This window comes from Pempheris klunzingeri, chromosome 11 (genome assembly GCF_042242105.1).
Source record: "Pempheris klunzingeri isolate RE-2024b chromosome 11, fPemKlu1.hap1, whole genome shotgun sequence".
In the NCBI taxonomy this organism is placed as follows: domain Eukaryota; kingdom Metazoa; phylum Chordata; class Actinopteri; order Acropomatiformes; family Pempheridae; genus Pempheris; species Pempheris klunzingeri.
Genome location: NC_092022.1, coordinates 19971212 through 20025154, shown reverse-complemented (window position 1 = coordinate 20025154; position 53943 = coordinate 19971212). Strand labels below are relative to the sequence as shown.

Below are 53943 nucleotides of genomic sequence, written 5' to 3'. Positions count from 1 at the left end.
CGTCCTGTGAACCGTGCCGGCTGTATCCTTCAGGCCTCCTGTTCAGGAGCAGCAGTGACGATTAGATCAGATCTGAGGAGCTGCACAATAAAGTGACGATCAACACCCTCAGGATCGTATTGCTCAGATGGACGGCTCAGATGCTGTATACGTTTTTCTCACACAGCTCCAGACGTGTGTACAGATTTCATAACACCAGAACAAACGCTGAGCGACTCCAGCAGACGAAGGTTTCTATCATCTTTCATCAAACCATGAACGATGACATGTTTGGGGTGTTCAAAGTGCAGCAGCAGAAATGTAAATCCAGTGCTGCAAATAGACCAAAGTACGTTTACTATATAGTGCGCACATTTCCTTTATGTTTGTCAAAATTAGACAAATTAAATTCCTTTACAGGGAGCAGCAGCCAAACCACAGAGCCTTTTAAGGACTCGACACAGAGGCTGCTCCACCGTCTCTCATATGTCCTCCCCCAGTACACTGTGTCATTACACACAATATATCCACTGACCACTTAACTTTCCACATAAACATACTTTTCATTTGCATTCCAGCACCGTTGTCCACCTGCAGCACATCTCCGGTGCAGCCTGAGTGAACATTAATTTAGCTTCTGACAGTGTGAGAGCCTTTAATCTACTTCTCACTGAGGGGGGAGCCAAAAACCAGCAGAGTGAGAAGAAGGAGCCAGATAGCAGTGAACATGGAGGGATGCTTCGCCTGCTGAGACACCTTAATTATACTGCCACACACTAAATGCTGACTCCACTGATCTGATTGTATGGTAAACGGTTTAAACATGACCAAAATAAGAATTACAGAGGAGGACAATGCTGGTGGAGAAGCAGTGAGTCCCTGTCGGAGGAGTCTGAGGACTGCTGTGATGTGGTTGCTCCTCTTAGCACGTGTTAAAATCCTGACAGCAGCATTTTGTACAGCAGTGTTTGGATGTTTCATCTGCTGGTGGTAGAAGGATGAAGGTGAAGCACTGCAGGGTAAAAACATTGTATTTTCATGGTCGATTTTGAGATTTTGGGCAATTTTTATTTATTCATAGCATGTCTTCTTTCAGATGAGCTGAAAGAAAATGTCCAAAGTACATATTACGTGTTTGTTTCACTTTACTTTTTAGATTTTTTTTTCCCCTCATTCATACTTTTGAAGGCCGTTTCCTCAAACTGAGAGAAATCTCCACTTCACTACACACACCAAACTTTCCAGTTTTATTCCCAACAAACAAACAGCAGCACAAACTGAATGTGACACCCAGTGAACCAGCAGCGACTGGTGGAAAAGAGCTACGTGTATTTTCTCAGGTACCGTACCTACGGGCCATTCTGAAGTACTTGTGCTTCACTTGAATATTTCTGTTATGCTTTATACTTCAGCCCCACGACCTCTCAGAGGGAAATACTACAGTTTATTTTGCAGCTATAGATAGTGGGGTTAAAAAACACACAATAAGCTAATAAAATTATATTGTTACAGATTAGACGAGTGACTCTCAGCCTTTTTCCTATTTGTGTTCTCTTACAAAAAAGCAGCGTGTGGTTGGGTCCACTTGTGATGCTTCAGATATACTTCATAAATGGGTGGATGGATATATTTGAATATATTTCACTAAATATTTTCATATTCCATCAAATATTTCACACAGAGGCAAACATCAGTGAAAAGTCAGACGGGAAATCAAATCCAGATACTAATTTGTGCAGCAGAACTAGTATTTTCTAGCTCATTAATCATCTCAGGGCCTCTAAGATGCTGCTTTAAGTACATTTTCCCAATAATGTTTCTTGATAATGTCATTGATCTCTTACATGTAATGGAGTATTTCTATGTAATTGTATTGGTACATTTACATCATTGTAGGACCTCTTGGAGAAAGTGTCTGCAGCTGTGAGGTTATTAAACCATGTGGTGGATTCTCCTCATATCATATACAGTATGTTACATCTGTTCATGTCTTTTTATCCTTTAGTCACCAGAGCTGCACTGATCTGACAAATGAGAACAAATAGATATAGTGTGTGTGTGTGTGTGTGTGTGTGTGTGTGTGTCTGTTTACATAACTCTCAATATCATTTCATTTGTAACTTCCATATCTGTACTTTATGATGATGACTGTGGTAATGACTCTTTCATGTGTTTGTTTTGAACACGGGCAGACACATTTTCTTAGACTAACAGCAGTGTCAGTGTACACTACATCAAATGATATTAACAGTCGTAAGTCATCTGATGCTGGTGCACAGCCTCTCTGTCATGAGCTCCATATTTAGCCAGCGTGATGGGGAAGATATGCACCGAGAGTAACTCATCTGATCCACTCAGTCGCTTGGCCGTCACCAGCTGGGTGTCTCCTCTGTGTGGGCCTTTGTCAGCAGCAGAGACTCGGCAGACACACAATGACGGAGTAAATATGTAAATAGGAAGTGGATGATCAGCTCACATCAGACAGATCCAGCTAATAATGTGGCACACATACTGAAATTAGATGTGTCTCAGGAACAGTGAGAATCCAGTGTGTGTTGAGACACTGTACATGTTTCACTGGACACTTTGGCCTGCTGGTGGCGCTACAGGAAAAGTCAGGATAACAGGAGTCAGCAGGATTCCTCCTCTGGTCTGCACTCGTACACTAACCACCTGGAGAGGCAGCAGTTGGACGTTTCACCCACTGAGACATTACTTTTGCTATTTCAGCCACTGACCTCACTTGTTGGGTAGTTCTCACACTCTCTCAGTCACAACATAGTTCAGGTGTCACACAGGCAATAGAGTTTTCCCATGCACCCAGGGCAGCTAAGTGTGCGTAAGGTTTCTGAATGCTCAGTATTGACTAGGAGACTCTGTACATTCACACATAAACTCCTGCAGCACCCTGAAATGACTGACTTATAGAGTCAGTTAAGCTTCTTCTTCAGTGAGTCTGCGCTGTGCACACATGAACCTCTCAGGTGGGTAAACTGGGAGAGAAAGGCAATATCTCAAGTGAGTCAACTCTCCCTTTGCACTTTGTCGCTTATCGAACGCTGTGATCACCAGAACAATAGCTAGACAGATGTGCGGTGACTCAGGTGACCACAGCTGGAGAGCAGCCACATTATCACATCACCTCTGTGTCCACTGACGGCTGGCAGCCACTCAGTCTGCTCAGCGGCACCATGTGATCGCAAAGTTAAACATGGGCTGCCTTATCACAGGGATACAGCTCGTATGGTCGGTACATTTAGTTTAGGAGTGAGTTTACACCAAAAGGCAGCAACGCAGACAAGTGCTTTACATGATTCCTCCAGCAACAAGCGTCTAACGCCATGTGATTTTCATCTAAAAATACAAATAAACAGGAGCAGAGCCAAGTCAGACTGATGCAGCATCTGCATGTCCAACAAAACAAGAAGGAAAAAAAGAACTTGAGATCAGATGTAGGACGGTGTAGTCTGGTTGTGCTATAGACTGAAAACAAGTCTTGCTGCAAATCTAAAATGCCAAAGTGAGCAAACACAAGAGCTTCTCAGAGTCACTCAGGGTGCATCAAAGCACTTGTTATTGGATTCAACTTCAAACTTCACCTCAAAAATCACCTGCCAAACACGAGCTCTCAGTGCAGCTGTGCTACTTTTCATAATCAAGGCGCTTCCTCTCTGCTGTGTGTTTACGGCTTCTTGGAGTGTTTGAGCTTCAGATGTAAATATTCAGACGTTGTGACATGCTCCAACTTCCTGAGCAAGAATGTAAACAAAGAGTGAATCCTAAATCCCCACTTTCTGCCATGTTCACTGAGAAAATTAGACATTTTTAGATCCTTAAATAGAAAATTCACCAGCCTTTATGTAAGAAAAAGTAGGTTTCTCCTCCGCTGATTCTTTTTTTCACTGCTGTGGCACTTGTCCTACATAGAGACACACATGAGGATTAAACCCTCTTAAGGCATTTCCGGTATATAATGAGACTTTTAGAAAATAATGAAACCCATAATTTTCATATATGCATGTAAATAAGATAAAGTACTTTCCTGGTAGTAACAGAAGTATTCAGAGCTTTTGGGTGAGTAAATGTAGTAATAAAACACTGTAACAATACTCTAAAGAAAGGTTCTGCACTGAACGGAATAACGTAAGTAGCTATCATTGGCAAAAATATTTAAATTAGATCAAGTAAAAGTAATCAGTGGCCCCTGTGAGTGAAATCGTGTTACATTATGTCACTGAATAATCTTTACTGATACACTAGTCAAACCCTCTGAGATCAGCTGGAAAATGCATTGTCGTGAAGCTGAAAACGGCCTGTTTTTCTGAATGAAAAATCGAGATTAGAGATTATTTTATAGACCATGATGCACTGCTGTAGATTAAACTACCCAACAAGATATAAAGTAGTTAAAATGAGCTCAGCCTTAAACATCTACAGCAGTAAAATGCAACATGAAGATATTAATGCAGCAGTAATATTAACCCAAACACATCATATACAGTAAAACACTGGCAGGGAACGTTTTACTGTACAATGGATACTTTTACCTCTGATACTTTAACTACATTTTGCCGATAATACTTATTTCCTTCGACTTCAGTAAGGTTTATTTTCGCAGTATTTTCACAGAGTGGTATTATACTAAAACATCTGAGTACTTCTCCCATCACCATGTCAATTACTATTAAAATATGATGGATTTTTAAAATATCTGTCATCAATGCACATCTTGAACAGAACCTTACTTTGTAAAGTAACAAATAACTAATAGCTGACAAACAAAGGAAGTGAAGTAAAAAAAAAGAAAAAGGCAATCGCCTCTCCTGAATTGTTTAGAAAAGTATGAAATTATGGCATCAGATGAAAAAGTAAATCAAGTAAAGTACTTAAGAACATTACTTGAGTAAATGCACTTATAATCAGTGACATTTTAATGCTAACACTGTTTTTTTCTGCCATGTCTTACCTGGTTTATATTACTATTGTCTTTACCTTATCATCATCATCATCATCATCATAACTTTATTTCAGACACATGAGTCCAAATCAATATAAATATAAAATAATATAAAACACAATATTACTGCTATTTTACTTCACTTTATTATTTTATTATTTTAATTGTCTGATTCTGTTTGCCCCATTGCAGTCCTGACATGTTTTAATCAAGTACATTTACTCAAATAGTACTTAAGTAGAACTTTGATTTACTTTTACTTGGGTCTTTTCTATTCTTGCTACTTTATTTTTGTACTCCACTACATTTCAGAGGCAAATGTTGTACTTTTTACTTCACTACATTTAGATGCTAAATGGCAGTTTCAAATATGTATGTACAAACGCTTCACAAACGTTTCTGCTTTTCCTTTAAGTTATTTTAGATGTTTTAATTTATTTTTGATACTTTTGAGGTTTGACTGATGGTTGGGAAAAAAACAAGCATTATGAAGGTTTTACTTTGTTTAACCCTGACACCATTTCTCATTATTTCACAAACCAAACAATCGGTCAATTAATGGAGGAAATAACCAGAAGATTTATAATAATTAATAATTATAAATCATTGATTGCAGTTCCATACAAAATAGTTAAAAACGAGATCCACCTCAGCAGACTCCTGGAAATCCTGCTTTTATATTAATGCATAAGTAATAGTAATCAAATATTTAATAATAGATCATACACAGGGGACATTTTTCCTACACTGAGTTTCTTTACTTTTAAAACTTTGTGTAAATTTTCCTAATTATACTTACAAACTTTACACTAAGTAACATTTTCAGTGCAGGGATTTTACCTACCAATACCTAGTATTTTTACAGTGTGGTATTAGAAGTATTACTGCAGTAGTGGATCTGAATACTTCTTCCACTACCCCTTTTAACCCATGTAAAGAACTTTGTAACTTTATTTAGAAAAGTGCTGCATAAATAAAGTTTATCTCTTTCTATTATTATTGAACAGTATCATCTGTAACAGAAACACGGTTTTCACTTCCAGCCAGGAATTATTGATTATCATTATTAATAGAACAACACTGGCTGTGCTGAGTCTCACTTCATGGACACATTTTTTTTTATATATATATATATATATATATATATATATATATATATATATATATGGACACATGTGAACAGGTCCAGGTCCCCTCTGAGCGGCACCTGGTCAGAGCAGGGCCTGATCCCTGAGGTTTGAAGTGAGCAGCTTCACCTGGACAGCTGTGATAGGCTCGTCCTGGTCCAATCACTCGCTGCTGTCCGGACCCTTCCGCACATTCACTCAGTGTGGTTTAGCGCACACAGAGCGGAGCACGGTAAGTGTCTTCTGAAGCTTTAGCACTGAGTAAAAGCAGACAATTAGTGGCTAATTATCCAGTGTGTGAATCGTCAGTGTAACGACTAGTCCTTAAACATTTGGCTGTTTGTGGTGAGACACTAACACGAGCTCTGGCTCCCCTGTAGCGACATAATTATTGTGAGCTAAATAGCTTAGCCACAAGCTAACCTAGAAGACTGGGTTTAGGAGCTAACGTCAGCTAATGACTAACTAACGAGTTACAAACATGGACTGTGGTTCAGGCGATTTAATGTCTAACTGTATTTTATTTTGCGTTCAGATATGGAAAAGTTTATGAACACGTTGACGGAAACCAAACTAGTGTCTCAAAACGGAAACGTTGGATGAAACATAAAACGAGATTCGAGAGTTCAGCCTGGTGCTAGCTGGCTAACTAACTTATTAGCTCTCGGTGTTAGCTAAACACTTAACTATGTTAACCGTTAGCCAACTTAAAATGGAGTTTAACATTTGTCTGACAAGAAGCAGCGTTAAACTGTAGGCTCAACTTTATTATTTATTTTATTTAATTCTCTGTTCAGCCGGCGTTAGTTAACTTGTGCCGCACAGCTCCCCGCATCTTTTCCAGGCTAACACCCAGTAACGTTAGCTAGCTCTTACCAAACGATGCTAGCTGAATGCTAACGTATCAGTTGGCAAGCTAAGTGTTGAAATCAAACTAGTTTTTATTATCGGTTGCGATCTGCTATACTTTACATTAAATGCACGTTAAAGAAATGCAGCCCCATGATTTCTGCCAAAGACATTTTAATCGGTGTTACAGCCACAGTCTGGTGCGTTGGGAAACTAATAACCACACCCTTCCTTTCGACACCAACTACGCTTTAAGTTGTCACGAAAATAAGTTCGGTTTTGTTTTTATTTAAGTATTAAAAGCCAACGTGGCCCTGCTCGGTAAACTTATTAAGCCATCGGTTTTACAAGGCAGGCAGTTTCATGAAAGGACGACAAATCCAAGTGTGTTTGTGCTTTTCTGCCAAGTTAAAATCCATTTGCCCCCTTCTGGCTCTGACATGAGATATGATCCTCAGCATGTTGAAATGAACTGGAGAATAGTTTTAGTCCGTTTAAAAAGGATCTATTCGCTTTGCTTTGCGATGCGTTTTACACAGACATGTTTTTACATGATTGGTTTGTTGATCAGCAACAGGTGCTAAAAGGAGCAGTTTTGTTACGTAACATGTGACAGCTCACCTCCTGACCCACACAGCACTTAAATTGGCAACAGAGAGTCATCCCTCAAAGCATCATCAGCGTGATGATCATCATCACTGTGTGACTGCACAGCAGATGATTTCCATAATTCTTAAAAGTCCCTGTTTATAAAGGTCTCTGGTGTAAAAAAAAAATGTGCCTCTTGGTGTTTTTATTTGTTTGCCTCGCTTAAGAAATTGGCATGTAAATGAATCCATTTTCTTATGGACTGGTAATGTAGTGCTGATCTGACTGTAAACACTTCAATGTGTGTTTGAAATCAGGGCCAGCTCCCTGTCTGAACAGTTTGCCGTAGCCTAGCTGTCTGGCTCCCAGCCGACCCTCAGCACCTGCCCGCTGACATCAGTGTACCTGAGGATCTGCTGGCCGCGCCTGCTCCCCAGATGTAGAGGGAGTTGTCATCTGCAGCAGCCGTGTACACAGTAGGTGAATCTTAGCACGATTGTGTCGTCTTATTATTCTTTATTTCATTGTACAGTTTTTGTTCAGTGTACACACAGTACATTTGTAAATTGGGGTAGAGGTTTACATTTTGTTCTTGATCATAACTTTTTTAGCTGTTATCACAGTGGCCTCCCAACAAGGAGTCCACTCATCAGCAAAGCCAGCACAAATTCCCGAGTAGGATTGGTGAAGGTTGTCAGCTCAAGCGCCTGATACTTGAAATGTTTGAGCTCATATCTAATCAGGGGAAGGCCTAGCGTTCTTATCTGATGTCAAGGCTTGGAAGCAAGTTCAGTGACACCCACAGAAATTAATATTTTAAACACAGGCTGGTTTGCCTCTACGGACATTTTTAGGCCAAAACTGTATCAGACAGCACCCCCCTTGGCCCTGGTAATTATTTCAGTGCAGTGGCCATGCACACACCCTCTGATCTCCATTTTCTGTTTGTATGGTGTACTTGAGTAGAGGAGGGTCAGTACAATGTCTCTTTGTGGAGCGCCTCGTGTGCCTGTCTCGCATTGTGGGTTTCTGGTGGTGCTTCATACGTCGTAGTTAGAATTGCAAATGCGGTCGAGTGTGACAGAGTGGTTTTTGTATTGTTTGTTGCAACATTTGACAAATGTCCCACAGAGATGGTATGATTATTAGATTCAAAGAGGTTCTTAAATGAGATTGTATTGTGCATCACCCCCTCTTTGACATTTGTACATCAAATGAAGATGACATTTGCATTTCAGAATAGCATTTAAAACATAGATCCTCAAAAGCACTTGTCAGCACATGTGCCTCAGAACGTTTGTGAACAGTGTTATGTGACTATTTGCTCCTCCAGGTGTTTTTTTTTTGTGCATCTCAAAATGAAATTCTATTGTTTCACATCCCCATTCAGTCAAATTAAGCAGATGTACTCCAGCACAAAAACATACAAAACATGAAAATTAAAAAAAACAGTGGTGGGAAATAACGCCACAGAAGAAAAGCCCTCTGTATTACTCAGGGGCTTGATGATGACACATTTATCATTGTAAAAATAATAATGATGATGATAATTTTCTCTGTTATTTTTCACTGAATGGTTCCTATTTGATGACAGATTGTTTTGAGAGAAAACGTGTGTCTTAATCCTAAACGTTTTCATGCCTGTGACTCTTCTGACTGATATATTTTCTAGGCCACCTAAACTGTGTCAGGCTGATAGAGTTGGTGATAGGTCATTCTCTGTGGCCTTTCTCCTCCGTATTGTAATGAGATAAAGTTATTTGCGGCACTGGAACTCTTACCACTGTTTTTTCCACGGCTCCGCGTTGCATCCTATGGGTCACATTTAGCTATAAAGGAAATTAATTATTATCCAGTGCTACTTCTATGTGAAACTCTGGTCTGAATCTCTGGAGTTATAGAGACCGTCTATAGCTTCCTTCAGCTCCTTTTTTTTTTTTGTCTTTAAAGGCGACGCCCCTATTGTCATGACAGCTGATTCCCATGGTAGTGGGTGGGAAGAAGAGCTCATTTTTGGCAGAGGAATAACGTTTTAATCTGCTGATGTCAGCAGTGATTTTCTCATTGTTGTGGATACTGTATCGACATGGTGTTTGCACTGACATTCAGTCAAAAACTTCACTAAAAGTACTGTACTCTAACTGAGGCTTCACTGCTCCAGTCACTGTACACTGTCAGTGACAAATGCTTTGTGTAGTGTGTTGTTTGTATTAGGGAGCCTTTACACTAAATATAATTATATAAACTCCTTGATTTAAATGAAGCATGATTCTAATAACTGTATTATAGATGTGGCATGAATTAAGTCCCATCATGTTATCATAATTCTATTTAATGTAATTTTCTTTGGCACAAGGTAGTTTGGAGAAAGTTGAAGCTTGTTTAGTTTTAGATAGCACAGTAGTTTTCTTTTTTTTTCCGTGGCTGAAACTAACACAAAGATCCTCTGTGTGACTTTCTCCTCCTTTCTCTGTCCTTTCACAGACCCTTGTGCTGTCCAGTGAAGTTGCCCACCATGCGCGAGTACAAGCTAGTGGTGCTGGGATCAGGAGGCGTGGGAAAATCAGCACTGGTGAGTGATGGCTGCTGCCACAGGAGGGACTCAGCACCACCCAACACTGAATCCATATACAGTTCTGCTGTAAAATAGAGCTATTGACATGATTATGATGCAATTTATGAATAAATTATATTAAATTGGAATTGTAAATTAGAATGCTTTGAATGAGAAAAGCATATACAGTGAAATTGTAGATACATTTTTAGCACTTCAAAAACTCAAGAGGCCAGAATGAATAAAAGAGAGGCAAGAATAAGTCCGCTCCGTAATGAGCTGTGTAGTTTCAAGAGAATAAATGATCCTCGTTAAGAGATGAAACTGGCATCTAGTTATGTAGATGATGAACCATAATATTTTAATGTGCAGTAAGTGTGCTTTTATCTGGGGAAATACATTTGGATGAAGACGTATAAAAACTGAAAAGTACAGTGACAAATGTGCCAGTTTTGATTGGTAATGATATACTGTATTGATGAGTTCCTTTGCTTCATGTGTCCATTGCAGACAGTCCAATTTGTGCAAGGCATTTTTGTGGAGAAGTATGACCCGACAATAGAAGACTCCTACAGAAAGGTAACCTCAGAAACAGACTTTACACGCTTCATTTGGCCTCGTGAACTTTGTCAAAATAACTCCATTTAAATGCCTCCACTTATAAAAATGTGGCTGTCTGTTTTTTGTCCAACAGCAAGTTGAGGTCGATGGGCAGCAATGTATGCTTGAAATCCTCGACACGGCTGGAACAGTAAGTCAAGTCTGACACGGTTACCATATGGACAAGATGAAAGCAAACAGGCCGCTGATGGCTTCTCCCCTCTGTTATTGGCTCTGTAGGAACAGTTCACGGCCATGAGGGACCTGTACATGAAGAACGGCCAAGGTTTTGCGTTGGTGTACTCCATCACAGCACAGTCAACGTTTAACGACCTACAGGACCTCCGGGAACAGATCCTGCGAGTAAAGGACACTGAGGATGTGAGTGTAAAGCCCTTTTGTCATGTGTCTGTTCTCATTCACACCTAATGTTGTTATAATCAATGAAGGGCATGAGCATTTTACTTTAACGCTTCTTGTAGGGGAGGAAATGTGAAACATTGCAACAAGGTGAACATTAGAGTACTGCTCTTTTCATCGTCAAGCATTTTGTTTGAAATGTATTAGTTCAATGTAAAGAATAAGAGTCGACAATTAATGCAAAGTCTCTGGTTTGATTCCAGCCTGCAAAGACAAAACTGCCAATAGAAAAGTACCTCCAAAAGATAAATGAAGATTAATCTGCCATTTATTTTTTTGAGTAGTTGTTTGGCCGATAAAACATCACAAAATGGCAGAAAAACAAACACCCATCAATGTGCTACAATGCAGGATACGGAAAAGCAACAAATGCTCAAATGCGCTTGAGAAGATTTGTTGTTTTTTCAGATTGGAACTCAACATTTTGAACACTATTCAAAATGTTGAGTTCCCCGTAAAGGAACCCATGATGGACCCATACGCCACAAAGGAACATAAAAAAAAACAGCTCTGCTATCATTTGTTCATGAATAAACATGTGGGAGAACAAATAATGGGCCCACTGTTGGGCATAAAATATGGATATTGGGACATAAATACAGAATTTAAACAAGATGAAATGGAAGAGGAAAAAATACGGAGATGCATGGTTGTCGTCATTCAGCTATGATATGTTGGTAGATTATTCTGTATGCATCAGAGCTCAAATGTTTTTTCGACATCACTCGGTCTTGTAAGTGTATAAACTCCTCGGCCTGTGGAGTTTCTCTTCGGTGATAACCTTTCGGTGTTTGTATAAGCGGCCTGTGTCGCCTCTCGGGCTCATCACTCCCTCATTAAAGTCAACTCTGTGGGAGAGAGGGCAGAGCGAACGGGGGGCAGGAGCTTTGTGACAGGGTGGAAATGTCAGAGCCGTTGTTGGGTACTATCTGCCACGTTCAGTCTTGGTCTCTTCGTCTCTTAATTTAGAGAGAGGATAGACGGCATGCTGAGCATGTGCTTTATTCATAGCAGGTTGTTTGCTTGGTTGCCTTTCTTGGTTAAGGTCTCACTTTGTTAAAACATTTTGCTGTTAAATATGTGTGTCTGCTGTATATAGGATCATAAAGCAGTGCTGGGCGATAACAACATTGTATTGTAAAAGCTAAACGCTGTACTTTGACATTTCTGTTAATCAATCAGGTTCCCATGATCCTGGTAGGGAACAAATGTGACCTGGAGGACGAGCGTGTGGTCGGCAAGGAGCAGGGTCAGAACCTGGCCCGTCAGTGGAACAACTGTGCCTTTTTAGAGACTTCTGCTAAATCAAAGATCAATGTTAATGAGGTAAGTCCCTCTAATACCACATACACAATGTATGTCATAGGATGACGTGTTGGGCCATGAAGATTGTTTTGAAAGGACAGCAGATAACATGTCCATTTTTAGGGCTGCTACAAACAATTATTTTCATCATCAATAATTATTTTCTTGATTTTTGAAGTAGGGAAATGGTAAGAAAATATCATAGAAAATATTTTTACTTCACGGTCATGTACGAAAAGGGAAACAAGAAAATATCCACACTTGAGAAGTATATTTTTTTCTTAATAAATGACTTAATGCCTTAAATGCCTTCTCAACATACATCATTGCAGAATATTTAGTGTATTGATAAGTGACTTTGTTGTACACTGAGAGGGCCAAACCTTCCATATTCCCCATGATATACTCTTCTTCCATGCAATGAGAAAATGTCTAAAATGACACCAGAGACTTTCCACTGCAAGAAACCAGTCGTGTGCTCTTTGCCGAAGCAAAACGCTGAGACCATCGACCTTCCTCTGTTGTAGATTTTCTATGATCTGGTGCGACAGATCAACAGAAAAACGCCGATGGAAAAGAAGAAGACAAAAAAGAAGTCAAGTTGCACACTGCTCTAAATGCCCTCCCACAGTAGCTCCAGGCCAGGTGAGTGGGTGTTTCAACTAAATTTATTCCAGACATGTGCAGGGCTCCTGCTGCTCACTGAGCTCCAGATCGTCACACAGCGTTTAGAGGTTCATTACAGTAATTATTTAAGTAATTTGATTAACTTTTCTTGTCCCTGAAACAATAATGACTTGTGAAGCAGTAGGTTTGTAGGTTTTGTAGGTTTAAGAGTAAAAGTTTTTGGAGACAGAAATTGAACAAATCCTCTTTTTGTGCATCACGTGACCTATAAATTACATATATACGCCCTCTGTTTGCATGTGTACATGTGAAAATATACTTTAGGGCTTCACCATTTAATTCGATCAAAGACTGTTTATAATGCCTTATGTAAATTTAAAGTGTAAGCCTTTCCATGACTATTGTGGCTCCACCTGCTGTTGGAGCCTCGTAGCTGTGATTGTACTGAAGTACAGCAGCGTTACTGTATGTTCTGTTGTTTCCACAAATAATTCACGGAACTGCATGCATGTGCGTTACCAGCCACTGTCCCCCGAAGCATGCCATAGTGTTTTCTATGGGACTCAGTGATTGTTAATGTGGATAATTGGTTTACAGTCTTCTCACTTTGATATTAAAATCAACCTCTTGAGCCTGGCTGACGTCTGTAATCCATCACCGTGAATATCCTGTGGTGCTGACTGTTCAAGCAAAACTGCACTGCTGTGGAACACCACCATAATGTAACTTAGACAGCAATAAAAGCAGACGTGATGTTCCCAGTGATGGATCACCAAGTTTCAATAAACTCATTTTAAAAATCTGAAAACACGACAGCATGCTGTGTTAAAGGAAAGCTTCACTGTTTTTTTTTTTTAAGTCTGCTTTGAAACAATTGTCAGCCGCCTGCATGAATGTTGAGGCTGGAGTTACAGCCAGTAATCATCTTCATACTGGCCACTAACAAACCTTCCTGATAGAAAAATTGTAAATCTGTCTTTTAAGTCTATGATTTGTGTCAAAGGGGAAAATGTGCAACAGTTGTGGTCTGCACTATCGGTGGTGGTGGGGGGTCCTTTCTTGGACCTTAATGGCCTCATACCAAAGATGTGATGTGTTCTCCAAACTCCTGTAGCCGCTGATGATTTATTCTAGTGAAGTGAAGTCTTCTCAGTAGGGCCTTTTCACAGCCGACATTTTGACTTGTCAAAACAGGAGAGCACAGATCAGTAACATTTATGATGGCTAAGTTCCATTTAGGTGAGCCAGCTCCAGGACTCTGGTACCGACACCTCTCACTGGGACTCTTGATGGAGTGGAGCCATCGTAAATGTTGTTATAGACACCCCTTCCTGCTTTGACAAGTCAAAACGTCAGGACTCTCAAACTACCAGCCCAAGAGACCTTTTCCTTAGGGTTCACCACACTTAGTGTTTATTGTTACATCCAGCCTTTTGTTTCAGAGTAGTCATTTAATTTTCTAGTAAGGCTGCAAACCAAGAGCTTAAAATGCCTTTTTTTTATCTTACATTAAACATTTAGGAAGCTGCAGCAAAAACAACATACATCAGGCCAACAGCTCTGATTTACTGTAGCAGACCTGGCAGCAAAATGTCTCCTAAAGCTGAAAAAACGGTTTACCTGCAGCACAGACGGGTTCAGGAGAGGACGGCTGAGAGTATTTTCACTGAGATTTAGTGCGACTACCTCCTGTCTCATCTGCAAGGAGACGGTGGTTGTTGTTCTCTAAGGAAACAGGCATTACTTCACTAAACAAGCAGAGCAGTGCGACACGTACAAGGCAGAGGAGGATGGAAACACAGATTATTGATGGGAAAACAAACGCAGGAGTTTCTTCTCACAATGTTAAATATGTCCTGACATTATTTGATTACCTGATTATTCTCTTGCAGAAACTTGTAATGATTAACTGTTTCCCAGTGGATCGTGCCAGCATTCCAAGTCCTCTCCAGAGCATTTTGAAAAAGGCTGACCGAGATACTTCACCACTCGCAAAATGGCAGGAGACGGCACATACTCTCAAGATACACCTCTCTGCTTTTTAACGGCAAAGAAATCCGCCTCTGTTTTTTGGTGTATCGTCAGCCTGATGACAACTGTTTTTATTATGTGTTTTTTTTTTTTTTTTTTGTCTTCTCCACGGTGTCTTGCTTTTGGAAATATCTGTAAAAGAAGAGGCCATTGGTTTAAATCCATATATGGGAATTAAAACGTTTTATTAAAAGTAACATCCATCTTTGGCATATTGTGGCAATACGTTCATGTGAAATGTTGGCCTTCTCATACATTTCTGCACTAACATTGTCAACAGAGATGCATCATTGTCCTTAAGTTACTCGCTCCTACTTACAAAGATGTGTATTGATGAGATAACATCTTTCCTAAGTGACTTTGTTTTATATTGAAAGCTGCAAGCCTCCCACATTTCTCATAATATATTCTACTTCCATTTTTGCATAATAAAGCTAAGGAAATTAGTATTTTATAGACTGATGGGGGAAAACGGTGTATTCTGATTTGTGTCTTGAGGCTGAAATATATTGTACTAAACCAACTCTAATATTGCTGTCACAGATGATTTTCCAGCTTTTATGAATGATTAAATTTTAGTACATTTTCATTACTTTTGGTCTTGGTTTTTCATTATTGAAAGTGCGTGAAATATCTTTTTTGTGGTTTTAATAATTGAGAAATATAGTTGTAGATATTTGCAACACAAAGCGTATGGGCTAAAGCTGCAGGATATGAACAAAACCACTTCTAATGGTTTCATCAGCTGTGTTTTCTCCTCAGCAGACGATAGCTGAAGTTGGTAATGTATTGATCGGGACACACTGTTGTGAGAGGATCAATTCCTGCAAGAGAGCCTCCGCAAGCTAGAAGTGAGACTACAGTGTTTCCTGTTGGCAGAAATGTTGAATCCCCAAGTCACCAGAGTTTTAGCAGAGGAGGCGGCTCAGGTGACCTGCAGAGGAAGAGGAACTCCGACTTCAGGCCCTGAAGAGGAGAAGGCAGCAAAAGCAGAATAGAAAGTGATCAGATGGTGGACTCCACCCTGCTGCTCCACCTCAGACTGATGATGAGACACAGAGGCCTTGTTCGGGTGCTATAACCCTGAACTGCAAATACATCATGGTGATCACATGCCTGTAAGAGTAACATCTACTGACATCTTCTATTTCCATTATGTGCCTTTGAACTTGAGTGAAGCAGCGATAGAAACTGCCTTTACTCAGATACACTTTACACTTCTGCTGCAACACATTACAGAGACAACTACTGTGCTTTTTACTCCACTGTTCTATAGATGTAGTTACTTTTACGTACTTATGATGATCATTAAAAAGTAACTGTTAGATGAAAAGTTCTTTAAAAATGCGCATCAAACCTTTGTTTTTTTCTTCTTTCCTGACCTGGTAACCATCTTATGACCTCCAAGATTTACTGTATGATGTGACTCAACTATCTTTAGTGTTTCAAACTAGCTCCAGCTGCAACAGCAAAATGCCATAATACATCCATGTATATATATATATATCCTGTAACTTTAGATACTTGTAGTGTGCTCTGCTGGTATTTCTGTGCTAAAGGGCTGCTTCTGAATGTAGGGCGTTCACTGGTGGTTAGTTTGACGCACTGGTTGTGTTTTACTTCAGTAAAGGATCTGAGCTCTTCCTCCACCACTGGCTACAAGCAGTCTGAGGCACTAAAGGGACCCCTGTCACAGTCCTGTTGGTGCAGCTACCTGTGCAGGAGCCTGAACGATGACAGTCTGAGCCACCAGCTGTAATCAAGCCCCCTTAGCTGGAGGGAAGTCTGTCTAAAGGCACCACAGCGGACCTGCAGCCTTTATTTATACAGTCGCAATTAAAATCCCGTTTCTCCCCATTATCACCGCTGCCTGCCGAGCGGCGGTGACTCCCCACCTCTCTCGCCGACCCTGGCCCTCCTCCCTGCCTCCTTTCCCCTCCCTCTCTCCCGCACGCATGCATACAGACCGACAGGCTACGCGACCCCCCTCCCCCCCCTTCCATCATTTTCCCATCTCTTACTCACTCTCTTCCCTACAACAAACATGGCCGCGAAATCTGACGGTGCACCCGTCTCTCTACGAAACGAAATCCCACCCGAGTGTCCTTCCAGGTCGGACCCGCGGCCTCCCCAGCGACGTGTGGCCGAGCAGCGCTACTCCCTCCCGGACTGCTGCTGGACGCTGTGCGCCCTTTTGGTCTTCTTCTCGGACGGGGCCTCAGACCTGTGGCTGGCCGCGGACTACTACCTGAGGAGGGACTACTGGTGCTTTGCTCTGACTCTGGTCTTTGTGATAGTCCCGTCCGCCGTCGTGCAAGTGTTGAGCTTCCGATGGTTCGCCTACGATTTCTCGGAAACCGTCGAGAGCGGCACGGCTGCGGCCGCCGTGGTGGCGGCGTCGGGAGCGGAGGAGAGCGACTTCAGCACCAAGGACAGCGGCGAGCGGGGCGCTGGCCGCTCTGCCGCGGCCGGGGTGCTGCCGGGGCCGGGCACCGGGGGAGGAGCCCGGGGCTGCTGCAGAGTTTTCATGTGGCTCTTCCAGGCCATCATTCACATCTTTCAGCTGGCACAGGTCTGGAGGTAAGTCTGAACTCTCATAACGTGATCTGAGAGGAGAGGGGAACTACACATTCTCAGCCTTTGTGTGTGTGTGTGTGTGTGTGTGTGTGTGTGTGTGTGTGTGTGTGTGTGCACATGCAGCCTCCACAGCCCAGCATCACTCCCTGTAGCCAAACGCTTATGAAATCATTCACGGAGGACTGTGCCCAAAATGCCAGAATGTCTTTTTGTATTGTTTGACGTTTCTCCCCCAGCTTGGAAAGGGACAATCAGACTCCACCCACTCCTCCCCCCTCAGCCCCCTGACAAGCTTTTAGGTCAATCATCTCCTGGGAAATTCATCAACTCGTCCACACCAATCGCCTTATATAGAAAAATAAAAACCTCTTTGTCTTGTGGGGTTTGGCCAAGACAGAAGAAAATGAATAGTCATAAATGCCATGAGCGTTGCCTCCTATTTGCAGTGATGTGTGAACCCGCCTCTGCTCACTGTTTAGTGTATTTCCAGATCTTAGCTTGGGGCTCCTTCTCTTATGTTTGTAAAATCCATATGCTCAAGTCTCCCAGCGCTTTTTAGATCGCACGCCTGTCTCTCTCCACTGACTCCCAACATGTTTAATTAGCAGGCAACGCCGTGAGACTGAAAACAAGCCAGTGTACACTTTGTTTGACATTACTCTCACTTGGATGGTAGTAGGTCTGTAGGTCAGCTACTCAGTCAGTGATGGTGAGGCAGCGCTCAAGCCTGGAGTGCTCTGATAGGTTTTGACAGGCTTGAACTGCTGCCAGTCAGGGGGAGGCATTCAGCTGAACGGTGGTGGGAGGAGGGAGGACAAAACGTGATGATACTCAAAGGCAAGTTGTGTTTTATAGTCAAACGGGGATGTCACAGAAACACAAATTATGTGTAATGATGAGATCGGATGCAAATCAATTGTTTGATTTATTGGTAGGCCTCAGTCTGTGTCTGCCTTTGTGGTTTCTCTCTTCCTGCCTCTTTAGACTGCCCTATGGGTAATATATATTGATTCTTTATTTCCTCCTGTAGACTTCTATGTGTATGTGTGTGTGTGTGTCTCTCTGTGTGTGTGTGTGTGTGAGTGTGTCCAGGAGCACATTAAAACATTGTGGCAGCACAGAATTACCGGTAATGCCATTAAAGCTGTTGTGTGTGTGTGCTCCGTTCATCGCTACTGCTCTCAGACCAGCGTGTCTGCACATTAAGAGGATTACCGCCGTGTGTTTTACCCTCAGCTGTTAACTCAGGAATGATCCGTCACTGATACACAGTTAGTCAGGTGAACCGGGATCAATTTGGGCCGGCTACCAGAATTAAATGTCAGGGCACACGAGATGGGATATGGGGTTGTGTTACAGATACAGTGCACGCCATGAAACTGTATGTGTGTGTGTGTGTGTGTGTGTGTATGTGTGGCTCAGTCTTTGACCCTCATTACTGCTACGTATCATCTATTTTCTCAGTGTGTTACATCCCAAGGCACACTTTGTGTAGCAGGAACCAGGAGAAAAAAGGGTTACACAAACTCTCTCGTGGTTCACTGGGCTTGTTGACATAGGGCTCTTCTGACCCATCTCCCCGAGGCAATTACTGAGACATTTATGGCATCAGCCCTCCATGGCTACCACCACTCGTTTTCTAACAGTCAGGAGCTGCGTAATGACAGAGGTGATGAATTACACATTGCATATTTGCATGGTACAAACAGATATCGCTTGTGAACACATCTTGTGCAGAAATATGTTGGCTCAGTGTGTGAACCTGTCTCTTGGTTATACAAGGTCATTATGAAACAAGTTCAGACGGGGGTGTGACTGCATGTCAGTTAAGCTCGGGAGTTCAACGAGGGGATTTATAGCGAGCTCTTTTTCCCCCGCCTAACCTTCAGTCTGAAGACTGGATTTGAGAGCATTTACTTGGATGTCTTTTCTCTCCGCAGCCCCTCATGTTTAGCTTTTTTCTGCAGCCTTTCTGACTGATTTTATTTCAAGAGAGATTGCAGACAAGCTCTATATTCTCACCCCCCCGGATGCCTGTACTAAAATTAAAACCACAGAGCTGCTTAGTTCGGTTTCAGTCTAATCTAAATCCCAGTGGAGCAGGCAACCAGCTTTTTGGCAAGAACTACAGACAGCTCCCAGAGTTTGAAATAATGAGTTATGACTTCTGAGAGTCGGTGTTTGATGTCCAAAAGTTTTTGAAGCACAGTGCTCAGACCTAAAAGTCTGCTCAATCTCACTTTTTCCCAACAAAACTCAATGCACTGATGAATTGCCTCTGAAAATCGTCTGCCTCTGATACACAGGTACGTCCACGCCCTGTATTTGGGCGTGCAGAGCCGCTGGCACAGAGACCCAGAGCGCCGTCACTACTACTGGCGCATGATGTTTGAGAGTGCGGATATCAGCATGCTGCGTCTGCTCGAGTCCTTCCTGAAGAGCGCCCCTCAGCTGGTGCTGCAGCTCAGCATCATGATCCAGGCCAGTCAGGTGCTGCCTCTACAGGGTGAGTGCCACAAAATGACCAATCGCCACGTCAGCCAGTCAGTCGTGTGTCTGCAGCCCACACTGTGCATGATGAGTCGCCTGTCTGACCCCCACAGAGCAGAGACATGTATATTCTTGTACTGTGCTAGATGGTAAGACAGCTACCCCGGAGCCATTTGCATCCCGTCTACCTTCTATTGCTCAGTCTCTCTCTCTCTCTCTCTCTCGTCTCACCTCCCCCTCCCTCTGTCTCTCCAGGGCTTTCAGCTTCTGCCTCACTGATATCCCTCGCCTGGATGATCGCCTCCTATCAGAAAGTCCTGAGGGACTCCCGAGACGATAAGCTGCCCATGACCTACAAGGCCGTCATAGTTCAGATTCTGTGGCACCTGTTCACCATCGGTGCTCGCACCCTGGCCTTCGCCCTGTTCGCCTCTGTGTTCCAGCTTTACTTTGGCATCTTCATTGTCGCTCACTGGTGCATCATGACGTTTTGGATAATTCAAGGCGAAACAGACTTCTGCATGTCCAAGTGGGAGGAGATAATCTACAACATGATGGTGGGCATTGTGTACGTGTTCTGCTGGTTCAGCGTGAGAGAAGGGCGCACTCGCTGCAGGATGCTCATCTACAGCCTGACTGTGTTCGTTGAGAACGTGGCGCTCACCACTGCCTGGTACCTGTACCGCGGCCCTCGTACCTCAGACTTCTATGCCGTCATCATGGTGTGTGTGGTGGCCAGCAGCTACGCTCTGGGCACCTTCTTCATGTTTGTGTATTACTGTCTGCTGCACCCTGACGGCCCTGTCTCAGGGTGGGGTTATATCGTGGAGAAGGAGGTGCCTGTGGAGTCGCTGGTCTCCCCGGCATCCAGCCTCCCCCCTGACCTGGTGAGCAGCCCCCCCAGGACCCTTCAGAGAACTAAAGGGCCAGACAGAGAGCAGGGGTCGGGGGTAGATGGAGACGTGTTTCAGGTACGACCACCTCGGGGAGCTCAGGCCCCGGTGCCCAACCTCACACCCAGGACAGAGGGGCCTGTCATCCGAATAGACCTGCCCAGGAAGAAGTACCCCGCCTGGGACGCTCACTTCATCGACCGCCGACTGCGTAAAACCATCCTGGTGCTCGAAAGCGCTGCCCCGGTCACGCCAAGGATTCAATACCGCTGTCTGGGCACACCCAAAGAAGTGATGGAGTACGAGACCACCGTGTGAGGTGCTGAAGGTGCTGTGACCCAGCTCGCCGCTGTGTGGACACCCTGCCTGAAACAAAACGGCAGGTGGATGACTCTCACGAGCGGTCTGCTTCAGCCCCACGCCTCCTTGATTGCTCTCCGTGCTATCAGGCAGAGGAGACAAACAGGAGAAGAAAGGGACGGACTGTGGTGTCTTTATTTTTTACAAAGGCAAAGTGCTGTGATGTTGTCTAATGATGGTGCATATTTGGGTTTCTGTATCATTTCTCAGGTCAGGGTGTGGTACAGGAAGAGGTCGACATCAGCAGCAAAGGGCGCTGTCCAGAAACTTAGGTGGGCAGAGAGGTGGACCTGTACGATTATCAATCAGAGGCAGAAAGTCCTCCTCAGTAAAGGTGCTTCAGCACAACCTCTCAAGGCGGTCGACACCAGAGACGAGCCTTCAACATGCCTGATTATTTATGGCAGCTACAACCGAAACGCCATCAAACGAGACGCAGAAGAGTGCGTAGGAGAGGCGTTTAAAGATGGAAAACTCGCACAAACTCGCCATTTCAAACACAGTCAACAGTAAACAAAACACAGGCACTGATAATCATAATCATCATTTTCCATAGCTACTCACTCATGTTGACGGAGTCTCTGCGGATGCTGCTTCAAATCTGAACGGCGGTTCAAAAGCAACATTTGAGTTGAATGTAAAAACAGTTGAAAATGTGGTTATTTGTGACAAGGCTTTGAGCATTTTCATGCTGTTTAGTGGGATTTACGACATTCCTGTGGTACTATATTTGTTTCTTTGAGGTAAACTAGAACAAAAAAAGAGATTTGTGTGCGTTTACAAGCAGTCTGTTGTTTCTGGCCATCACTATTATTCTAATAAGATGCACCTTCTCTCAGAATGTGTATGTGCTGAACAGTAGCTACATTATGATTTACATTTACATTCGCAAGATGTATTCTACTGATAGGACTCTCCACAGTTGTATTTTCATACGGCATCCTCCTTCCACAGAAAAGAAACCGGGACAGACATTAACTTCCATGTAAATTAAACTGTACAATGAGGAGGAAGTCACAGAGGGACAGCACTGTCAGTGATTGTACCGTATCCATATTTTGTTGTCTGAAAAGGTCAAAAAAAAAAAAAAAATAGCTGCAGACTGCAAACAGAATAGCTTTGATATTATTGATGGTGCAGGCATGTGGACTTTTTAAAACACTTTATTTTGCAGGTCTGTTATTCTTCGAAACGTTCCTAGAAATTAGTACTCAATTTGGTGCTCTATAGGAACTCTATTTAACTAACTATTGGTAATTTAATTTGCCGTATATGTTGAATTTCATACTCGCTCATAGACAAATTGCCCATTTTTGTTGTACACTGAAAGAGTCAAAGTTTCACTAGCTTAGCATATTAAAGTTAATGATTTATTGTAATTTATTATCTTTAATTTAATTACAATTAGTGCTAAGTTAATTCCAGGATCTTTCCCGGAAATTATGGAGAATTTAAGGACCTGTAAAATAAAGCGTTACTTATGAAGCATACTTTATTTTATCAGGGTTGTTTTTCTATAGGATAGTCACAAGAGGGAAAATTCTGAACTTTGTGTGTGTCTGTGTGTGTTTGTGTGTATGTGTGTGTGAGCTCACATACCAGCATGTGTATGGGTGTGTGTGTATGTCTGTGTGTGTAGGGGGGGAGGAGTCCTGCCACATGCATTTTGCAATCGGGTCACTGGGCTATGACAGTTTTGTTGTAAACACTGTCCAGTCAACTCATTTTCCCCCAGATGACACTGAAATAAAAACAAATAGCCCACAGAGCACCTTTACCACCTCTGTTGCAGTAACAAAGCCAGAAGGGCTTCAGATGTGGCGCTTAAATGCGTCACATAACAACCACGCGGTGCACCATGAGATGGGCTTGTGGCAGGAGCCGGGCGGGGCTGTACCTCAAACACAAAGCTAGAATCAAAAAGCCTTAAACTGGTTATACCAGACTGTTGCTGTTCAGAGCAAGAAAAAGAAACAGAGATCGACAAGAAGGTGAAGACAATTTCATTATGTTGTTGTTGCTAAAATAAAGAGCAATGTGTTTACCTGACTTTTGCTGTTAGTGCCTTTTTACCCAGAAACAAGACATTAGATAGATAGATAGATAGATAGATAGATAGATAGATAGATAGATAGATAGATAGATAGATAGATAGATAGATCGATCTAAGGAGGCAGATTGCTCTGATTGGATTGAGACTTAATCCCATCTCTACGTTGCAGTGGATTAGCAGCCCTGAACTTGTCACCACTACCTCCTATGTATATCCACAGAGGTCAGTGACCTCTCAGCAGAACACACTTGTCGCACTGTTATCGTATATTGTCGTTATTGTAATTCTCCTGAACTGCAAAGGAAGGGAGGTTCAGGATTTCCATCGCTCTATTCTATTGATCACTTCCACTCAGGAGATGGAAAAGCTTTCACGCATCACTTTCTGTCTCAGAGAAATAGGCTCCGGCTTCATGTTTGCAAGTCAATGAGGTGTGAAGGCAAAATGAAAATACTGTGCAAACTGTCCCATTAACTCCTGTTGCTGCAGTGAAATGAGAGAACAAGCAGCCAAGCTGTTTGCTGGAGCTCCTCTTTGATCTCACAATCACAGTTTCACATTCCCCTGACTTGTTCACAAATGCTAAATAGATAGCTGGAGCCATTTGCTCAGAGGGAAAACACTCCGATGTGAAAACATTTTTGGAATCCACAGACCTGCCTGAACCTTTCTTACACTCAGCAGAGAGACAGAATGTACCAGTAGACAACTTGTTTTGAAGGCATCTGGACCAAAATCCATTTATCAACAAGTTATTATGAATAACAACAGCAGTTTGGATGGATTATTGTAAAAATCACATACTGACTTACATGACTTATTAACATAAATAACACAGTTGAGTGTTTATTACAATGTGAGAAACTGTGAGCATTTATCAATAGATTATCAAACAGAAAGCATTAACACCAGCCGAAAGAATTCTTCACAACCTGGCAGCCTGTTTAAATGTTCTATAAAGCATTAGTGAATGATTTACTAAGACTCAATAAAGCCATTGGTCACTGCTCATTAGTGGAAGATGAACTCAGATCTTTTACTTGAATAAAAGTAGTAATACCACAATGGAGAAATACTATCTTCAAAGTAAAAGTCCTGCATTCATTTTTACTGAAATTAAAGACCAAGTATCATGATCAAAATGCACTTAAAGTACCAAAACCTGGTAATATATAATTTCTATATGGCTGAGTAGCTTGTGGATTTACCCCAGAGGATCAGTAAAGTCTTATCTTAACCAAAAATGATACACAATATTTGATCATATTTTGTATAATTAATCTAAATATATATATGCATACAGTAGAAGAAAATGAGAATGTAAAGTAAAAATGATAACTAAAACTAGAACTTAATCAGTAAATTAAATTAGTTGAATTTGGTGAATATTTCTTTGTCTCTGGTGTCCCGCCCACTATCCCACTACACCCAATCACCAACGAGCAACAAGAATATTTCCGCATATTTTGTCTGTCATCCAATCACCTACGAGCTCTTACACAGTATGGTTCGCAGAATTACCACACAGCCAATCAGCGCATAGAGGGGCGGGGCCAGCGCGCTGGTACCAGTAGCTCTTTCCCTTTGAGTCCAACGGCTTCATTTCAAACTAGAATGGCGACCGCTGTCTGCGGTCTGCAGTCCACCGGCAGCAGCTCTGCTAAACCAGCCAGGACACACCGGGAGCGCCGGCGGAGAGCGAAGGATTCGAGACGGAGACAGGCGGCTCTTTTGTTCCTCAGTAATATTTCACTCGACGGACGGCCCAACAGCCAGTTTAGCGATGGAAATACCGACCAAAACGTCGCCGAGGAGCAGCGACTCGGGGACAGAGTCGGTGGCGGCACCGTCTCGCCCCTGCCGGCGGATATCCACGGAGCGGTCACCGAGGTGACAGAGCCCGCTGCGGCCGGTGGCGGCTCGTCCTCCAGCTGTCCAGCGGTGGTCAGTCCTAACGTCACCCGGTCTTCTATGGTAATGTCTCCGGGACCTGTTGGGGCAAGTGCTGTGGGGGCCAACGAGGTATTTCTGGAGGGCAGCAGTGCGACCGAGGCTCTAACCCCGGACACCCCAGTGTCTCCTGTGGCCACCGGACACCAGCCCTGCTCCCGTGTCAGGTCTACGCCCGCCGTGCTGAGCCCGGTCCCGACCGGCAATTCTCTGGATTCACGACAGAGGTGAGCACACCCGGGGCCGGTGTCTCACCACGGGCCTTCAAACAGGCTACCGGCTTCCGCAGAAAATGAAACCAGCCTTTTTCCTTTAACCGATGTGTCATATGTTGGATATTATTAGCGTCTGCTGGCTTTTTGCCTGCTTTAAAATAAGAAGTAACTCTGTGCTGTGAGGTGTTGTTTGGGGACAGCAGATGATAAAATCCAACCCTCTGTTGCAGACTTTGGCTTTACCTCCAAATATGTTTTATTAGAGGGTTTACATCATTGAAACAGTCCAGATTAAAGAGTCATATCACAAGGAGGCCCTTATTGTTTGGTTGATGTTATATCAGCATAATTGAAGTGATCTTTGTATCTTTTCCTGGTTTCTGCTCAGGTTGAGGAATGTCTCTGGTTCTCCTGGACCCAAGGTGCCAAAGAAAGTCCACTTCATCAAGAGTATGAGGCAGTATGATACTAGGGGGTGTAGGTGAGTCTGAAAAACACATTTGCACATACAAGTACATGTACATACTGTATATGGTAGAGGAGTCCTCCTAAGTTAAGGCTCCTCTACTCAGAAATGTAAAAACACAAAGGCTGTTTTATTTTGGAATAGGTCTAACTCATAACCAGCCTTACGCTGCTCCTGCTGGTATTGTAATAAGCTGCTTAACTCTGGAGCAGAGACTTAGTTTGGTCTGCAGAGGAATAACAGCAGTACAGCTGCTGAGTGGTGATTGCTACAGTGAATTTAATCACCCTTGGATGCTTTGCAAAAGCCAAAAGAGGTGCACTGAGGAAATGTAACACCCTACTGCACCAGTAACAGTAAGGTAACCCCAAAGCCAGATGGCACTGAAATATCACACTGTCGTTCGTTGTCCAGTAGAAAACAAGAGTGTGACAGTGTTTTCGTTTGGATTCATTTTGTTGAATAATTTCTTACTCTGTCTGTAGACACTGAAAAAACATGTCATATAGTTTTTTCTGTTTTTCCCCACTAGCCAAACCATGTGTGTTTGACTCCCATTTTTGCATTTCAACATTTCATGCCCACATACGTGATTATGTGTCATGTGTTTTCTGCTTGTGTGCAAAACAGTGATGTAGCAATCCTAAAACCGCCCCACAGACTTTCTTTCTGTTTGAGGCAGCATCAAAGTGCGCGGTACTTACTGAGCAGAGGCAAAGCTATCTGGGTTATATAACTAAGTAGATTTCTGTGTTGCGATATTGTCCCCTGTAAGAGATTTGATATCTCTCCCTGAAGGCCACAGACTGCTGACTGTATGTTGTTGGCTGGTGTTTTGTGGGGAGCTGAAGCCTGGTGTGTGTGTGTGTGTGTGTGTGTGCAGTCTTCTTGGTTGCCAACAGCATTGTTGTGTTTAGTGGTTGTGGTGCTGTTGTTGACTAGACTGTGAGTGGTGTGTCCACATTTTTGCCAGAACAATAGAGTTGTAGTCAGTGCGCGCTGCGTTTGTTGGTTTCTTGACGCTGGCTTTAACCAGTCCAGCTCTCAGCCACCGTCTGTGCCTCTCACACTACCTCGCTGAGATGAGCATTTTTCTAAACATGTGACCTGTGAACAGTATTCTGTCTGCTGAAGAGCTGCAATGATTAATTGACAAGTATTTGATAGTTGTTGTATTGTTTTATTTATCATACACTGGGTGGTTCTAATTTCTCTGGTGCTTATATTTTGCTGCTTGCCCGGTCTTACATTACAGTAAACGAGACAGATGGATTTGATCATGTTTAATTCGCCACAGTTGTAGGAACCCTGAATATATTTTTTCAGAACAAATGGGATTGCGAGTGTAAATGGCCTAAATGGTCTGTACTTGTATAGTGCCTTTCTAGTCATTTTGACTACTCAAAGCACTTTTACATTACATCCTCATTCACCCATCGTTCATTCAGGAGGAATGTAAGTCGGAGGAGACTGTTCTTTCACACACACCGTAGCTGAGCTTCAGGAGCAAGTTGGTTCAGTGTTTTGACCAAGGACACTTTGACATGCTGACTTAGAGGAGCCGACCATCCTGTTAAAGGAAGGCCCCTTACTGATCAATCTGCTGGTTATCTTCTAAGTTAATCGATCAATTGTTTGATCTGGTTTCATGAGAAAATAGTGAAAGATGTCTGTCACATTTTCCCAGAGTCCAAGTGGACACCTTCAGTGTTGTTTTGTCCGACCAGCAGTCAAGAACCAGAAAAAACATTTGGAACCACAACATAAGCTGTAGGCCTTTTCCCATTATCTATTGGAAATAGTTATCTGATTAGCACTCATCTGTTGGTTGACTGATTGCTTCAGCTCTCTTATCTCTGTGACTTGAATTTTGTGGATGTACATGAGAAGCACAGCCCGGGGCTCAGGTCCCCCCTTTCCTGTTTGGAGCTTTAGAGTGGTGGAGGTGGCTGTTTGGCTTCGATAGTGACGTAGATCATCATAGAAGTGACTCTGTGACTGATTTTGCTGTCACTGCAGCCCCAGCACTGATGAATATCCTGTGTACAGTAGCTGCAGAGTAGCAGCGACTGTAGTTGCTGCTTGTAGACTGACACACCATCTGTTTTGTCTGCCTGTACTTGCTGTGTCCTGCAGGATCGTGCTGATTTGTGCCAAGCGGTCGCTATATGCTGCTTTCTCAGTGCTGCCGTATGGAGAGAGTGCTCACCTCAGGTACAAAGAAAGCACCCTCCCAAGCAGAGAGCACCCACCCTTTGCTTTTATGTTTTCATCATCCTCCAATGTGATCCATATCATTCCCAGGACAGGGCTGTGTGTGTGTGTGCGTGTGTGTGTGCATCGTGTGGTGAAAATAACATAAATGTGACTCTTTCTGAACAGTGATCCTAAGCTGGAGGCTCAGAGGCAAAGGCTGTCTTCTGTGGTGGCGGCTGACCTGCTGCCCTCACTGGAAGGTGTGGAGCTGGGAGCCTGTGGCAAGGTAACTGTGTGTCTGACACAAAGAAGCACGATGAGAAACAGAAATACTCGAATGACTCGAATTCATTGGCTTGATTCATCTCATTTCCTCCCGTCAGACGGTGTCGTATGCTCAGTTGCTTTTCCCGACCAATGCCTTGGTGAGACAGAAGAGCAGCGGCACGTCGGAGAACAGCACAGCGCAGACCCCCCAGTCACGTTTCCGTGGCAACGGGCAGAGGAACTTCACCCCTGCTCGCCCGAACAACAGTGCTGCACAGGACCCATGTATGGCACAAAAGACACACGCCTGCTCCTCCACTGTTTAATTGACCTCTGTCATTGTTACCATTAACCTGTAATTTATGACATTGTGTATGTTTTTCATTTGCACCTTCCTGTTATTATATATTTGCACTCTTCCTACATTGTGCTCTAAGCATAGTACAACAGTTTCCCTCTAGATAAAGACGTTCTGTCTTATTACACACACTGTTTTTGTGTGTTTTTCAGGCGTAGAGGAGGTGGCCGAGTATGATCCCAACCTGCTCAGTGACCCTCAGTGGCCCTGCGGGAGGCACAAGAGGGTTCTGATATTTGCATCATACGTGGTGAGAGTCTGGTCTTTTCATTCTTTACACGCATTACAGTCGTCCTTCTCCTGGAAGCTCAGGTCTTAAACATCACGTAAATGGGAAACCTAGTTTTTCATCATGGGTGTACACAGAAGTCAGAATAAATGCAGCTTGAAATAAGAAAGCCATGCAGGTTAAGGCACAGAATGACTTTCCTTATTTGTTTCAGAAGTCAGGAGCAGGGAATTTGTCTTATGAATATTCTGATGCAGCCTCTGATCTGACCTGCAGCCCCTTTTTATTAGAGTAAAATACACCCATTCTGCCCTGTTCACATGATTTTATTGCTGCCGAGCAGATCGTGTCACAAGACTGTAACGTCTAGCATGAATGCGTGTGTGTGAAAAAAGACAGTTCATAAGCGAAGCTGTAAAGATTTATTGTAGCTGTAATCCCTGCTGACACAAGGTTCTTCTGTACTGACACACTGTTTTGTTTTTCATCCCTGCAGACAACTGTTATTGAGTACGTGAAACCATCTGACCTGAAGAAGGACATGAACGAGACCTTCAAGGAGAAGTTTCCTCACATCAAGCTGACTCTGAGCAAGATAAGAAGGTACAGATAAATGACGCTGCCCGCTGGGTATTTGAATTCCCCCCTCAGAGCCGTTTGAAGGTTGAACCTCGTGGTGCCTCTTCACATTGCCGTGTGGTTTTTAATCTGGTTCAGATAAGTGACACGTGTGAAAACTGATCAGCAGGGGTGACTTCTCCCCTCCTCTCCCCTCAGCCTGAAGAGGGAGATGCGGGCCGTGAGCGAGGAGTTCGTTCTACAGCCGGTCACCATAGCGATGGCTTTCGTTTACTTTGAGAAGCTAGTGCTGCAGGGTCGCCTCAACAAGCAGAACAGGAAGCTGGTGGCGGCGGCGTGCGTACTGCTGGCTGCAAAGATCAGCAGTGATCTGCGGAAGCCAGAAGTCAAACAGCTCATTGATGTAAGTGAAGTCTCCACAGAAACATAAAACAAAGCACGACATGTTGACCTTTAACCTGCCACGCTCCTCATACCAACACGACGAGGGTCACCAAAGTAGAAAAACCTGCTCACCAGCTAACCAGCTCAGTGTTATGTACCAGACGATATTCCCTTATTGTTCAGGAGTGGAAACAGGAAACAACATACTGGTAGGGGACAAATGTAGATTTTTTTTTTTTTTTTGGTTTCCTAGTTTTGCATGAATGCCTTAGAATACTGTTCTGGTGTCCATCTACATAAATGGAGACAAAGCAGTAGTGTCAGTGTTTAGAGGCAGAGCAGACGGGGGCACTGATACAGCAGCCTGATAGAGAAGAACCACAGACTCTGAGCAGGAACCCACCTCAGCTCTCCCAGTAAAGTCTCGCTCTTATCTGACTCACAAACTCACACACGTCCTGTCCTGGTCCGCAGCTCATTTTAGTTCTCGTGGTTCTTTACTCTTCGGCACCACTAACAACGTGCTCTCTGCTTGTGTCATATAGGCCACAGTGTTGGACAGTCAACCTGCTGCTGTCAATCAAACAAGTGCAGACATTATTTGTTGACTGAAAAAAAAGGAACGACTAAATGTTATTTCAGTTGGACTTCAATAGAGGAGTCTGTCAATAATTGGCTTTTTTACAAAAGCAAGAAGAGCAATGCTTGTTTAATTTTGTTGTATGCTTAATTATTTTTTGTTATCCCGAGAAAATGAGCTTTGTTATCTCAAGATAATGAGATAATCAGCTCGCCATTATGAGAAAACAAAAGGTTGTTTCTTTTCCTCCTAGTTCTTACCAGTGTTTATTATAGTGTTTATCAGGCATCAGGAGTGCGATACCAGCATGCATATGTTGGAGGTAGGGGAAAGGATCAGATAGAAGCATTTACTGTTCATATAGGTCGTTCTCGGCAGAGTAACAATAAGCTAGCGGTCTGTGGGTAAAGAGAGGCACAAACACTCTGCTACTGCCCTCCACTGATCTGGACTGGATCCAACACTGATCCGTTTACAAGCAGACAATCACTGCCAGAAAGAGTTGATTCTACTTCAGTACTTGATCATGTGAAATGTGACTGTATTCTGTGTGGGTCACATGTTGGTGGCGTCTTGACGACTGTAGGAACTGATTTAAGATGGAAATGTCAGACCAAAGAGACGTGTTCAGCTTAAATCAGTTGTCAAGACACCAGCTATACATGCTGGTGTGGCAGCCCTGATGCCTGATCAACATCTTAACTAATAAAAGGAAACAGGCTGATTATCTTGTTGTCTTGAAATAACAAAGCTTGTTTTCTGTAAATAACTTGTGATGTCAAGATAATAGCGTCAAACAAAAATAATTTTGAGCGTTGCTGTTCTCAGCTTCTGTTCGACTTCGACTTCCGCCGTCAAACTTAGTCCACGCGACAGCAGGACAAAGTAAAAGCTGTAGGAGAGTGAATGGTGAGGCTGTTGTCAGTGAGATGATGAGCCTGTGAGTCACAGCGTGAAGGCCATTTGCATCCCACACGGGAATGGCGGACTCCGCCACCAACAATGACTATTATCTGGAGCAGTAATTACAGCAATTGTTGGGAAAAAGTCAACCATAAATAGTATCAAAAACAGATTTCATAAAATTTTAAAGATTAGTTAGTTTACATTCATTTAGCTGCAGAGGCCTCGGCTACAGTCAGAGGGATTTTATTCATGTATAATTCTTCATTTTGATCTTCCTGCATATAAAAAAATTTTCATTCACAGCTGTGCATTAATCCCAAGTCTTCATGAGCTCTTTTGACATAATAAACATTTCTAATGGATACATGAAAATCAAACTACAGACAAGAAACACCATCAACCATGATTCATTTCAGTATTTCAGTGTGTGAGATCCTCTGTATTTAGTTTTTTACATTTTTAGACTCTAACCACATCGTATCTCTCTGTTTTTCTCCCTGTGGATGAGCAGAAGCTGGAGGAACGTTTCCGTATAAACAGACGAGAGTTGATTCCTCTGGAGTTCCCGGTGCTGGTTGCCTTGGAGATGGGACTTTACCTTCCCGAGAGCAAGGTCATGCCCCACTACCGCAGACTGGTGCAGCAGGGTTAGACTGACACTCCAGTGCTTTCATTAATAACATCAGCAAGTGTGTGTCCTGGTGAAGTAATTAGGACTTTGAATTAAGGCTGAGCGATTCTGAGCGAAAACATATGATCATGATCGTTTATATGTCTCCGCCCCGGCGACAACTGTGGTCTGAGGCATTATGGTTTCAGGTTGTCCGTCCATCCGTCCGTCCGTCCGTCCCATTCTTATAAACGCGATATCTCAGGAACGCCTTGAGAGAATTTCTTCAAATTTGGCACAAACGTTCACTCAAGAATGAGCCGATAATAATGTGGTGGTCAAAGGTCACGATCTGTGACATCACAGGCAGCAACTCAAGAATTCCCAAGCTAATTATGACGTGCACAAAACGGTGCAGGGAAGACATTTTATACCCAAAAGGTCAAAGGACATCAAAATGTTCTGCAGAGACACTTTTCTGGGTGTTAACTCAGGAACAGAAGGGGAGACTGTTACCATATTTCACATTTAGTCAGATAATGAATTTATTTCAGTTTCCGTATTAATCCATAAGGATACTTATCACTATATATAATTAGATGATGCTGCCAGTTTGAAGAGCATCCTGATAAAGGCTAAAGCCTGAGTAATCCAGATATAGTTCATTAACATAAAAAATAAGATAACATAATGTTTAAAGAACATTTCACGTTGTGTTTTCATCCTCTTGTTGTGGTTGCTCAGATGTTTTCCAGTAGATATCAGAACCACTTCCATAGAAGTGATGTCACATCTGTCCAGTTTCCTCAGCCTCGGAGCATCACGCAGACTTTTTCGTCATTTCTCCTCTTTTCCAGGAGACGTCACTTTCTCCACCAGTAGATTCAAACAACGTACTGCATTAGTAAACAGCCGCGTACTTAAACATGCAGACTGTTGTCAGGTTTGTTTCTGCTGTTCATCTACTCATGTTGGTAACAATGTTTTCTACTTCATATAACTTTTATCATGATGATCACAAGATCGTATTATCGCTCAGCCCTACTTTAAATCAGAACTGACTGTGTGTGTGTGTGTGTGTGTGTGCGTGTGCGAATCAACCAGTTTATAAGCTGCGGTGTTTGAAACGAATAATTCTCGTACTGTTTGTTTTTTGTCAGTTGTGACTCGAGTCACTCGCTGTATATGAAGAACAACTAGTTTACACAAATATTGTGGACATGGTGGCATGTGTGTCTCCCTGAATGTCTTTTTAAGTGTTTGTACGTTCTGATGTCGATCCAGTCATGAGCTCTACGTTAGAGACGTTCACTGAGCACGTTAATTGTGCTTTTATTTTGACTCCTCGTGACCGTTTTTTTGGTACGTCCCGGTATTCTTAACCTCTATTTAAATGAAACGTATGCTGTGATGTTTGTGTCTGTGGAAAACTCTTCTCCTGCACCTTTCTCATTGCTATACACAGCCTGTATAGTATTTATTATGAATTACAAAGAAACCACACTGTTGTTTTTGTAAATGCCTTTCAAACCAACTGTGACATTGAAGCATTTTTCACCATTAGACTGAAACATGATACTGTAGACTGTGGGTGGAAGACCAGTTTAGTTTTAGTCTATAGAAGCAAGTGGCCTTTAATTTATGCTCATTTAATATTTGTACTTCTTTTCAATTTATATATTTATCTTGTTTTTAAATGTAAAGAAAATATTTGTTCAGACTCTTGCTGCAGCTGTGTGTTCACACTGTACTGATGTACAGTATCCAACCCCTGTTACACTGTAAGGAAACAGGACTGGGGAGGCGTATTTATTGTAAGTGTTTCATGTCGTTACCCAGGGATATGTTTTATGAAAAATGCACTGGATTTTATTCACCTACAGTCTGGCTAGTTATTGTACTTTTCAGTTCTCAGGAATGTTGCTTTCTCATATCTATGAATTGCTCATCAAATCTAACCCAAAGAGAAGTTTAAACGTTGTTCCTGTAGCTCCGTCATCACTGAAATCAGCTGTGCTCCATTATCAGTCAATGGAAGGGAACTGAATGTAGTGCTTTGACCGAACGGGGAATCCGACCATTGGGGCTCTTGTAGTTTGTGAACAGATGTGAGTTGTTTCTACAAGTGCCAGACGGTATTAACCCGACCGCAGTACTTAGTGTGTGCCGACTCTTTTGATTTGGATGCCATTAGGCGTATGGGAGGGAGGGAGGGGGGGAGTGCCTGAAACTACAGTGGCAGTGAAATGGTCTTAATCATAAGCTGTATTCAGCGTTGACGTTTCTCCGTCCTGCTGCTGTAGAGATCTTCAAATGTTGAGGTTGTTGGCGTCACAAACCTTTGACAAGTGTGGACATGATGGTGAGTTCAAGGTCTGTGTCTACAGCGGTGAAAATGTGTTCCAACAAACGTCCAAATAGATCTGTGACTGCAGGAAGTATGTACTTGTGTGTCAAACAGGTGAATATTCATTGTTTTCATACTGTAAAATGAATGTTTTTGAAATATATTTTCAGAAATTAAAATTGTTTTGAGTTTGATTTTCAAAAAGTCAGTCCATCCTTTATATTGTGTGATGCTGTTTTTCTCCTGCACGTAACAGGTACGAAAAAAAACATCTACAGCAACTTAAGTCCAGACAAAACAGTCTGGAAGATAAAAACCAGACGAGTGTGTGTGTGTTTTTAAATCACTTTACTTTTCCCTTTTCAGCAGCACAGACCAGGAGCTGTGACATGCAGGTAGAACAAATGTTCATTCAGTTGAGTCAGTACATATTAATTCAACACACTGTTGGAGGATGAACACAGCATCAGCGAGGAGGAGGGGGGGTGTCAGAGACAGCTTCTAATATATTAACCGTAATCTTTATCCTTTGTGATATAGTTACAAAACAGAGGAAGGAGCTAAATAAATACATTAAATAATAATGTTTAGAGTTCTTAGTCCAAACTCATGTCTTCATCGTCGTCTTTCTTGTCTTTGGAGTCCCCGTCCTGGTCCGACTTTGTCTCCGTTTCCATGGCTTTGGCAAAAGCCTCCACATCTGTGTTGGAGGAAATGTCCAGAGGTTAAGGCTGCAAATACTTACGTCTTTAAAATACCAGTCCAATATAGTGAGGACTGTTTTGCTCAAACCCCCTTTATCAAATATAAAAATGGAAGTTAAAATTTCCCAGAGTGCAAGTTGACAAATTAAAATGTCTAGTCTACTCCAGCAGGGTAAAGCCCAGATATATTCAGTTTACAATCTCATAAAAACAGTGAAATGTAGCAAATTCATATTTTAGAGACAACAATATTTCATATTTACAATAGTTGTTTTGTTTTTTTTTTATTTTAATCATTTGCTTGGTGCAGCTCTAACAGACATGGAGAAGAAAAGAAGTTTTATGTCTTAAACTCTCAACAGACCTGCAGAACCCAGTTCAACAAATGCCTAAAGTCTCATACTGCAGTTCAAACCTAAAGGGTCGCCATCCTGTCTGTTATCCCCAATTTCTCTCAAGACTTCTTCAAACTTGATGGGTACAAAATAGTCCACTGTAGGTACATGATGCACTTTACGAATCAATGCTTAGAGAAATTATTAGGCAGAAAAATGGCCTCTGACGGTGCTTGTTCTGTATTACTGAGACAATTTTTACTGTTGCATTAGTGTGTAACCATTTTAATGATGTATTGGAGTCAAAGGGAGCCCATTTTACTCACTTCATACTGTTGGGAGCTTTAATCTGCACCAACGTGAAATTTTAAAAGGTTTTGTATGTAGAATCTGCAAAGGAACCAATAACTGCAGCTGTCACATAAATGTAGTACTGTTAAAAAAAAAAAAAGTATAAGTGGAAGCATTAAGTATAACTTGGAAATACTCAAAGTACCTCAAACCTGTTCTGACACAGTATTTGAGTAATTGTTAGTAATTGGTGAAATTTCACTGCTGATTATTAAGAAAAATAACGTCACTCTTAACGTTTCAGTTTTCTCAATCGGCTGCAATCTTTTGTGTAAACATGAAGCGGTGAAAACACAGCGTGTCTGCTTGATGTGGGCAAAACACTGACCTCCTTTGTTCGCCGCATCGACAGCCTCTGCAGGCAGGCCGAACTGGTTCATTAGAGGCCCTAACTGCCCGGACGCCAGAGCGCTGCTGAACATGCTCATCGCCTGCAGCGACACATTAAATACCAAGAATAAGGACAAATACCACAACAACACACTCAGTACCAACAAAAAAGAACCTTATAATCACCAGAAAATGACCAAACAAACAGAAAAACTTATGTGAAGACAACTTTCTCAAATTGAACATAATTTAAATCACCAATTTCCAAATCCTGAGGGACAAAGGGATTAGAGAGCAGCAACGAGCAGACTACCTGCTGGAACTGAGGCGAGCTGAGCGTGTTGTGGAGCTCCTCCGAGCTCTGAGGCAGGGACTCTCCAGAGGGCAGGTAGGGCATCAACCTCTGCTGCACCTCGGGGTTGGCCAGGATGGGAGCCATGATCTCTGGTGTCAGGACGCTGGCGAGGTCCACTGCAGGTAACAAACACCATCACGACAGACGGGTCAGTGCAAGACCCCTACAGTTATAAAATCCCTCCTACTGATTGTCACACAGAAATATACACTCTGAAGAGTTAAAGTTTAAAAGTAGAGTAAGTTAAACCATTTAGATGATGCACAGGAGTTTGATTCTACCACAGCGCACATACACACACACACTCTTGCTGTACTTTAGACACCCTGTTAACCACGTAGCAACCACCTGGCAACAAATCGGTAAAACCACATAATCAAGTGGAAAAGCTGCAGCAGCCTGTTCACATCGTAGCACTGCTACAGCAGATTAGCTTCCCTTTAAACAAACAGTGATTTATCTTTTGGCCACTTGGGGGCAGCAGAAACAAGCTGCAAACACAACACTGATGTATTATCACCTTTTAACTTGATTACGGTGAACTTGTTGGCAAGCAGATGACTATTACATTATTATACACACCCAGCATTAACATTTATATGGAGGTGTGTTTCCATCAATTTTTAAATTTTTTCAACTTTTCATCCACAGTGACTCAGAATAACCTGATGAATGTAAATCCAATATTTTCACTCCCTTTGAACTCTGTTGTGGCATTTTTAGCTGTTAAATGTTCCACTCTTTTCTCCAGCAAAACGCTGATCACTGGGTCTGTCTGGAGCTCAGCGGGTAGCTCTGAGCTGCTGTGACCAAAAATGACACCCATGAGAGTGATGGGAGTGAAAGAGTAGAGGGGAACCGCAGAAATAAAATATAAAAATATTGATTATAACCTCTTTAACTTCTTTATAGAACCTATAAGACCTCAAATAATTTTGTGCATTCTTCGTTTTATTCTTTGGCTTTTCTCTGCTCTTCCTACTTCGCCGGTTTAAATGTGAATCTGTAGACAAGGTGAGGGCGGTGAATCGTATCCCTGAAGCGGGAGGAGGAGCTGTGCCTGATGGGATGCAGCACAGGAAAATTAACTCAAAACAGAGACGGACTGCAGCGTCTGCAGGAGGTTCCTGCTTCTGCAGACTGAATTTATTAAGTTAAAAATTACATAGTATTACAGAGACTGCTGCATTTAGAATGTCGCTTATTTGCTGCATAATTGGTTGAAATTACACTAATCGGGCCTAATTATGTATTTCCCCTCTGGTGGTTATTTAAGTTTTTGTCTAATCTCAGTTTTAAGGAGCGCAGCTTTCAGTCTGCCTGAGGCTACGCTCTCTGCGGCGGGCTCCTCACCTCCTTGGCCGCTGGCAGGCACGTTCATGGTGGCCAGGATGCTCTGCAGGTCCCTCAGCTGGATGGGCTGCGTGGGGTTGGCTGCCCCCGCTGCCAGAGAGGACACGGCCGGGGTGGAGGGGGTGGTGGCTGTTGGGGAGGCTGCCGAGGTGGCGGAGGGGGTGATGGGAGTGGTGGGCACCTGGGAGGAGCCGAGCCGACTGGCAGTAGAGGTAGAGGTGGGGGTGACGGCTGTGGACGGACTGAAGAAAGAGAGAGAAAAACCATCTATCGAAGATCGCTGGTTAAATAAAATAAGCTGATACACACGACAAACTGTGGTGTTAGAGTTTTGTCCTTGTTGTAGCCATTTTCCTTATTGACCTCCTGAATCTACTGCTGTTTCAGTTATTTCCTTCATGTTGAGGTGAACTTAATGTGTTTAGTTCTGACAGTGGACAGTGATAACATAACAGCAATAATATCAGCCAGAGACGAAGTTACTCCAGGTTCCCCTGGTGACAACTATTTAGTTGATAATTCAGATGATTCAGAAAAATGATCAGCAACTGTTGTGATAATTGTTCGGCTTTTTTTCCAGTCCCTCACGTATGAGAATATGCTGCCCTTTTGTCTTATATGATGGTAAACTGAATATCTTATTTTATGACTGTTGTTTGGCCCAAAGAAGGAATCACCTTGAGCTTTAATTCATCAATGACTCAAGAGAATAATCAAATTAATCAATAATGGTGATCAGACACAGCCCAGATGAAACTGGGTGTGAAGAAAGTGGTATCTGCTGACTGACTGATTTCTCTGCTTTTTACAAAAAAAAAAGCTTTTTGCTGAGAGTTCTTTTATCAAACTGCTATTTTTTAACTCAACATTGAACCTTGAAGCTCAGGATTTTTCCCAACGTTGTTGCCAAAAGTTGTTGTAAAGGGACGAGTCTGTAAAGATGCCGCTGATCTTTGATTATAATGTGCTGACACTAAACCCTGTTCATGTGTCAGACAGCTGACTCTGCTCTTCCTCTCGTCTGCCACGGCTGCTCCTCAAATTTCACACCTCCTGTTTGGCAACTGACCAGCAGTGATGAAGAAATGATGGCACCAAACAACTATTGAGGCTCAAAAATACAAGGTACAAACTAAGTGACAGAAAATGATGTTTTCTCTGATATTAAACAGGAGTAGCATACCTTGTGGAGGAGTTAGTGGCTGCAGGGACACTGCTGCTGCTGCTCCCCAGGAGGTTTGCCAAACCTGGACCTGCCAGTGCCCCGAGACCACCTGTTAGAAAAGAACAGCCACATTATGCTCCTGAGATCATGAAGCTGCTTTTACAAACACCCTGTCTGACTCTCTGCAGCTTGACGACTGAGTTAAGAAGGTTCGTACCGATGCCTCCCAGTCCGGTTGGTCCAATCAGCTGCATCAGCTGGTTGTGGCTCATATTACCCAGAAGGCTCTGCAGGCCACCCTCCCCTGTTCATGACAAACAGAGCAGGTGACATCCAGCATCAAAATGACCATAATTTTTAGATCTTTTCTGGCAGCATGTTTCAGGCTCTTACCCCCCAGAGCAGACAGGTCGTGTCCTCCGCTGCCGCCACTGCCAAGCGCTCCGGGCATGGGCGGGTTGTTGAGATACTCATTCACTTTACGGCAGTTCTCCTCATCCTTGTCCGTCTTTGGCTCCTGAGATCAGAAACACGGCACAGAGGGAGGTTTCATCTCTCTCACAGTCATTTCACACATGAATCCATGTATATTAAGTAGTTTCACTACATTGAGCATTAATATAATTATGGGTTAACAATAAGTGCTCTTACTTATTGTCAACAAATTTCTCCTTTCCAACTACTTAAACACCGTAAAACACTCCATTTACATTTTTATTACTTCACAGAGTAAAACATGCATTTGTTGGGAATTATTTTCAGCCAAAAAAACAGTTTAACAGTTTTTGACAACAATGGAGCTCTGCGGCACAAAGGTACGGCTACACGAACAATATGTGTTGGTAAAATCAATTCATTTTTGAGTTTGGTGTTTTTGTGGGACTTGTTGATGATGAAAAAAAGTACAGAATATCTCTGGACTTGTTCTTTAACTTCTCATGATGCAATTTACTGAAAACAGCCCACAGTGACGTTCCTGTGATTCCTACAGGGGATTTTTGCTGAAGACTTGAATTTATGTTTGAATAAAAGACAAAATGTGCTGGGAAAGATGTGTGCATAACAATGGTTCATCTCCTGTAAATGTACCGTTTTGATTTTGTCTGTTGTCGAGTGAAAACAGAAGCTTTATGAGTACGTCCATACCTGCATCCAGAAGAAGAGCCTTTTGGATCCAGCTTTGAACTTCAACACATAAACCCGTCCAGTGGTGCACTGGTTCACCCGTTTGAACTCGCAGTCATCAGGGAAGATGATCAGGTCCTAAATCAGGACAAGAAGGAGGTTTATGTGAAACAGTCAAACACAGACCAGCCAGTGTTACACGCGGACAGCGTCACCTACATCGTCTACGTTTCCGGTCGTCCGATCTTTCCAGCAGAAGTGGATCAGGGAGTCGTCTGTCTGCTGGATGTACACTTGACCTTTGCGCTTGTCTGGGGTCACCGTGCTGCCTTTCATGGTCATTTTACCGGCACGAAACTCCACCAGGTATTTGCTGGAGGAGCCACGGGAACCAGACACCATGCTGGGGAACAAAGCTCCAGAGGCCATGATGTGACGGGAAAACTGCTGCAGGGACGGAGAGGAGGATGGAGAGGAGGAAGGCCTCAGTCAGTCACACACAGAGACACACGGGCTCTGATCCAAACACAGGCTGTGGACCGCGATGAAGGTAGCTTTAAGGTGGATATTTGACAGACAGTAACTCAGCTCACCTCCCGAAGCTCTCACTTAATCACCGGGACACCAATAAATTACTCTTTAATTAACACATAAACAATAATTTTCCAAACCTTAATGCTGACTTGGAAATATTAATAAAAATTAAAAGATACTGAATTGATTTCATGCAGCACACAAAAAAATAATACAAGGCACAGATTTATGTTATTCTACAACACAGGGTTGGACATGGAGATGTAAATTCTAGTCCCATTTGCTACACAACAACATAATGGCATTTCCCCCCGTAGCTTCCATGTAATGTGACACACTGACTCCAGATCAGTGCTAAAGCTGTATCCATGTGGAGTCACTGGGTCACATTACATGGGAGCTTTTGGAAAAAAAAAATTGAATGGTAGTTATTGTCTGCACATTCATTTACAGCCCACTAGCCTATTTATTGTGCAGCTATTATTTTGTTGTGGCCTTCCAGGAATAACAAGACTCTCCTAAACTGACACCAAAATAAAAACATCGACTAGAAACGGTGATAAAGAAGCAGCTTTGAAACGGATTACAATGCTGGACCAGGAGCGCTCCCAGTGCTCCCATAATAAAGCAGCTACTGGAGCGGCCCCAGTAGCCACAGATGACTCTGCATCCTGCAGCGGGCGGCGTGTTTACAGCTCAGCGCGGTCACGACCGAGCGACAGCTTCACATTTCACACCGGTGGACTAAAGACGAACCTGGTTTCTGTGTCACACACTCTACACATTTCTGAAAAACATGTTTGTACTTACATTTACTCACTGAAATACCGTTCAGCCGGAGAGCAGTCATACACACACGCTCAACACAAGATGTTTCTGATTGGCTCACAGGCGCCGGTGCTTCGCTGTGATTGGTCGAACCGTGTGTCACTCATGGGAGCTTTAACTCCACTGCGCATGTTCGGTAGAGATGACACACCACAGTCCGCTTATTGTGCTGAACCTGAAGGGTGTCAGTGTTTTTATATAAGTACGAATCAGACACACGTCCGAGGATGATTTAGCGCTGCCTTCTAATATTTAGGAAATGTGACTAATGTCTTTGTTACTTGTTAATAAATCAAATGTTATAGATCAGTTAAAGGCCACTGAAGAGATCAACTTGTGGGTTGCCAGATTGTGAAGAATCCGTATAACTGATTGGACTGTGTGACCCCCTTCTGCAGAGATTATTAACAGCAAATTAAGCATCAATTACTAACATTTATACCAGCCTTATTACCAAATACATAACCACCAATAACATGAATAGAAAGTAATCTATTATATTAACCATTTAATATTTGTTGTACTATTTGAAACACTGAAGCTTCAGTTTGACATTTTAAATTGTTGATGATTACTTTTTATTTCTATATATATATATTTATATATATATACACACACACATACAACTATCCCCCCCCCCAACCACTTGTGTGTACACAAGAGTTCTGTTTATTTTTTTTTCCATCTTTGCTGTGCTTCTTAAATCTGTATGTCAATTTCTATCTTCTTCTTCTTCTTGTGAATTACAATTTACACGACATAAAAAAAGTGCTAATGTGTAGCAGTAATGTAGTTTAGTGTGTTTATGATATTAGTTAATTGGCACTAAGCATGAAGTGCAGCCGAGGGTGACGGTGACATTGTTAGTTTTGCAGGTGTTTGATCATAAACTGGAGTTTAAAGCAAATTTCTGATGATGTAATAGATGAAAAGTCAGGGGATCATTGAAGTGATTACATTTCAGTTGTCTCAGTTTAACTGGTTTACTCCCAGTTCTTCACCGTCTCTGAATCTTTTTTTGAATAGTATTTCTATGGTAAAATATCAAAGAATAAGCATCATGTTACCATAAAATCTGATGAAAGATCAGGTATTAAAACAGGACTCACTCAAAGCCTGAATCATGTCAGCTGATATCAGAGCTGAAACTATCAGTCGATTAATCGACAGAAAACTAATCTGTGACTATTTTGAAAATCTAATATTTTTTAAGCAGAAATGCAAAACCCCCAAATAAACCTCAGTTTTCCTGTTTTATATAATTGTAAATTAAATATCTTTGGACTGTTGATTGAACACAAGACATTTGTCTCCTTGAGCTCGGATGGACATTTTATAGACCAAACAAAGGATCAAGAAAATAATCAGAAGATTCATTGTTAATGTAAATAATCAACAGTCGCATATTGGGATTTAGTGTTGTATTCTCACATCAAGACTCGTTTATCAACTGGGCAAACTTTGTTTGGGAAGATGGGAAGAGTCCAGAGTTTTAGGCTCAAGTACAGTTCATTTTTAGAGTAGAGACCTCATTTGACTGTTTCTTTTGAATTATTTCAGAGGCCTGAAGAGGTAAAAGGTGTCTAGTTTCTCAGAGGACAAAGATTAGGAGAAAATGTAATTTAAGGTCCCATATTCTGCTCATGTTAAAGTTCATACTTGTATTTGGTTTTACTATTTACTTTTCTGATAACAGACTTGTCTGCTGCAGCTGTTTTCAGCCTCTGTCACTTTCAACATCTTCACGTTACCAGGAGCTGACGTTAGTGGGGGAAAAATGGCAGACAGTGAGGTGGGTACAGGAGGTTTTCAGCAGGCGAGGACAGTCCGCCTGCTGGAGGACTGGAGGAGGTCACATGATCAACAGATCCTCTTGTGACATCATAAAGGGAACCAAATCAACACAGCATGTTTTCTCACACATTTACTGAAAGATGGAGCAGGAGAAAAAGTGAGGATGATCTTTTCTCAGAGTTTGGTGGTCTGTAGGAACACCAGAGGCACAAATTTATGTTAAAAAGTCATTAAAAAGTGCATTTTGCAGAATATGGGCCCTTTAAAAATGACTTCATAAGATGCTGTTAAAGTGCGATTTAGCAAAAGACAATTCCAATTGTTTCAATCGTCCATAATTTATTTTCCAAATATGTCGTGTATGCACATGGTTGTGTGTGGATAACAGTATGAGGAAGGAAAATCACAAGAGATGAACGAACATTGGATGTAAACTTTTTCCGAACAGATGCGAGACCAAACATTAGTGAAACAGAGAGTGTGAGATCAGAAGAACCATCAGATTGAACTTGCACCCCTGAGTGTCTGCAGACCTCACAAAGTGCTTTGAATGCAGAGTGAAGTTGAAAGCATCTGGGAGAAGACGTGTTGTGGGGTACTTCACTGTACAATAAGTGCAATGAACTGTGGGTGTGTTCAAATGTGCAGTTTATGCAAAGTTAGTGATTGGACACAAAAAAAACCAACATCTCTGTACTGTTACACACAACCACATCACTGTGTTTATGTATGTAAGCTTTATATTATCAGCACACAACATTCATTAACTGGTGCCTCTGCAGTGTCTGAAGCACACATTGGCTACTAGCTAAAGAGGAGTTAAGTGTTTTATTTCTATTGTTCACATTTCTGGATGGCAGACTGGATGGGTCAGTTTGCATAGGTTTCTGATGGCTACAGTGTCCTCTCTTATTTGCTGCTGTCGTTTCTGAAAACAGCTTTGACTGATGGAAAAATGACTCAGGGCATCAAAAAGAAAAAGAAAGAAACAAACACAGCCAGAGTTGCTTGTCCATGTGTGAAGAAAAACACAAAGAAACGAGCCAGTGTGATACAGCTTTCTCTTTAAACCAGAGGTTTTCAAGCTGTGAGGCAGAGGGAGGGACGTGAGACATGAGCAACACTAGCCTCAGTCCTACTCCTTCACATAATTCAGTCAAAAATATAACACATATTTTTAGATTCAGCATCACTTACACTTCAAGGGATACGGTTAACTAGGAAAACAAACATTTAGAATTTCTAAGCTCCAGCGCTTGCATGAGAATCAGCATATTTTGACGTTTTCTTCGATATCAAAGTAATCCAGCGACAGCTGTCTGTACGTCCAAAGGTACATTGTAAGCGGGAGCTGCTATTAGCTAATTCTGCATACTTTTAATGTTGCCAGTGTGCCAAAATGTAAACAAATGCAAACTAAAAATAAAACAGGGCTCAAGTTGCAACCCGTAGCTAGCTAAGTGCCCCCAAAATGATGGGATCCATAGTTCCAAAACTTAGAACACGAATGCTCCTCAAAAGTAACACAAAGAACAACAACATGATTATTATTGTTAATAAGGCTCAGAATGTCACATCAACGTGGTTCTTATAATGTCCGACTTTGAAAACCTCCTGCTCTAAACCAGTGCGCTCTGTATCCATTTGCTTTAACGTTTGATGTGAATGCATTTACACTATTATACTTATAGTGCAGAAAAGGTTTTTATGGCTTTTACTTGTGTGAATAATCATCTTGGTGACCATGCATGCACCAATTATTGTACACATGACCTATGTTACAGCAGACAACAATATAGTGTACCACCAAAATCGGTTTACTGTGCCAGTAAACGTGGTTATAAGCAGCTTTCATCTCTACTGTAAAAGTCTCTATTCACAGGAAATTATCACACTTGTGACATTTCAGGGATGTTTGCAGCTAACTAAAATAGACATCTAATATTCAAAGAGGTTATATAGAAAAGTAACAGATGTGTTTAAATAACCCCTGATATCTGAGTGGGACTGGACTGAAGTGTGTGGTGCATCTACAGGGAAGATTATGGTTGAGTGCCTGAACTAAAACTACAAGTATATCCTCTAAAAGTCAGAGCTTTGTGTCGGGCAGCAGCATAGTCTCACTCACACACACACACACACACACACACACACACACACACACACATACAGGTGACTGGTTTAAAAACCTCAACAGATGAGTAACATACATGTGGACTGTTATTCTCAGAGTCATGATTAGGGCATATAAAGATGTTTGACGACAGCATTTACAGTAAGTAAACTCTAAAATTCTCTGTTATATAATGTTTCTCCTGTGGTTTCACAGTCATAATCTGATAAACTGTCTGAGATCGGTTTGATATCCAACTTTTCACTGATTGACACAAGGACGTGATACCAGTGAGTGTCTGGACGTCACATAGACACAAACTTTAGATGCTGAGAAATAAAGTGAATCCTATCAGAGAGGAGATCTTCACGCCGAGCACCCCCCGTGTCAATAAATGTAGGGACAGTCAGTGTAATTCCTGTCAAAGTATCCACCTGTGTACAGCCAATCCTCAGCTCCTGTGTGAGGGTTTGTTCCCAGCTGAAACCACCTGAGGAGACACAAAGACGTGCAGGACACACTTTTAATAACAGGGTTAAAGGAACTATTACACAAGATGAACAAGGCACAGTCCTGGGAACATGTTTAAATTATGATCTCAGGAGCTTTTTAGGCATCCAGCTGCGAACGTGGGAGCAACACGGCAGCAGAGCAGACTATTTTAATTGCATTAAAAGTGTATTTATTTTATTCTATGTATTTAACATAGTAGAAAGTTGGGAGGTGCTCATGAGCCCTTTTCAGACATGGAAAACACCACACTGCTGGCTTTATCAGTGCACTATGGAGGGGTTTTCTTTTTGTCATTCAGACCAAGGTGACTTCTGCTTTATTCAGACATGACATAACCTTTCCTGAAAGTGTTATGTCATGTCTGGTGTAATCTTTGGCATTTGCATCACTAATGGTTTAATGGATATTACACTTTTTTGCTGTTGAAGCCTTAACTAATAACTACTGCAAATGCAAAGGAAGTTTTTCTTACATTAAATCCACTAATAAATATTCTCAGTTTCTTCGTGTAACATTTTTTGGGAGAAAATATTCTGTTTGTCATTCACACGTTTAAACGATCACTAGACACCAAAACACTTTTAATGCCCAGACAGGATTTTGCGACTCTATGGAGCCATGTAAGCTTTTGTGACGTCTAGCGAGAGGTCAACTATGGAAGGTGATACGAAGTGATCTACGAGGAATGTACACTTTCATGCAAGTGACTGGACAACGCAGAGCCTTGCTGAACGATGTCATGTAGCACTGCGGCCAAAGTTGAGCCTGGTTTAACCTCGCTCACTCCCACTGTCTAACCGGGCAGGCTCCAGTCACATGACTCACAGGCCAGTCAGTGTGTTTAGTTCCTAGCTGCTCACATGCTGCATGTAATTGCTGGATATTTGTTCATTCACCCTACAGCTGGCAAGAGTGACAATAGAAACCACAGAGAGGGGGTTCTGGTCTGATAAGCATTATATCTAAACAAGTGAGACTGCTGCTGTGACTTTTATGTAAAAGTGACCAAGATGTTACTCCGACATGAGACCTAACTATTAAATCACTGACATTTACATAACATGTGCACATCTGACAGGGACTTTGTGTGCAAGCTCCTCAAAAAACAACCACACACCTGGTTGACCACTCCTCCTCGTCCTTGGAGCGTTCCCTTCGCGAGGACCTTTGTTTCTCCTCTAACCGCTCTTTCTCTGCACTCGCTGCATCTACAAAAAACACAAAAACATGGATGAAGAAGCCATCACAGACTCATATGAGGGTGCTGCTAAGCCTCTCTAAGTTTGTATAAAAGCTTAAACCGTCATGTGAGGTTGCTGTCACCTATGTCTCCATTTTCCATGGCTCTGATGTCGGGCCTCAGCCGGCAGTCCGTTGGTGCCAGTAGTCTCTCTGCACCGGGCTCCAGCTCGTTTAGTGTCATGGCAAAGCTGGTGAAGTTATACATCTACCCAACCAGAAACACGGCAGAGGTTAGTGAGAATAAACACATTTATTCATAAAGTGATTTAACTGGCTGAAGGCAGGAATCTCAAAGACAGATCATTTAAACTCTGGGCAAATAAAACCAAAACTATCTGCACAGCTACAGGTATGTACAAGTACAACAAGTATGTTTTATTATGAATTGGATAAAGTCTCACTTACAGAGTTACAAAATAAAACCAGCATTTATCGGTTACAGGTTTTTGACCACAGTTAACACTATGGTGCAGTATTTTTATGAGCAAGTCCCCATTTTGTTTGTATCGAGCGCACGTGCAAATTTTTCCAAATGTTTTTTTATGAGTAAGGAGGTGCACTCAACATGTTTGTCAGGCCTCAAATACGAAAAACTTTGTTTAAGTGAGGCCGAGGCACAAAAACTGTCTGGTTTATCTCACTGTTAATTATCATTAGCACTGGTCCCTTAAGGGTAAAACAAACCCTCACACTAGGTTGTAACTTTGAATGAAAGTGGGAAGGATTTTGGCCTGCGGGTTAGCAGCATAGCATCTTTTCAATGTTTGTGTGTGTGTGTGATACTGACCTGTGCTGAGTGAGCAGGCCGCGGCGCTATCCTCCACAGTAAGGCACTTCCTGGTATCACAGTCACAGTTTCTTGAACTTCTGGCATCTCATCTGCCTCCTCACCTTCACAACTATGTTCCTACACACACACACACACACACACACAGATGAATAACATCATCAGGAGTGGACTAACTGAGCTAAAGCTTACAGTGCATACAGTACAGGTGCAAACAGGTGATTCACAGAACTACAGTTGCCACAGATTCAACACATCTCTCAAGCAACAATGCATGTCATTGCAAGACATCATGGATTTGTGCTGGCAATGATCTAATCATACACTACACCTTGAACTAGACAACAGCAGTAGCACACTACAGAAACCAAATACACTGTTACCTTACCTTCTACTAATGCCACTGCATGTTATTGTGAAAGGAAAAGATACCGTTTGAGAAACAATTTTAGAGTGATGTGTAAAATTCACAGATTACTTTGCATGTTGTCAGGCAGTTAAAGCATGCCGAAGACAAATGTGTGAACAAACTCTAAGCAGCATTTAATCTTAGTGGAAGGTCAGAAGTCAGTTCGCAGAATCTGACGTAAACATGAGCATCACTCGCCTGTTTCAGCTTTTTGGAGTCTCCCCCCGTCTTCCTGTCTGACTTCTTGTATGCTTCGTAAACCTTGGGGTCCACGCTGTACATGCACTCCGTCCACTTTCCATAAATCACCCGCCGCTTCTTCTTACTGGGTTTAACAGCAAAGATGTCACATTCAGTTCAGAGAAAATTAAGCACTGTCTGCTGACAGTGTTGATGTGGTCAGGCTCTTACCTTTTGTCTTGGATATGACCTTCTACTTTGTGCAGTTCCTTCCCAAACATGCCACACGCTTTGAAGTTCAACACACACTTATCTCCCGTGCTGATGAATTAAATGCAAAAATAAATATGTCAATCAATGATCCCTTTAGCCAGTTTAAATCCTGCAGTTCAGTGTTTGTCACCATACCTGTGGTTGACTATCTCAACGGTTCCATATTGCTCAATCCAGAGTTTTCCTAAGATGATATTATGCACACAACACATCGGGTTTGTCCATGTGTACGCTTCTTTATGTCTGCAAGAAAAACCACAGAATATTACAGTAATTGTTCGACTCTCTGAGAAATATCCACGTTCGCTTTCTTTCTATGCTGAAAGATGTGAGACACAACCCTATTGGCCCGTCGATCTGAATGAGATTCAGCTCAACAACAAGCAAAGCTTTTGGATTTGCATCAAGACATTTTCATTCACAAATGTATTTTACTTACAATACAACATTTTTGCATTTCACCGTCAATACTTTTGCCCTCAAACCTTTTCTGTTTGACTGCAAAATGCAAAATAATAAGCCCATAAGCTAACCAGCCGCTGCCTGCAGCTTCATATTTCATGTAACAGAAAGACACGAGTCACATACATTTTCTAATCTAACACTCGTAAACAAAGCAAATAACAGTAAAAAAGAGTGGAAGTAGTGCTTTAAAGATTGCATGGTGTCATAGCTGCTTGAAGTTTCACATTTTTATAACTAGTTAAGTTAATGTACAGTTTTTGCATAAATATTATATAAAAAATATAGAATAATATATTAAATAGAGCAAGAAGACAAGGAAAACCATCGACTCAGATGCAAACAGAGTACTGAAAGTATAACAAAAGAGTGAGCATGCAGATGTCAACACAAACACTCACTTCAGTAGCTCCAGCGTCATGATGCCTTTAGGCTCGGCCTCCACACTTTTGCCCCAGAACTTGAGTTTGGGGTAAATGGAGCCGTGGAACTCAAACTCTTGCTTCAGAGACTGAGCATGGAAGGCACTGACAGGGGGGTGGTGGCTCACCTGCTCCGAGATCAATCTGTATCCCTCGTCCTCCCTTTGAGGAAAAAAAAAATAATTTTTTTAAACATTTAGAAATTCACATATTCTATCATCAAGAGTAATTTAGGCTTCTGTATGTGTCTCTAATACCTTATGAGTTCATATGTCTCCCCCAGTAAAGGATTAAATGGCTTTCCAGTTCTTTCCCATTGAGATGCTACAGCCGAAACAGCAAACGCAGCAACAACCTGTCATGAGATGTGAAGTGAATCAGAGCAGACAGAAAATTAAGCATTTCACACATTTTTTAAGCAGAAACATGAAGTGTTCCCTTGTTCTAGCTACTCAAACATCAATTTTTTGTTTTATATGACAGTAAAACTGAATCTTTTTCGGGTATGGACTGTTGGTCGGAAATTTTAAGGGTCATTTTAACAATTTTCTGGCATTTTAAGGACCAAACAATGGATTAATCAAGAAAGTAATTGTTTTTGCAGCGTTATATTGGATTCAGATCTGTCACATTCATCTGTCCGGGTGTGCAACAAAAACATCCGTCATCTCTACCTGCATGCGGTCGATTGAGTCAGACAAACTGCAGGCCTTGTGAATGAGGTGAGTGTGCTCCATGTACTCCGAAATTCTCTGGAGAAAGCTCAGCGGTTCATTAAACACGACTGGCATTGCTATTTTGGACAGCTCCTGCAAGGAGATCAAAGAACAGAGCAGGTAAACATGGAGGAACATACAGAGAGGAGCTTCATACCAGATCAGATCTAAACTGTGACACTGCTCTACAAAATATCTTACTCAAACAACTCAAGCATCACATCATGCAACAAAAATGTGTTGCCTTTAAACTGCAAAATTCATTGTCTGATGTTCATTTAAGCTATTCTGGTTCTTTCAGATGGCTGCAAAAAAACTAAAGTCAAGTCAATGTGAGCTGAAGCATCCAAGCACTCAATTATTTAAAAAAAAAGAAGCATTTCACACTAGATCCAGAATCCGACTACAACTTGTTTGAAGCTTAATTGATATTAGACATTCAGATTAAAGTGTTTGAGTAGCTGCACAGAATATGAGATTTCCATAGCGTTCTGTTGTCCTAGTTTGGTTGGGAAGCTGGTGGGACTCACCATGCCGATGCATTTCTTCAGTATGCTCCACACACTGAAATTGTTCCTGGAGATCATTTCAGCAGGCAGCGTTTTCCTGGTGCACATTTGGACCAAATAAGTTTAAAGAGATATGAAATACGCCAAGACAGTGTACGTGTTCACAGCTGGCTCCTAAGTGCAAAATGTTTCAGCACAGAACACATTGTACTACATGGAAATCCTGATGTCTTGACTGACAGTGCGCGCCAAACGCTCTGCAGAGGAGGGCCTCACTGGTGAACATCTTAAAAATGTGGTTGCACCGGCATCATCTGCCTCTACATGTGAGTGCATGCATGACAAAACCCTCAGCCACTCTCATCTGAACACAGATCTCATGTGGTAACATGCACACATACATACATACATACATGTATGCATACCACACTTCTGCATGCCTCCTCACCTGCGCTCCCACACTCCATTCTCCTGTGTGGCGCTGCCGTCAGTCACCTGCTTATTGTCAAACACCAGGGCATCTTTAAAACTGACCTCACAGGAGTCATCTGACTCCAGCCCTGGTGGAGAACAAGAGGAGGGTGAGGGACAGGAGGGGACATTCATTCATTCATTGAATATATTGTCCTTTCAGAGACCTGCCTCACCTGTCTCAGCGTCGTAAAACTCCTCCTCGCTGTTCATACTGAGCAGAGAAAGTAACTGTGCGTTACTCAGAAGTCATGTTTCCACCATCGGCCTGTCCCTGCAGCCCAGCCTCCCTCCAAGCATCACAGACAGCCAAACACACAACCTGCAACAGCACGGACTCGTTACACCAAGCGGGGCAGCTGGCTGTGGTCGTTAAAGCCAAACATTATCTAGTGCATGCTATGAATAAAACAAAAATGACCGCTTTCTGCCGTGACAGGCTCTGTTCCTCAGAGAGCCTCAGCTATTTGAGGAACAGAGCTTTAGCTAGCCAGACAGCTAGCTAGCTAGCTAGCCGTTAGCTTCGCTGCTGCACTGAGTTACAGCGTCAGTTGGAGGGTGGGCAGCAGAGACTGGCCAAAGTAATCAACACAGACACTGACACGAAGATTTAAACACGACTCAGTCAAATGTACCTGAGAGTTAAGGTCAAATTAATGCTCTAGTAACATTAACAATCGAAGAGTACACTGCCTCTGAAACAGGGCGGAAGTAGGCGGCAAGGACACCGTGATTGACAGGTCCGACAGCCAATCACATGGCAGCAAGCAGCTTGACCAGAAATAGACGTCTAGAGCTGAAGTTCAGTCCAGCAGCTGATCCGGAGTCAGTGATGACAAAGATCAATAACAAAGGCTGGATGGACGGGGCTCCTCAACAGGTGGGTTCATTGTTGGTTAAACTAATATTGATGATGCCAATTATTTATACAGCACTTTTCAAAACAAAGTTGCAAATTGTTTTAGGGGTTAAACATTTCAGGACGGTGACAAGGCAAGTAAAATCAGACAATTAAACATAAAAAACTAACAAATGAAAAGGAATGAAAAAGGAAATTTAGAACCACAATAAAGCAGATAAGAGTGCTAACACTGATTTAAAAAAATAAAGAAAAAGATAAGAGATAAGTTTTGAACATTGTCTGTCTCTGTTTACACCACAGTGGATCATTGTTGTGTATTAAGGTTTTTTTCAATGGATTTCATGGATATTTAAGGGTTTTTGAGGGTCAAAAACGTAATTAATTTCTTAAAAGTACCTTAATTTACCGAATTATTTGATGAACTCCAATATTAAAGACGAAAGACTGCACTTTTATACTTTTCTCTCTTCATTGAGAAATTATGGCCTTTCAAAGTTATAAATTACGGAATGGCTTTCATGTTTTTTGGTGAATTTTGGGTGCTTTTTCAAGCCCTTAAAATCCTCCTGGGCCTTAATAAATCAAAACCCATTCATGTATAAAATCCCATTCCAAAAAACTTAATTACATTATATAAATGGAAACATTTATGCCATTTTCAGGTGAGACAAATGAAATGATTCAATTTCAGTGTCAGCTGTCTAAAATATGATATACTTACATTACTTACATTTTCCACCGACTTTCTAACCTGCTACATATAAGCTCTAATGGCCAACTTAAGAATCCCTGTGATTGGTGTTTATCCATTGTATTGGGTAGTAACACAATAGGAAATGATAATAATCCATCAATAAATACCCAAGGGTGTCTGACTTTCTAATGGGCTTTCTAATGAGCAATGAGGCTCTTAATGTTAATGGCCTGTAAATAAATTGTTGGTCCAGGCGCACTGCTGTTCTTTTCCTGATGAGAAGTCTTCCTCATGAACATCATGATGAAGGAGAGTAAACACCAGCAGCTGTTTTCCAACCTGCAAACTTGATTTAATGGCTCATAACTGATCACTGACACATCTGGAGATTACTTATTTAGGATAAAGCCACCAACAGATGGAGTGTGAGGCATTAATGTACGTTGTTGTTTAGTGTTGCACAGTTTTAATGTTGCACTTCTTGGAAAACAGAAAGGTGTGTTCAAACTCATATCCCATATGTTCCTTCGTTTCATGAAGTGGATTTTTTGTGTCTGTTCTTTACTGTTTTTCTGTGATGGATGTCTTGATGGACAACAGGTCGAGCAAAATACAAGCTCCTGCATGTTTCTGGACGCTCCTACTTCAACGAGCAGACATGGTCCTCAGACCACAGCGGTGATGAGGAAGGTCAGTGGGCCTGTGGGAACACATCTGTCATTAATAGGAGTCATAATCTGACTTTGGATCATGATTGATCCATGATGCTAAAATAACTGTGAGTCTGTGTCAGAGTTACACCTCTCCGTTTAAAATCCGTCTCTATTGGATGTGACAGGCACAGTCCCTGTAGCAGAAACACAACATATGTCCTTTTGAATAACTAACCCAGCAGATAGAGAGGGTGCTGTTCAATTTA

General features: G+C 42.2%; 5 protein-coding genes across 9 annotated transcripts; 3 read left to right on the top strand and 2 right to left on the bottom strand.

The window, feature by feature from the left end:
* The first annotated feature begins 6237 nt into the window (after positions 1-6237).
* rap1aa (RAP1A, member of RAS oncogene family a) lies at positions 6238-15629 on the top strand. Of its 3 annotated transcripts, none has more exons than XM_070839079.1 (9): positions 6238-6295; positions 7818-7976; positions 9985-10072; positions 10565-10633; positions 10749-10805; positions 10895-11035; positions 12257-12400; positions 12907-13024; positions 14899-15629. In XM_070839079.1, exons 3-8 carry the CDS (start codon positions 10016-10018, stop codon positions 12994-12996), a joined length of 558 nt encoding a protein of 185 aa, XP_070695180.1. In that variant the 5' UTR covers positions 6238-6295; positions 7818-7976; positions 9985-10015; the 3' UTR covers positions 12997-13024; positions 14899-15629. The 3 variants fall into 3 exon arrangements, with proteins under 3 accessions (XP_070695180.1, XP_070695181.1, XP_070695182.1); XM_070839080.1 differs by having other exon boundaries at positions 7818-7980; XM_070839081.1 differs by lacking the exon at positions 7818-7976 and having other exon boundaries at positions 6277-6295.
* A 1452-nt stretch (positions 15630-17081) lies between these two features.
* On the top strand, positions 17082-21315 carry xkr7a (XK related 7a). Its single transcript, XM_070840014.1, has 3 exons — positions 17082-17617; positions 19921-20120; positions 20360-21315. The coding sequence occupies exons 1-3, from the start codon at positions 17082-17084 to the stop codon at positions 21313-21315; spliced, it is 1692 nt and encodes a 563-aa protein (XP_070696115.1).
* A 3709-nt stretch (positions 21316-25024) lies between these two features.
* Positions 25025-33044, top strand: cables2a (Cdk5 and Abl enzyme substrate 2a). 2 transcript variants are annotated; one of them, XM_070840314.1, is made up of 9 exons: positions 25025-25587; positions 25964-26056; positions 28178-28255; positions 28424-28523; positions 28621-28789; positions 29015-29112; positions 29588-29694; positions 29869-30073; positions 32052-33044. In XM_070840314.1, the coding sequence occupies exons 1-9, from the start codon at positions 25025-25027 to the stop codon at positions 32190-32192; spliced, it is 1554 nt and encodes a 517-aa protein (XP_070696415.1). In that variant the 3' UTR covers positions 32193-33044. The 2 variants fall into 2 exon arrangements, with proteins under 2 accessions (XP_070696415.1, XP_070696416.1); XM_070840315.1 differs by lacking the exon at positions 28178-28255.
* A 1786-nt stretch (positions 33045-34830) lies between these two features.
* Positions 34831-40645, bottom strand: LOC139209957 (proteasomal ubiquitin receptor ADRM1-like). The gene is made up of 9 exons (XM_070839889.1): positions 40435-40645; positions 40237-40353; positions 39484-39607; positions 39308-39394; positions 39109-39199; positions 37926-38167; positions 36531-36688; positions 36216-36318; positions 34831-35197 (listed from the first exon to the last, which is right to left on the bottom strand). Exons 1-9 carry the CDS (start codon positions 40642-40644, stop codon positions 35094-35096), a joined length of 1236 nt encoding a protein of 411 aa, XP_070695990.1. The 5' UTR covers position 40645; the 3' UTR covers positions 34831-35093.
* A 3062-nt stretch (positions 40646-43707) lies between these two features.
* LOC139209845 (oxysterol-binding protein-related protein 2-like) lies at positions 43708-52185 on the bottom strand. 2 transcript variants are annotated; one of them, XM_070839716.1, is made up of 14 exons: positions 52104-52185; positions 51645-51790; positions 51446-51557; positions 51019-51094; positions 50447-50581; positions 50030-50127; positions 49752-49934; positions 49024-49131; positions 48847-48936; positions 48634-48760; positions 48027-48146; positions 47321-47444; positions 47115-47205; positions 43708-45974 (listed from the first exon to the last, which is right to left on the bottom strand). In XM_070839716.1, exons 2-14 carry the CDS (start codon positions 51679-51681, stop codon positions 45872-45874), a joined length of 1404 nt encoding a protein of 467 aa, XP_070695817.1. In that variant the 5' UTR covers positions 51682-51790; positions 52104-52185; the 3' UTR covers positions 43708-45871. The 2 variants fall into 2 exon arrangements, with proteins under 2 accessions (XP_070695817.1, XP_070695818.1); XM_070839717.1 differs by having other exon boundaries at positions 51645-51682; positions 52104-52178.
* Between the last annotated feature and the right edge of the window lie 1758 nt (positions 52186-53943).

Coding starts and splice junctions, on each gene's coding strand:
- rap1aa (XM_070839079.1), top strand. CDS start 10,016: ATGCGCGAGTACAAGCTAGTGGTGCTGGGATCAGGAGGCGTGGGAAAA. Junction 10,634..10,748: donor TAGAAGACTCCTACAGAAAG/GTAACCTCAGAA, acceptor TTTGTCCAACAG/CAAGTTGAGGTCGATGGGCA. Junction 12,401..12,906: donor CAAAGATCAATGTTAATGAG/GTAAGTCCCTCT, acceptor CCTCTGTTGTAG/ATTTTCTATGATCTGGTGCG.
- xkr7a (XM_070840014.1), top strand. CDS start 17,082: ATGGCCGCGAAATCTGACGGTGCACCCGTCTCTCTACGAAACGAAATC. Junction 17,618..19,920: donor CAGCTGGCACAGGTCTGGAG/GTAAGTCTGAAC, acceptor TCTGATACACAG/GTACGTCCACGCCCTGTATT. Junction 20,121..20,359: donor TCAGGTGCTGCCTCTACAGG/GTGAGTGCCACA, acceptor CTGTCTCTCCAG/GGCTTTCAGCTTCTGCCTCA.
- cables2a (XM_070840314.1), top strand. CDS start 25,025: ATGGCGACCGCTGTCTGCGGTCTGCAGTCCACCGGCAGCAGCTCTGCT. Junction 28,256..28,423: donor GGAGAGAGTGCTCACCTCAG/GTACAAAGAAAG, acceptor CTTTCTGAACAG/TGATCCTAAGCTGGAGGCTC. Junction 29,695..29,868: donor ACTCTGAGCAAGATAAGAAG/GTACAGATAAAT, acceptor CTCTCCCCTCAG/CCTGAAGAGGGAGATGCGGG.
- LOC139209957 (XM_070839889.1), bottom strand. CDS start 40,644: ATGGCCTCTGGAGCTTTGTTCCCCAGCATGGTGTCTGGTTCCCGTGGC. Junction 36,689..37,925: donor GCCTGCCAGCGGCCAAGGAG/GTGAGGAGCCCG, acceptor TGTTACCTGCAG/TGGACCTCGCCAGCGTCCTG. Junction 36,319..36,530: donor GCTCGCCTCAGTTCCAGCAG/GTAGTCTGCTCG, acceptor GTGTCGCTGCAG/GCGATGAGCATGTTCAGCAG.
- LOC139209845 (XM_070839716.1), bottom strand. CDS start 51,681: ATGAACAGCGAGGAGGAGTTTTACGACGCTGAGACAG. Junction 49,132..49,751: donor ATGACGCTGGAGCTACTGAA/GTGAGTGTTTGT, acceptor TTTTTCTTGCAG/ACATAAAGAAGCGTACACAT. Junction 47,445..48,026: donor GGCCTGCTCACTCAGCACAG/GTCAGTATCACA, acceptor CTGGTTGGGTAG/ATGTATAACTTCACCAGCTT.